General features: G+C 42.0%; 1 protein-coding gene and 1 long non-coding RNA gene across 2 annotated transcripts; one reads left to right on the plus strand and one right to left on the minus strand.

Annotated features, from left to right (window-relative positions):
• Window positions 1-4,452: 4,452 nt before the first annotated feature.
• On the minus strand, window positions 4,453-15,452 carry Smim31 (small integral membrane protein 31). The gene is made up of 4 exons (XM_042700774.1): window positions 15,395-15,452; window positions 8,210-8,348; window positions 4,868-4,965; window positions 4,453-4,471 (listed from the first exon to the last, which is right to left on the minus strand). Exons 2-4 carry the CDS (start codon window positions 8,324-8,326, stop codon window positions 4,453-4,455), a joined length of 234 nt encoding a protein of 77 aa, XP_042556708.1. The 5' UTR covers window positions 8,327-8,348; window positions 15,395-15,452.
• Window positions 15,453-28,773: 13,321 nt separating this feature from the next.
• On the plus strand, window positions 28,774-41,272 carry LOC122127541. The gene is made up of 3 exons (XR_006151196.1): window positions 28,774-28,786; window positions 31,295-31,296; window positions 41,185-41,272. It is a non-coding gene; the product is annotated as an uncharacterized LOC122127541 (long non-coding RNA).
• The last annotated feature ends 30,817 nt before the right edge of the window (window positions 41,273-72,089 follow it).

Here is a 72,089-nt window from a genome sequence, read left to right on the forward strand (position 1 = left end):
TGTTTGTTCAATGCTGTGTTTGTTGTCTTCCTTCTGTTGCTTTAAGAATATGGCCACCCACGTTCTAAAATTTGTGAGTGTGCTTGAACAGTTTTTGCTGTTATTGTTGTGTTTTGGTGCTAGTTAGCATATCTTTCCAGAACAGGAGAAGCCTCCTTTGTCCTTTCGAAGACCTGTAGTATGTACTACAGCTTTAGCAAAAGGCACTCAACAAACACCTTTTCCTCTACAGTGGCTTTCAGTTCACAAAATGTCACAGAAACAAAAATACCAAAACCATGTCAAATCAACTCCCTCCTCGCCTCCAGCAAAGACCCCCAACCACAGCAAAAGAAAACCAGGGATTCTTTTTTTGTCAGTCCTGGGACTTGACTCAGGGCCTGCTCACTGTCCCTGAGCTTTTGCTCAAGGCAAGCACTCTACCACTTGAGCCACAACACCACTTCCAGCTTCTTTTTCTGTGTATATGGTACTAAGGAATTGAACCCAGGGCTTCATGCATGCAAGGCAAGTACTCTACCACTGAACCTCATTCCCAGTCCCAAACCAGAGATTCTTACAAATCACTATAGAAGTGAGAGTTCCTTTCACAAACTCCATTCATTTGTAGTTCAAGTAACGGAACATCTAGGATAAATGCGAACAGTGAACACACCTGCTCACTCAGTAGCTCACACCCTCATTCACCGAGTTGTTCGAGTGACAGACTCACAAATCACACATTACAGATGCACCCTAACAATCTGATCAGGAAATGATCATCGTAATAAGGAAACATTTATAATAGTAATATATGAAAATATAACCTCTTCCATGATCATATTTTAATTCCCACAAAAGGCCATTGTGGGTAATTTCTTACCTTCACTAACTTTCAAATGAGGAAGGTGAGTCTTGGAGCATTTGTATGACTTAAGTCATTTTGTAAGTTAGTAGTGGGATGGGATTCCGATCCTCCTTTCTCATTCTTTCATATATATTATAAATAGTATTTTCTACTAAACTCTCTGTGTAGGCTCTTTTAGATAGAAAGCACTGTAGGGCTTTTGAAAAATATTTTATTGTATTTATCAGTCATGGGGCTTGAACTCAGGGCCTGAGCACTGGCCCTGTTCTATTTTGCCAAGGCAAGTGCTCTACCACTTTGAGCCATAGAGCCACTTCTGGTTTTCTAGTGGTTAACTGGAGATAAGAGTCTCATGGGCTTCCCTGCCTGGGCTGGTTTATAACTGCAATCCTCAGATCTCAGCCTCCTGAGTATTTGAAAAAAAATTTTTTTTTGGTCTGTCATGGGGCTTGAACTGGGCCTAGGCACTGTCCCTGACCTCTTCAGCTCAAGGCTAGTGCTCTACCACTTGAGCCACAGCGCCACTTCCAGTTTTCTCGTGGTTTATTGGAGATAAGAGTTTCACGGACTTTCCTGCCCAGGCTGGCTTTGAACCATGATCCTCAGATCTTAACCTGCTGAGCAGCTAGGATTAGGGGCATGAGCCACTGGCTCCCGGCTTTGAAAAGTATTTTAATTAGCACAAATCCTGTAGGGAGTTTTGATATGTTGACAGAGTTGGCAAGCAGCAACCCAAACAGCTAAATGAATTCTTAACAATTAGCACATTCTTAGATCTAACTGGAAAATGCCACTATGTTAGGAGTTATTCTAATCTGGGTTGGTGGTTTACCAGTCTTGGGCATGGTTTTCTCCCACTGGATTCTGTGTACTGTGGGTGAGGCCCATAGGCTGTTCACCTGGCAGTTCCCATAGCCTTCCTGGGAGGGTCTGGCACAAAGATGTGGGATGTCTACTGTTTGTCAGGAAGCGAAGGACACACCTTTGATGAAGGATCATTACCCACCTAGAATATCCTTCTGATTCCCTGATGGGTCACTTGCATTTTATCACTTCCTCCTGGTTGTTAGACCAGACAGTGTTCAAAGACCAGGCCTGGTGCACAGGTGAATGGCAATATAATCAAGAGGAAATAGCTGCCCCCTGCATCTGCTTTCTTCTGAAGACACAAAAACACAGTTGTTCCCCTGTTAGCTCTTCACAGTGGTCAGTGAAAAACTCAGAGGCAGTGGATGAAAGGAAACAATTCTTTATAACTGAAAGATATATAATGGCTTGGATAACATTAAGGATGGAAATGTGCAATCTATCTACCTATCCATTCATCCATTCTGTCTATCCATCCATCCATGTATGTATGTGTCTATCTATCTCTCAGTCATCTATTTACCCATTTATCATCTATCTGTTTGTCTATCATCTATGTATCCATGTGTCATCCTTCTATCATCTGCCTATTTTTCTGTGGTACTGAGGATTAAGCCTAGGGCTTCAAACATGTTATGCAAGCAGTTTATCATAAGCTATACCCACTCTCCATCCATGACTATGGCATGCATTATATCATTTCCTTTATCTAGCAAACGTTTTCTGGTTTTGTTTTAGTTGACTGAGCTGAAAATATAGTTTGACTTCATGAGTGTATCTAGCCTGCACCTGATAAATGGGTGGGCCCCATGTTCCCTGAGTACCACCCTGAAAAGCCTCTTCAGGTGGATGGGTACCATTGGGAATTAATTTGTGTTGTGGGTCACTGAGTTTTTAAGAAGGAGGCTTATAAATACCTCAGATAATACTTATAATGCTGTTTACAATGCTGTTTAGCTCATTCACAATTGCATGACCTTTTTTGTTGTTGTTGGTCACAGGGTTCAAACTCAGGGCTTGGGAGCTGTCCTGAGATTTTCTGCTCAAGGCTAGCACTCTACCACTTGAACCACAGTGCCATTTCTGACTTTTTCTGTTTATGTGGTGCTGAGGAATTGAACCCAGGACTTCATGCATGCTAGGCAAGTACTCTACCACTAAGCCACATTTCCAGCCCTTGCATAAAATTTTACAGAAAAAAATTCCAGTGGGTATAGTTTTGAAATTTTATAGAATAATAAAAGTATCTGCCTCATAGATTTAGACTTGGGGTTAAATGCTTAATAGAGCAGAAGTCATGTGAGCTGTTATTAGGGAGGAGTTGGAGACAGACCAAGTGTTATATTAATGAGTTTGGAATGCACACATGGACTTGGCCTGAAAGAAATGAGCCATAGATGTTTGTTACCTCATTCAATAGTAGTTACTGAGACCAGCCATCTCAGGCAGCATTCTAAGAACTCAGTGGAACAATGACTAAAACCAGCCAAATCTCTCCATTATGGAATGTACACGCTAAGCGATATGAAACGTGTCCTATCCTAATTCTCTTCCCAACATTGCTCTTGCTGGCCTGTGGTTTTGCTTTTGACTTTTCAAGGAAAGGCCCTCTATGGAGGTAGCATTTTTCTGTGGACAGAAGATCTTATGACTTTTTTTTTTTTTTTTTTTTTGGTCGGTCGTGGGGCTTGAACTCTGGGCCTGGGCGCTGTCCCTCAGCTCTTCAGCTCAAGGCGAGCGCTCTACCACTTGAGCTACAGCGCCACTTCCGGTTTTCTGGTGGTTTATTGGAGATAGGAGTCTCACGGTCTCTCCTGCCCGGGCTGGCTTTGAACCGCGATCCTCAGATCTCAGCCTCCTGAGTAGCTAGGATTACAGGCGTGAGCCACCAGCGCCCGGCTGATCTTATGACTTTTTAAAAAATGTTTTCGCGCGCGCGCGCGCAGCGCGCGTGTGGTGTGTGTGTGTGTGTGTGTGTGATGGTCCTGGTACTTGAATTTGAGGCCTTGTTCTCTCACTTAGCTTTTTTTGCTCCAGACTGGTATTCTACCGTATGAGTCACACCTCCACTTCCAGCTTTTTGCTGGTTAATCAGAGATAAGAGTCTTGTAGACTTTTCTGCTTGGGCTGGTCTCAAACCATGACCATGGGAGGCTTACAGGCGTGACCCATCAGCGCCTAGTTTTCTATTTGTTTTATAAGACTCTCAACACAGGGCAAGACTGGTGGCCTGTTACGTTCCTTTCCCACTCCATGCCTGGCACAGTGTGTTCTAGTGAGCTCAAAGTATAGTTGCTGAATGGCCAGCCAGTCCCAGAAGCAAACTGTGGACTAATGGCCTCCATGTTTTGTTATCAAATAATCTGAAGGGGTAAAGATGAGCATTAGTGATAGATGAAGATGTGCTGTACAACTTCCATAGGATGAGTGCTTGAAGAGGAGAGGAAACGAATTTGCCCTTGAAGAAGGAGCAAGATTGAGGTAGACAACAGGAGGTGGGCATTGCTGGCGGGTGAGTAGAAGCCCTGTATGTGGCTGAACGGCCCCCAGGGAATCTGCTCCATTCAGCAGGCAATAGTAGAGCGGCGATGGTTTCTACCCCAGATGGGGGAATGACATGTAGATGGCGGATATTGTGCAGTGTTCTTCCCAGCTACATTTGGTGCTGTTGTTTGAACTTAGAGTTTGTAGGTATTTAATGAGTTAGGCTGATGGGGTTTAGTAGTTTGTCACCAGCCTTATAAAACATGAAGAGAACTGAGAGTAGGAGAGTGGATCAGCCCAAACGGAGAAGGCGCTGTTTGATGAGGCTTCCATTTCAGCTGCACATGTGCAGTTGTGCAGCGCAGGTGTGCAGTGCAGGTGTGCAGTACAGGTGTGCTGTGGCAGCTGGGGTGTGAATCATGAAGTGGGCTGTATTCAGAAAAGCTCCAGAGTTCCTGAGCCAGACTTCTCCATGGGAGTTCTGATGTTAGTGAGATCTGCCTCCTTGCTCTACGTGATAGAAACACGTATATCCTCAGCAGCTATATTATCTTAATTCTACCCATTTGAGAGGATCCTATATACACTGGAACTAGACTATGTCAAATACAAAGGAAAAAAAGAAAGGAAAACAAATTAAAAAGATATTCATTCTCTGCTAACTATTACCATATGGACAGAGCCTCAAATCCAAGAGCCTCTGCAATAATTTCTCTTTCTCTTTCTCTCTTTCTCCTTCCTTCCTTCCTTCCTTCCTTCCTTCCTTCCTTCCTTCCTTCCTTCCTTCCTTCCTTCCTTCCTTCCTTCCTTCCTTCCTTCCTTCCTTCCTTCCAGTCCTGGGGGCTTGAATTTAAGTCCTGAGTGCTATCCCTTAGCTTTTTCTCTCAAAGCTAACGTTCTACTACTTGAGCCACAGTTGCACTTCCAGCTTTTTGGTGGATAATTGGATTTAACAGTCTCATATGACTTTCCTGCCCAGGGTTGGCTTCCAACAGTGTTCCTCCAATTTCAGCCTCCTGAGTTTCTAGGATTATAGGCAGGAACCTGGGTTTTACTGTAGATTCTATGGAGTGGGGGGAGGGGAGAAGAAGAGGTATAGGTGGGCGGTTGCTTGGCAACCAAGGGTCTTGTCATTCAGCTCACTGTGCAGGGAATGCTTGTTTCCAGCAAGTTTCAGGGAGACAAACAGTTCTCACTAATGTCAGCTAAATCATTTGTGAGACAAGGAGTTGGAAATTCTATGTCTGTCTGTGTCAGCAGCTTTAGACATGAAAGGAAAGGGCTTTCCTTTTATTCCTGTATCAGATAAACAAGGGAGTCTTCTGGTTTTACAGAGGTCATGAGAAAAGCAGCCGAGCCTTATCTACATCATGTCAGGAAATGTAGTTCTTTTTGATGAAGCCATTTCTTGGAACCTGAGAGTGAAAGACTTCAGAAAACGAAGGGCTGAAGCACATAGCTGCTTTTCCTTTTCTCTTCTTTTTTTTTTTAAAGTTATAATTTTATTATCCTTAAGTCGTTGTACAAAGAGGTTTCAATTCAGCTTGTCAGTTTATGAGTACAATGAATCTTTTTTTTTTTTTTTTTTGCTAGTCCTGGAGCTTGAACTCAGGGCCTGAGCAGTGTCTCTGAGCTTCTTTTGCTCAAGGCTAGCACTCTACCACTTGAGCCACAGCACCACTTCTGGCTTTTTCTGGGAATCAAACGCAGGGCTTTATGCATGCTAGGCAAGCCATGTTCCCAGCTCTCTTTTCTTTTCCTTTTCCTTTTTCTTTCCTTTCTTTATTGTACTAGTCCCGGGGCTTGAACTCTGTCTGGGCCCTGTCCCTGAGCTTTGTGCTCAAGGCTAGCGCATGATCACTTTGAGCCACAGGGCCTTTTTTTTTTTTTTTTTTTTTTTGTAAATTGGAGGTAAGTGTCTTGTGAACTTTCTTGCCTGGGCTGGCTTTGAACTGTGGTCCTCAGATCTCAGCTTGCCGAATAGCGAGGATTACAGGTTGTGAGCCATCAGGCCACAGGTGTTCTTTGAAGGGACTCTTGTAGCTTTGTTAGTGACCACCCTGTTGTCCAAATGGACGAGCATCAGCTATAGGAGAAATGGAGACGGAGGAAAAAGAAAACAACCAAAGGAAAACGGAGCATGAAAATGTAAAGGAAAGTTGCATGGCTGGTCCAATCCCTCCCTTCCTCCTGTTGATGGATTAAAGGAGACAGGCAGGGTGGTGAAAGGGATCCACCCGGAACTGTGGAGTTGCGGGCCTCAGGTCTTATTTCTGGATTGTCTCCTAATGTGCGGAGAATCTAAGACATGCAACATGTTTCTGAATCTCTGTTGCTGTATCTGAAATTGTTGGATTCACAGTCACTGAATCCAAGGATTAAAATTTAGAATTATGGAGGGAAGCTTGTTAAAGAGATGCCTAAGTGCTACACACAGAATTGTGTTTCGGCGGGTAGGAATATACAGTGTCTTTTTAGTGTTTGTCTCTGTCAAGAATCAGCAGGCCAGCTGGCCTTTTACTATTTGAATTCTCTCTGACTTAACATCTCATCCCCAATTACCATGGCGTGGTTAGGGGTGTCTAGTTCTGGTAGATATTGCGGCTGTTACTTTTCTTCCTTTAGGAACACAAATTCAAAAATTCGATTGAGGCTATGACCTGCAAAGATAAAAAAAATTACAGTTCTAACTTCCCTTCCTTCCCTAGTCCTGGGGCTTGAACTCAGGGCATGGGCTCTGTCCCTGAGCTTCCTTTGCTCAAGGCTAATGCTCTACTACTTGAGCCACAGCACCACTTCTGGCCTTTTCTGTGTATGTGGTACTGAGAATCGAACCCAGGGCTTTATGCCTGCTAGGCAAGCACTCTACCACTAAGCCACACTCCCAGTCCCCGTTTTGGTTTTATTGGTTCTTTCTACACACTTTGTGGAGTAGAAGGCAGGCTTTATGGGCTGCCGGTGGCCCCAGCCTGTGTCAGCATAAACCGGAAGGTGGCTATGGTCTTTTAGTTATGGGAATGTTGTATGTCTGTAAAATAAGAATAATCCACAGAGAAACTACCTTTTGGTAGCCCAGAGCTGATGGGGAGCAGGTTGGTTAGGAAGCTCTGTCACAATATGTATTTTGGGATTAAAAAAAAATCTTACTCTGTACAAATATGTATAATTTTGGGGATATGTTTTATACATACACAGACAAAAACATAATTTTTTGGTCTCAAAGCTGTGGTATTCCCCCCAGTTATTTTCAATTTTCTGTGAAATTTGGTGTCCTGAAGTTCCACGTGCAACCACTGGAATGATATACTTTTATTATTATTAATAATATTATTATTGGCAATGACCAAGGCATGTGGAATTGGGTTTTAAAAACTACTTCTGTAGAAATATTAAAAGAATATGTCTGGGTTTTTGGATAAGAACTTAAAACATTGGGGCTGGGAAGGTGGCTCAGTGGTAGAGCAGTTGCCTTGCATGCTCGAGGCCCTGAGTTCAATTCCTCAGCACCACATAAGAAAAAAGCTGGAAGTGGCGCTGTGGCTCAAGTGGTAGAGTGCTAGCTTTGAGCTGAAGAGCTGAGGGACAGCGCCCAGGCCCAGAGTTCAGGCCCCACGACCGGACCCAAAAAAAAAAGAACTTAAAACATTCTAGTCTTTTGCCTTTTTTGGTTTAGTGGAATGAACCTCTTCCCCACAGACATACACATACACCTGTGATAACACACACAGACACACACACAGCCACAACACAAATGCACACTTGCAGACGCACTAGAAACGGAACCAAACCACCCATACAGAGATGGCTGTGAAAGGAAAAGCAACAGAATGACAGTCTCTCTGTATCTCCCTCCCTCCCTCCATTCCTCCCTTCTTCTGCCCTTCCCTCCTCTGTTTTTCTCTCTCTCCTTCCCTTCCTCCCTCTCTCTTCCTCTGTCCCTCCCTCTCTCCTTTCCCCTCCTTGCCCCCTTCTTTCCTTCCCCTTTCTTCTCCTTCCCTCCTTCCCCCCCACCTCACCTTCATTCTTCTCGTCAGGGTTAGTATAGATGGAAGCTAGCGTAAATAAGGAAAAAATAACAAAAGCCAGCAAAATGAAGGCAATTTCCAGGTTGGTGAATGGAAGCTCCATGAACTACCAGAAAATTCTTCCCCTATGAGAGAAAGCAAACATTGAGTTGGCACTCTGTAACTCAGGAGCAAATCCATGTTCTATTGTAGCATCAAATGCTTATGAGCTTTGTGAAACCTAGGAAGATACATCTATAGCTAGAATTATGTCTTTGATGATTGACAGAAACGTAGTGTGGCCTCATGATTCGTAACATTTGGCATACTTAAGCTTGTATCTTCTCCATGTAAATTGGAGTAGAATATGGAAGACTGAAAGGCATATCCAATTTTTTGTTAACATTCCTTGTCAATTCTTTTTTAAACACAGAATAAAGACACAGAATATTTCATTTATTGAAGAAGGAAGTCATATAATGTTAACCCTCCATCTGGCCTTGAATATATACAAGTTTAGGCTAAAATCTTGGGTGTGAAATACCTTGACATTCACTAGCCAGGTGGGAAATATAAAAACAAAGCACATTTTACTGTAAAAATCTGACTTTGGAGCCAGGAGCTGGTGGCTCACGCCTGAAATTGTAGCTACTCATGAGGCTGAGATCTGAGGATCATGGTTCAAAGCCATCCTGGGCAGGAAAGTCTGTGAACCTCTTATCTCCAATTAACCACCAGAAAACCAGAAGTGGAGCTGTGGCTTCAAGTGGTAAGAGCTCAGGAACAGTGCCTAGGACCCCCCCCCCAAAAAAAAAAAAAAAAAAAAAACCAATCTGACCTTGGCTCTTACTTTTTTCTCTTCCTTCCTTCCTTCCTTCCTTCCCTCCTTCCTTCCTTCCTTCCTTCCTTCCTTCCTTCCTTCCTTCCTTCCTTCCTTCCTTCCTTCCTTCCTTCCTTCCTTCCTTCCTTCCTTCCTCCCTTCCTCTTTCTCTTTCTTTCTTTCTTTCTTTCTTTCTCTCTCTCTCTCTTTCTTTCTTTCTCTCTCTCTTTCTTTCTTTCTTTCGTTCTTTCATCTTTTGTCAGTCCTGGGGCTTGAACTCAGGGCCTGAGCTATCCCTGAGCTTCTTTTGCTCAATGCTAGCCCTCTACCACTTGAGCCACTACTTCTGGCCTTTTCTGTTTATGTGGCATTGAGGAGTTGAACTCAGGGTTCATGCATACTAGGCAAGCACTCTACCACGAAGCCACCTTCCCAGCCCTTACATTTCTTTTAGCAATCTTTTGGCTGAATCCTCAAATCTAAACCAAATAAAGACAATGTGTTGACAATTCAAGCATGAAGATGTCTACTTTCAGACCTAAAAACGCAAGGCTCACGTACTGACAGAGGCAACAGTAGCTCCTTTGGGGCTTATCTAGTTAGCAGTAACTTCTCCCTATCTTCCAGTGTTTACTAGACAAAGGCCAAATATTTAAATCTCTTCCAACAAAGGAGGGGAATTCTGAAGACCCAGAAAAGAGGTTTCAACCCCCGCCACTATAAATAACTCATCTCAAAGTCTCCATGTGTTATCTTGGTTAAGAAGGTAATTCATTGGACTCTCTCCTAAGGTTTCAGGTTCCTTTAAGTGTGGTTTTCAAATGACTTCACCACATTCTCTAGATGGGATACCAGGCTTGAGATAGCTTAGGTTTGCTTTCTTTCTTGAGTTTTCATTGTGGGGCGGAGGTGGGAGCTCTTCAAACATCAGATGATTTATACAGATTTCTGTGATTTTTGAATTTGTGGCTTTTATTTTTAACATTGGACAATATTTTGGGGGATATTTGCTCAGAGAGTTTCGGCTTTTATAGTTTCTATAGAACTGAATTTTGGACATGCCATGTATATGGCATAAGATGCACATTTTAAAATGGAAAAATGTAAAACAGAAACCCCACAGAGTGGGTAAGGGTTTTGTCTTGGAACTGTTTGCTATTAGTGTCTGCTGGCCCAGCTTTCTGGTTAGTGATGGCTGGCATTATAGTGTGTGTCTCTGCTACAGTGTGAGTGGATACACATTTGTGTTCTATCTCATTCCCCATCATTTGCAATAAAGCAGAAACGTTTTTTGTTTTTTGTTTTTGTTTTTGTTGGTCATGGGGCTTGAACTCTGGGCTTGGGCACTGTCCCTGAACTCTTCAGCTCAAGGCAAGCACTCTATCACTTGAATCACAGCACCACTTCCAGTTTTCTGATGGTTAATTGGAGCTAAGAGTCTTATGGACTTTCTTGCCCAGGCTGGCTTTGAAGCATGATCCTCAGATCTCAGCCTCCTAAATAGTTAGGATTATAGGTGTGAGCCACTGGCTCCTGGCTCAAGAAAATAATTTTTTTTGAACAGTTCAGGGATTTAAACTTAGGGCCTTTTACTTGCTAGACAAGTGCTCTACCACTTGAAATTTATTCCCAGCCCTCAGAAGAATTTTTTTTTTTTTGGTGGTACTAGGATTTGAATTCAGAGTCTTGAGCTTGCTTGGCTTGCTTACTCAGGTGGAGCTCTACTTCTGACTCAGTCTTCCACTCTAGCTTTTTCCTGATTCTTATGGAGATGGAGCTTAGTGGACTGTTTGCCAAGAGTTGGCTTTTGGCCTCAAACGTGGGATTTCAGCTTCCCCCGTAGCTAGAATTGTGGATGTTATGGATGTGAGCCATGGATATTTGGCATCAACTTTTCTTTCTTTCTTTCCTTCTTTCTTTCTTTCTTCCCTTTCTCTCTCTTTCTTTCTTTCTTTCTTTCTTTCTTTCTTTCTTTCTTTCTTTCTTTCTTTCTTTCTTTCTTTCTTTCTTTCTTTCTTTCTTTCTTTCTTTCTTTCTTTCCCTCCCTCCCTCCCTCCCTCCCTCCCTCCCTCCTCCTCCTCCTTTCTTCTTTCTGCCAGTCCTGGGGCTTGGGCTTCGGTGTTCTCCCTGACCTTCTTTTGCTAAAGGCTAGTTCTCTACCCCTTGAACTACAGCTCCATTTCCAGCTTTTTCTGTGATTAATTGGAGATAAGAGTTCTGAACTTTTAGCCCTGACTGGTTTAGAACTGTGATCCTCAGATCTCAGTCTCCTGAGTAGCTAGGATTATGGGTGTGAACCTTTAGCACATTGTTTTTGTTGGTCATGGGGCTTGAACTCTGGGCCTGGGTGTTGTACCTCAGCTCTTCAGCTCAAGGCTAGCACTCTACCACTTGAGTCTCAGTGTAACTTCTGGTTTCCTGGTGGTTTATTGGAGCTAAGCGTTTCCACGGACTTTTCTTGACTGGCTGGTTTTGAACTGTGATCCTCAGATCTCAGCCTCCTGAGTAACTAGGATTATAGGCGTGAGCCACCAACACCCGGCTTTCAGCACATTTTTATAAGTATAACTTTACAGACAGTTATAGATATTTCTAAAGTAGGTTGCCAGATCTCTAAAATTTCAAAATATGAGTCTTTGAGAAAACATTCCTGGGAATTGCCTCTGCACAGTGAGTGCTGGTGAAGCTCTCTCCTCCATTGTCTCCATAACATTCCTTTTGCCGTTGCTGTACCACTGTACCCTGTCATTGTGTTCACCCATAGCTGGGATCATAGGCAAGTGCTACCACACTCAGCCACTGACTGAGGTAAAATCTTTGAACTTTTTTTTTTGCCCAGGATGGCCTTGAACTTCCATCCCCTGGTCTTTGCTTTCCAGGTAGCTGGGATTATAAGCTTGAGCCAGCTCCAAGAGAATCCTCATTTTTTGGGGGGGAGGGACGGGAGGGGGGGAGGGGAGTCAGTTGTGGGGCCTGAACTCTTGGCCTGGGCGCTGTCCCTCAGCTTCTCAGCTCATGGCTAGCGCTCTAACACTTGAGCCACAGTGCCACTTCCAGCTTTTCTGCTTATGTGGTGCTGAAGAATCGAACCCAGGGCCTCATGCATGTGAGGCAAGTAGTCTACCACTGAGCCACCTTCCCAGACAGAATCCTCACTTTTAACCAGAACGTTTTCCTGGCACTCAACCAGCCAACCAACCAACCCACAATATAACCCTAATAGCATCATGTTTTACAAACTATTATGTGCATGAATTGGAGGGAGATTTTTATGGTAGGTGATAAGAAGGGTAGGTTTGGTTGCATGAGAAAAGAAGGATCTAATTACAATGTGAGAACTTGGTTTTGAGTTATAGTATGAGGAAAAATAAAATGACAGAGGAGTTAGATTTGTAGCTCTCTTCTGTGATTTTAGGAACACGGACAGAGAAGAAAGAATGAAGCTAGGACTGCTTTGAGGGAGGATTTTGGAAGCTTTTTGCTATGTGAAATGCAGATGTTACCCCCACACTCATTAAAATGAAGTACAACGAAAAAGACTAGAGGAGTATCACCAGAGCACAAGATCCAGTCATATTGAGTCGAGTGGAGAGAAAATTAATCTTCCCAAACTTCCTGGGGCACTGGACATACAGATGCCCTTTGAATACATTCTGCTGTCCATCACGGTTTGAAACGACTTTAAAAGATTGTTACTGACAATGTTCTGTGAGGTGGGGGGGCGAGGGAGAGGAGAGGCAGTAAAACGGAATAGAAAGAGTGCCACCTAGTGGTGGATCTGAGTGTTATTCATAGGAGGAAGTTAAAAGTTCACTCCTGAGTCTTCAGGTACCAGGGTCAAGCAAAATGGTCTGCAAGCCCTCCTCATCTGTCCCACTGGTGTTCATTTAGTGGTTTCAGCAAGGAGACAGATCATACACAACGAGTTACTTCTTGTTCATTGTCCCCCATGCTTTCATTGTGGTAAACAGAAGTACATATCAAAGTCCGTAATGACCTTTGGACTTTTTGTAGAAATTGATAGCTGTGTGAAAAGCTATAGTGAAATAACATATATTATTGTCCAGGACACATGGCTACTGAATGGCAGAAAGCTCAGCAGTAGAGAGCGGGCTTAGCATGTGAGTCCCTGGGTTACACACACACACACACACACAGAGTGCAAAGATGATGCTTTTTGTATATTTCTTGCATTCCCCCCCCCCCCCCCAGGTTGTATACTTGTAGTTTGTTTTCGGACATTTATGTAAAACTGTTTGATACATAAATGCATTTGATCTGTGTATCTTCTCAAGGGGTTAGCATTATCTGTCATTCTGTCATCATTATTTTTTTCTTTCTTTATGGTTCTGGGGTCAATCCCAGAACCCTGGGTCAAGCCCAGGGTTAATATGTACCATATGAGCTGACCCACACCCCTAGCTCTGCAGTTATTATTTAGTAGCAAAGTGGAGATAACCCATGACCATTTTGCATGATAAAAATTCTTTCCTCGTTTATTTATTTGTTCATCTATTTATGCAAGTCTTGGGCTTGAACTAGGGTTCTGAGCACTGTCGCTGAGCTTTTCTTACTCAAGGCTAACATTCTACTACTTGAACCACAACTTCACTTATGGCTTTTTTGGTAGTTAATTGGAGATAAGAGTCTCATGGACTTTCTGGACCCGTCTGGCTTTGAACTGAGATCCTCAGATCACAGCCTCCTGAGTAGGTAGGATTACAGGCATGAGCCACTGGTGTTCACTAATTACCACTCTTATTATATAGATTACATTTAAGCTTATCAAAGCTTATTCATGTCATTGTGACTAAAATATGGCTACCTTGAGCTGTCTTTTTGTTAGAAAATTCCAGGGAATCAGTAAATTTCAGATACTATCTCTGGATAGTGGACTAGTCTTTAGAGCCAACTTTTCCTTCCTTCCTTCCTTCTTTCCTTCCTATCTCCCTCCCTCTATATATTTTTTTCTTTTTTGTCGGTCATGGGGCTTGAATTCTGGGCCTGGGTGCTGTCCCTTAGCAATCCAGCTCAAGGCTAGCACCTGAGCCACAGCACCACTTCCCTCCCGCCCTCCCTCCCTCCCGCAGTGCCACTTCTGGCTTTTTCTGCATATGTGATGCTGAAGAATAGAACCCAGGGCCTTATGCATGCAAGGCAAGCACTCTACCACTCAAAGCGGTAGAGCATTAGCCTTGAACAAAAGAGCTCAGGTACAGTGCCCAGGTCTTGAGTGAAAAAGAATCCAAGTTTTACATAATCAACTAAATATTAGAATAGACACCCAGAAAAGAAGAGATACAGTTTTTACAAAATCGATATGCAATTTTTCAAAATTGACTATATATTGGAATAGACAGACAGAAAAGAAGATATGCAAGAAGATCTGTCACCAGACAAATGAAAATAAAACCACAGTGAGCTACAGGAGTATTACCAGCCACCAGAATGACTAAAGTTAAACTGAAATCCCCTGAGTCAGGGAATGGAAATTCTCACAGGAAGTGACTTCAGCATAGCGATGATGCTGTCGCCCAGGGAAAAGCTCTGCCACTGTCTTCCAGAAGGAAAACTACAACTCCATTTGGACCCCGTCATTCCACTCCTAGATATTTACACAAGAGCCTGAAAACATATCCGGAGAAAGGCTTGTACATATTTCTAACAGGCTTATTTGTAATAGCCCAAATTGGACAAAACTCCAGTGTTCATCCACAAGAGAGCGTCTAAAGAATCTGTCACATGCTCACATGATGAACTACAATCCTATAATAAAAAGAATGTCTCCAAACTGAAAATCTAGAAAAAAAAATTGGCCACAGATTCTGATGATCAAATACTTGTTATCTAAAGGAAAGAGAAATATTCAGGAGGAAATGTTAATCATTGTTCTGCGTTTAATCCTAAACCGAAAACAGGGAAATCATTATTTCACTGTGCCCCTCAGAAATGTTTTTCTTGAAAAATGACTTTCCACGTTCACTACAACATGGTGTCGTATTTTCAACAGTAAGAAAAAGTATGAGAACCAGGTGAGGTCTTATGATTTAATCAGAGTTGCTTAATTCTCTCTCTAATCAAATGAAAATATCTATCTTCTAACTTGAGAAAGGGCGGTAGACTGGAACAAAGCAGCTATACATAGCTAAGGGGAGAAAAATATGGTCTGAGGAGGATTTTTCCTCTCCTCACCTTTTCTGTCTTTCTGTATCTTTCTTTCTTCTACTGTAAAAAAAAAAAATAGGTCCAAGAAAGAACAGTAAGTAGAATTTACACTTGGATCCACACAATAGTATATTATTAGTTAATTGGAACTCATAGGAGAGTTTCATTTGAAGGCACAGAAAGTTGAGAAGTTTTATACAGACTTACCAGAGCATTTCTGTCCCCAAGAACAGCCAGAAGGAAGGAATTCGAAAGCCTGAGTCAAACAGAGTCATCTGTGTGTGAGGTTGGGAGCGGACAATCTGCTTCTGTTAATAAACATTTTCGTCTGCTCTCTAGCCGGCCCTGAGCAAGTAAGCACTTCCTTTTGTCAATTCGTTCACCTCCACCCCTCACCACCGAGCTGGAGTTTTCTTCAGGATTTGTCCAAGGGGAATCTGTACTCTTAAGGAAAAAAAAAATCAGTCCCTTGTGAAGAATTGAGAAGGAAGCAGGAAACTATGAGATACAGTAGTTTACTTTTTCTATCACACACCTTTCTGCAAATACCACTAATATATACAGCCCAGAGCAAGCAAATAGAACCATTTGGCTCACCACACCTTCACTCCGACAGGTGCTTCCTAGAAGTGACGTGGTTGAACACAGGTCAATTTCTATAGCATTCTTTAACTTTTATGATAACAGCTGGGCTGAATAGATGAGAGTTTGATGAACCATTAACTTTCCCACCCCTATTTACCTTGGGACTATAGCGCTAGTGACCAACTTTGCCTTTTTCTTTTTCTTTCTTTTTTTGTCAGTCATGGAGCTTGAACGCTGGGCCTCTACCACTTGAGCCACTGCACCACTTCCAGTTTTCTGTGTGGTTTATTGGAGATAAGAGTCTCATGGACTTTCCTGCCCGGGCTGGCTTTGAACCTTGATCCTCAGATCTCCTGAGTAGCTAGGTGTGAGCCACCAGCGCCCGGCTCTTTTTAATTGTTATTCTAAAGGTGATATACAGAGGGCCACAGTTACATAAATCAGGTAAAGAGTACATTTCTTTTTGGACAATGTCACCATTTCCCTCAGTCTCTCCCAGCGTCTCCTCTCTCCCACACAGAGTTCATTTTCCACATAAAGTCCAGTGAGTACCACCGCTGCATTTATTCACCCTTTGTCCCTCCATGTCTGTGCCTCTCCTTACTCTCCCAAAGATATATAAATGAACAAACAGAACACAAAGGAAAGAAAAAAAAGCAAAGAAGCAAACCCCGCCCCCCCCCCCAAGCCCCTCTTGTTTCCATTTCCTGGAGTTCATCTTTGCCTTAGTTTTTACTGTTATATTTTTTAATTTAAATTTTCTTGTAAAGGTGATGTATAGAGGGGTTACAGTTACATAAGTCAGGTAATGAGTACATTTCTTTTTGGACAGTGTTGCTCCTCCCTCATTTTCTCCCCGTTTTTCCCCTCTTTCCCTTCCCCTCCAAGTTGTATAGTTTATTTCCAACGTAGTGTCTGGTGAGTAGCACTGCTGAATTGGTTCACCCTTTGTCCCATGCTTTCTTACGTACAAGACAAAGCGTTCAGAAATCAAAATCAGTTACAAAAGGGAAGAAACCGAAGGGGGGAGGGAGAAGAACTGTAAACAATACAATAAAAAGATCTCTTGTTTCCATTTCTTGGAATTCATTTCAATAAGCATCATTTTATATGATCATACACACATAGCTATTGAGCCCTTGTGATCCTCTCCTAAGGATATCTTCCTTGGTTCTTTGTGTGAATGCTTACAGTGTTTGATTAATCATGTCCAAGTGTAATTATTTTTTTTCCCTATCCATTGGATTTATGTGTAGATTTATAGGTACATTTTTATTATTACAAATGGGGGAAACCACACAGCCTATGCTTCTTTTGGTCTACCTTACTTCACCTAATATAATTTTTCTCAGTCTTTCCATTATGAATAGGGCGGTGTCATTCTTTCTGATGGAGGCATAGAATTCCACTGTATATACCACATTTTCTTGATCCATTCATCTACTGAGGGGCATCTGGGTTGATTCCATATCTTGGCAATGGTAAATAATGCTGCGATAAACATAGTGGTGCTGGTAGGTTTAGTGTGGCCTTGTTTGTGATCATTTGGGTAAATGCCCAGGAGTGGGATTGCTGGTCATAGCAGAGCTCTATGTATAGTGTCTTGAGGAACCTCCAAACAAATTTCCAGAGTGATTGAACCACTTTACACTTCCACTAACAGTGTAGTAGGGTTCCCTTTTGGCCACACCCCCCTCCAGCATTATTATTAGTTTTCTTGATAAAGGCCATTCTAATTGGGGTGAGGTGGAATTTCAGTGTGATTTTGATTTTCATTTCTTTTATGGCCAGAGATGTTGAACATTTCTTCATGTGTCTATTGGCCATTCTTATTTCCTCTTCAGAGAAGTCTCTCTTTAGCTCATTTGTTAATGGGGTGGTTGTTTCTTTGAGGATTTGTTGTTGGGGAATTTAATTTTTTTGAGCTCTAAGTATATTTTAGATATAAGAACCTTGTCCGTTGTATGGCTAATGAGGATCTTCTCCCAAACTGTAGGCTTTCTATTTATCTTGATAGCGATGTCCTTTGCCATGCAGAAGCTCTGCAGTTCAATGCAATCCCATTTATCCAGCCTTTCTTTGATTTGTTGTGATTCTGAATTTTTATTTAGTAAGTTTCAACCTATGCTGAGGAGCCCTAGTGTTTGTAGTAATGTTGTAGGGTAGGAATATTTTTTAAAAAACTTTTCATAGTAGAGAACTTTGAGTTTTCCCAAAATATTTAAGACAGTTTTTTTGGGGGGGCTTAGATTCTAAAGATTTAATTGAACTGTGTCTCTCTGAGGGATTTTATTTTTTTCTGGTCCTGGGGCTTGAACTGAAGACCTGGGTTTTGTTCCTGACTGTGCTCAAGGCTAGCTCTCTACCACTTGGGCCATGGCTCCACTTCTAGTTTCAAACTGCAGTCCTCAGATCTGAGCCTCCTGAGTAGCTAGGATTACAAGTGTGAGCCACCAGTGCCTAGCTTTACTTTCCGTTTAGTATTAAAATATGTATCACATTATTCTGAAGTAAAATATATCATAAAAGATAAGTTAGCATAAGCCACTAGGTGGTGCTGTCATCACAAAGAAAATATGGCATTACAAAAATTAAATATATATTTTAAATAATCTATGTACTGCTGTGGGAAGAACGCTGGCATATTTTATGTTAAAAAACTTTTCACTATGGTAAATTGGATATATTTTTTTAAAGCTGAGGAGTACATACACAAATCATGAAACATTATACATAAAATAATTGAGAAGAGAAAAATTCCTGTTATTAGAGGAGTCTCTATGTTTAGGAGAATGTTCCTAGAAGCTTAAATTTTACTTTTTATTTTATATGATACATTTCTATAATAGTGGGCTTATTTTCTTTAAAATGTACAAGTCACTGGGAACTGGTGGCTCATACCTGTAATTCTAGCTACTCAGGAGGCTGAGATTCGAGGCTCATGGTTTGAAGCCAGCCTGGGCAGGAAAGCCTGTGAAACTCTTATCTCTAATTAACCACCCCAAAAGTTGGAAGTGGAGCTGAGGCTTAAGTGGTAGAGCATTAGCCTTGAGCAAGAAAGCTCAGGGACAATGTCCAGGCCCTGGGTTCAAGCTCTACAACATATACACCAAAAGATGCTTCGTAGAACATTTACTTGGCATGCACAATGCCCCAGGTTCTATCCCAAACACTGGAAAGAGGGAGGGAAGCAGGGAAAAGGAAGAGAAGGAAGGCAGGGAGGGAGAGAAAAGAGAGAGAGATATGAGCATGTCATGATAAAATGTTTAAAAAGCTCTATTCTTTGGGAATGTTGAAGGAGGTGACGAGATATTATATTCATAAACTGCTTTTTGGTTGTTTTTGTTTCCTAGTCCTGGGGCTTGAACTCAGGGCCTGGACACTGCCCCTGAGCTTCTTTTGCTCAAGGTTAGTGCTCTACCACTTGAGCCACAACACACTTTTGGATTTTTCTGCTTATGTGGTACTGAGGAATAGAACCCAAGGCTTCATGCATGCTAGGCAAGCACTCTACCACTAAACCACATTCCCAGCCAATAAACTGCTTTGTTAAGTGGCACCTCTTCTGCACAACTACTTAAAGACAATAAAAATTCAAAAAGATTGCTCTACTCTTTTAAAAATATACTTTTATGATGCTGCTGAAGGTGCTGTTCCCATTTTATTGGTCAGGTAATGAGTACATTTCCTTTGGGACAATGTCACACTTCCTTTGCTTTTCCTGTCCCCCCTCCTGTCCCTGCCTGCAAGTTGCATAGCTCGTTTTCAAACAAAGCTCTCCTCTTTTAGTGAATTTCAAGCGTCCCATAAGAGCATCGTTAAGTGTAGCGTCACGGTGCTGTCCGTTGCAGCTCTAGAACTTTCTCATTTTCCAACAGAACTTTTATGTCCTTTGATGTCCCCACCCAGCTGCAAGCAAGCCACTTTGAAGTGGCCCCATGTTGGAGTTCCAGCCCATTTGATGACTCTAGCCCCAACACTACCTAGTGCTGACCCAAGATGTCCTCAGGAGAGGTACAGCTGAGTCCTAGCAAGGTGGAGCTGATCATAAGTCATCGCCTGAAGCCTCTGAGTTGGGATTGATTTGCCACAGAGCACTGGGTGCATGCAACACAAGCTGTTATCTGGGAGGCAGATTTGAATTTGGGTGCATTGGCTGTGGGACTGAGAAGCAGGTGAACACAACAGGACCAGGGCCAGGTGAGCGGTGATGTGAAAGACGGCAAGGAATGAAGAGGAGAAGCTTGGGAGGAGGAAACGCTGGCAGTGCGGGTCCGGGTGTCTGCAGCCATCTTACCTGCAGAAACACAGAATGCATGAATGGAAGAGGGCCAAGATTTTCCAGCAAGGATGATTAAGGTATAGCTTGGTTCTTTCCAGCAAGGACAGCGAAGGTATAGCTTGGTTCTCTTAGCTGCACATGCAAAACGAATGGATAGAGATGAACCACAGAGTTCTATTACATTTTTGAATAGCTTTGAATAGATTATACAATGCTCACAAGGTAAGAAATAGGCAAAGATCAAATCTAGGGCATTGCCTGGAACACTGGTATGAGGGTGAAAAAAATACATTCGAGCTGACTGTGGTGGCATCATTATTCAGTCCCCAGAAAGCCTTGAAGAATGTTCTGTGGAGCTCCACACAGGCGGCTCACGCCTGTGGTCCTAGCTGCTCAGGAGGCTGAGATCTGAGGATCAAGGTTCGAAGCCAGCCCAGAGAAGAAAAGTCCCCCTGAGAGTCTTACCTCGAATTAACCACTCAAAAATGGAAACTGGTGCTGTGGCTCAAGTGGTAGAGTGCTAGCCTGGAGCACAAAGAGGTTCAGGGACAGCACCCAGGCCCCGCGTTCAAGCCCTACAAGCCCTGCAAACAAGAAAGTTCTGTGGGAACTCTCAGGAGAGGAAGGATCTTCTAAGAACCTTAAGGCCATTTCTCCTGCTGTATGTGGGGAATGGGGTCATTTCTCTCTATTTGGGCTGCTATATAGAAAAAGGTTCCTTGTAAAGAGCTGTGCATAAAGGAGCCGCCCATGATTAGTAGGGAAGCTGCTATTGTTTTCCTAGGCTGTGCCATTGGAGCTTCAGGATGCGGAGGTCTGTCTGTGGCCTGAGCAACCAGAAGCCTAGCAGATCCCTGTGATCTCAGAAGCAAGGGAGGGCTGCGTGTATTCTCCAAGTACTCAACCAAGTACTCTCCCAAAGGGAGTACTTGGAAGGGAGAGGTAGTGTGACTGGATTGAGAAGGCAGAAGTAGTTCACAATGGAAAGGGTCTCCAGAGACTTCCACTGTCTCCAGGCACGAAGCAGTTTGAGAGAGATATGAGACATGGAGTATTAATTGATGGCTTAATGAATTCATTCATCTGCCAGTACCAGCACTTAAACTTATGGCCTTGCGTTCTTACTTAGCCTTTTCCCATCAAGCCTGGTGCTCTGCCAGTTGAGCACACCTTTACTTTAGCCTTTTGCTGGTTCATGAGAGATAAATGTCTCTCAGATTTGTTTGTCTGGGCTGGCTTTGAATTGGGACCCTCACATCTCAGCCTCCTAAGTAGTTAGGATTACAGGCGTGAGCCACTGGTGCCTGGCTTGGATTCTTTCTTTAAAAAAGAAGAAAGAGCTAGAAGTCCAGGAGGTCGAAACAAATGCCTTGAAGAACCGAACCACTCCACAGGAGAGGATGAACTGAATTCACAATTGCTGTAAACTTAAAAAAAAAAAGAGTTAATGAATTATTATTATTATTATTGTTATTATTATTATTATTGTCATTCATGGCCTTGAACTCTGGGCCTGGAAGCTGTCCCTCAGCTCTTCAGCTCAAGGTGAGCGCTCTATCACTGGAGCCACAGCACCACTTTTGGTTTTCCAGTGGTTTATTTGAGATAAGAGTCTCACGGACTTTCCTGCCTGGGCTAGCTTTGAACCGTGATCCTCAGATCTCAGCCTCCTGAGTAGCTAGGATTACAGGCGTGAGCCACCAGTGCCTGGCTATGAATTCTTTATGTAAGAACACTATAGAGTGTCCAGCAATTTATCAGGACTCAACAATATTAGCTATGAGCATTACTCCTTCGGACTTTTCTTAAATATCTTAATAAAGACATTTAACCTCATTGGAGCGTTACTTTATTAAAACACTCCCTCTAGGAAGTTAATTGATATGTTTTTATATTGTTATTAGATTATTAAAATGTCTTCAGAGCATCTGAAATGTCTGAAGTTATTTAGACTGATTCAATTAAATGAAATATTAATTTAGATGTGAAAATTTATGAATCTAGATGTGTTTTATGTTTAGAATCTTTTGGTTTACATGGATCAAATGATCCCTGGGACAGTCCCTGAGGAGAGCTGGTAGAATACTGGGCTAGAAAACATATTAACATTTCTATAGCAAAATAAGTGAGCATTCACAATCACAGGAATAAATAATTGCTAAAAGTAGTATTATATTAATATAGACATCGTCTTATTTATTTATTTATGCTGGTATTGGGTTTGAACTCAGGGCCTGGGTGCTGTCCTTTAGTTTTTTTTTTTTTTTTCCAATTTTTATTTTTTAACAGCGGATGATCTATCGGTGCTGGATTCAAACTGTGACTTTCAACGGTCAGTCTCCTAAGTAGCTAGGATCACAAGAATGAAGGATCAAAACCTGGCAAAATTTCTTAATTACTTTTTTTTTTTTTTTTTTTACCAACTGGAGAAAACTACTAAAAGGCTTAGATGATTAGGTCTGGAAACCTCCCACCAGCTCTTAACGGGGAGACAGGAATAGATAATCTAATGTAATCGTTTTTTGTTTTTTTGGGTCCGGTCATGGTGCCTGAACTCTGGGCTTGGGTGCTGTCCCTCAGTTCTTCAGCTCAAGGCTAGCACTCTACCACTTGAGCCACAGCGCCTCTTCTGGCTTTTTTCTTTTTGCTTATGTGGTGCTGAGGAATCGAACCCAGGGCCTCATGCATGCAAGGCAAGCACTCTACCACTGAGCCACCTTCCCAGCCCCAATCTAATGTAATTGTTGAGTAAAATCGGTCACATTCACAGTTCTGGGGACTGACACTGATGTGGAAAGGCTTAACATTTTGCCTTCATCGCAAAGATTCTGACCTAGACTCGGGACAGAGGGGCACACACTGAACCTAACTCTTGAGATTATCATTCTTAACGCCAATAGCAAATTGTTTAAGGTTTATTTCCTTAGATAAGCCATGGCTGAAATATCTAATTCAAATGATGAGCAAGTAGCCATTCACTCTTCTTTCTGATGTCTCTTGAACTAAATGAAGTCAACAAGATCCTAGAAAAGAATAAAAGACCTTGGCTTGAGATACATTGCTGCCTGCGGTTTTGGTCTAATAAAGCAGGAGATTGAGTTGTGTGTTACAGATTCCCAAGCAGTACCTCCAAGAGCAGTTAAATTGGATAAATGTCAACCCTCCATATCTTCAGATGCCACTGTTAGATAAAACTGCAAAGTGAGTGAAAGAGATGGTTTCCTTTGTCACCTTTCAGGCAGCCACCAGACCTACGAGAAGAGGCTTTCTGCATAGAGAAGCTGCTTCCCGCATGTGCCTGAGTTTCTGGTCCTTTGTTTTTATTCATTACTGATGTTTGCAGGCACACACATCATTGAGTTCTAAGCCTGACTGATGCATCATGGGACCTTTGTGAAAAGCTCTCTGTCACTCTGAATATATAGCTCAGTTTGGTGCATAACTTTGGACTTTTTAATGGGAACTCCTAAACTTAGTGTCGCTTTAGCAGCTATGTTGCTGGGAATTTTCATCCAGCAATAAAAACAAGCAAACAAATAAGTTAACAAAAATAAGAAAATACCCCAGTGATTGAACTCACAAACCACTTCCTATTTCATTTTGGGGGACAGGCCTGAGCAAAGAGAGACACCATCTTCAGTGTAGACTGACCAGGCTGTGATGACAGACACTCACACCCCAAACAAGATAGCACTCAGAGCTGGAACACAGGAAAAAAAGCCAACCCACTTTCCCCCTAAAAATTAACATGTATTAGTTTTACCAGGTTTTTTTTTGTTTGGTGACATTTATATTCATGCAAATAGTATTTCCTGATCACCAGTGTACTTTACCCTCTCTAAAATTCTCTTTTATCCCCCCCCCCAAAAAAAAACAATTTCAACAGGTTGCATTGTTCTATTTGCATATATGCAAATAAACGACTTTGAACATCTTCATCTTCATTTTCCCTCCCTCTCCTGCAACAGAACCTCTTATTTTCCTGTCATTCAGTATTTCAGTATTAAAAAAAAGATGAATTTTCATTGGACCAGGGTGGTTTTGTTTTGTTTTGTTTTTTGTAAATCATGGTATTATTTCACAAGTATTTCACAAGTGCATAGCTTATATTTTGTTCAGATTAAGCCCCTCAATTCTGATTCCCCTCTCTTTTCTGGTATCCCCTTTTCGGCCACTTTGGAAAGCAACTTTTAGACAACTTGCCTCCAATCCTCCCTGCAACTCGCCCCCTCCCCCCCACTACACACTGAGCATGTGCATGGCTTCATATCCAACAACAACAAAAATAACTTAACAACTGGGTGTCTATACTGGAAGCCTAAATGCATACATACAAATATATATATTGCGAGACAAATTTCCTGCAAAAAATATGTATATTAGTTTTTAATTAGATTATTATCAAGGATGTACTTAAAATGTAGAGAATGCTTAGAATTTGTGATTAAGTATCATAGCCTCAAAAGCTCTTTGACAAAATAAAATATGTGAAATTTGTTTTTTTGACTGAAGCAATTTACATGCCTAAGATGTTGATATTTTTGAGACCATCACTAGTATTTTGACGTTACTTGAACATATTTCTAATAATCTATTTGAATAATGTGAGAGTTCTAATTTCTTAGAGGATGCCTGTGTTTAAGATATGTAGGCAAATATGCTCCAGACACTAAATGTTGCTCTTATTATTTAGAAGAACATATAGACATATGCTAGGTTTTCTTTTTTCTTTTTTCTCCCAGTCCTGGGCTTGAACTCTGGGCCTGGGCACTGTCTTTTGTGCAAGGCAGACACTCTACCAACTGAGCCACAGTGCTGCTTCTAGCTTTTTTGAGGTTTTTTGTTTGTTTGTTTTTGAGATAATGGTCTCACAGATTTTTTTTTTTTTTTTTTTTTTGGCCAGGGCTGGCCTTGAATTGCGATCCTCAGGTCTCAGCTTCCTGAGTAGCTAGGATTACAGGTGTGAGCCACTGGCACCCAGTCCTAAATTTTCTTTGTTGCAGTATTTTCTAATTTTCTTTTCTCCAGTACTAAGGAATGAACTCAGGGTCCTGGGCACACAAGGCAAGTGCTCTGCCACTTGAGCTACATGATCAGCATTTATTTTTGTATCTTGTTTTTAAGATGGGGTGGCTAACATTGCCTGGGCTGACCTCAGACTCAATCCTTCTGTCTTACTCCTCAATTAGCTGAGATTACAGGTATGTACTACCACACTTAGCTATTGTAGTATTTCATTGGCCATTGAGAAATATTTTTGGTCTTTCAATTTTTGTTTTGTTTTGGAGATGGAGTTTCACTAGGTAGCTCAAGCTGGCTTTGAGCTGAGGTTACAAGTGTCTGGTCATATGCCTAGTTTTGTACCCAAAACTCATTGATTATCTCTTATTAATTATACAAAATCTGCCCTGCTTTTTTTTTTGGCAGTTTTTGGGTTTGAGCTCAGGGCTACAGTCTCCCTTGTACTGGGACTATATAGGTGTATGTCACTGCTCCCAGTTTATGTGTTGAGATGAGATCTTGTTAATTTGTTTTTCTATGCTGGCAATTTATTCTGCTTCAGATTTCTGCTTACATGTAGCAAGGATTACAGGTGTGAGCCACTCACTGTACTTGCCAATTATCTATTTTTTATTTTTATTTTTTGTGAACATACTGTACAGAGGGGTTACAATTACATGGGCATATCTTTTTTTTTAAAAGTAGGACAATGCTAGCTTGCAGAATCTTGGGCTTTAGAGGTGTCAAAGGTCACATCTCAGCTAGGTCTGCATCCTTTACCCATCTTCTCATCATCACACTTTTTTTTTTGGTCCGGTCGTGGGGCCTGAACTCTGGGCCTGGGCGCTGTCCCTCAGCTCTTCAGCTCAAGGCTAGCGCTCTACCACTTGAGCCACAGCGCCACTTCTGGCTTTTTTCTTTTTGCTTATGTGGTGCTGAGGAATGAAACTCAGGGCCTCAGGCATGCAAGGCAAGCGCTCTACCACTGAGCCACCTTCCCAGCCCCTCATCATCACTCTTATTAGATAAGCATTGATGCTTGGCTTGCCTAACTGCAGAAGCAGCTAGAAAGGCCTTTTTTTTTTTTTCCTTCTGTACTGTGATTCTTACAACTTAAAAGCAGAATTCTTTTTCTTTTGTTCAAGGAGAAAAGTGGAGAATAAATGAATGGGCTAGCAAAAAGCCAAGCTGGAGGTGTGGCTCAAGAGGTAGAGTGCCAACCATGAGCAAGCAAGTCAAACTAGTGCAAGGTCCCAAGTTTAGGTTCCAGTAACAGCAAAACAACAAAACAACAAGCGATGAAGTTCATTACTTGTATTCATTAGGCATGGAATAACTGTTAGTTTCTATCATTTTCTGAAAAAGTAGAAAAATTATTCACCCATATGTTTTATTACACAAACAAGTGTCAAATGGCAATATAATTCTAAAACCTGTTTCTTAGCAGTTTTTTTCCCCTTTCTTTATTTGTGTCTTGAAATCTAGGCCTGGGCACTGTCCCTGAGCTCCCTGAGCTCTTTTTGCTGAAGGCTAGCACTCTACCACTTGGGCTATAGCAGCACTTCTGGCTTTTTCTGCGATTAATTGGAGCTAAGTCTCACACACTTTCCTGCCTGGGCTGGCTTTGAACCACGATTCTCAGATCTCAGGTTCCTGAGTAGCTAGGATTATAGGTGGGAGCCACCAGAGCCCGGTTTTACCTGGTTTTGAACATCAAGAAATGAAAAAAAAAAGAATACAAAGAAAGCTCTAGTTAGTGCATTGTTGGCTAAGTGAATAGATTTGCTATCTGTGACTTCTGTACTTAAGAGTTCTTACACATGCCCGGGGATGGTGGAGCTGTGGATCGAGCTGACTGTAATAACAGCTAGACATCTGCAGAGGGCGCCATTGCAACTCCTACTTTCTTTGCAGTGCTAGTTGTTTTTAATTTTTTAGAAGTTAGTGGCACAAACTCTCAGCCTTTGAGGAGTAGGCTTCTCTGGAAACTGTCTCATGGCGTCATCCCTAAAGGAGTAACACAGGCAAACGCGTGATCCTGACAATTCAGTGTACAAACACCTTTGATCAAGTGAACTCATTTTTCCAAGTGAGTTTCATAGTTAAGGCAGTGTTAATGCCCGAGAAGGAGGCAAATTCAGCCTATACTATTTGTTTTCTCCAGAATAGGTGACTCTAGCTCAAACTTTTAACATGTTTGCCTAAAGGCCTTTGCATATGAAGTGCTACAGTTCTAGGAGATAGATTATTTTATTATTCCTTTGCCCCTATTATTTATATAGAAAGGTTAAGTAATGCAAAGACTTACTGTAAATTTGTAGCAGAATTAGGACCTGTGCCAAAGCAGAGAAGATGGTATGTGTGTATGTTTTTTATTTAGTTATTTATTTTGTACCAGGCTGAACTCAGGGCCTGGGTGCTGTCCCTGAGCTAGTTTGCTCAAGACTAGTACTTCACTAGTTGAGTCACAGCTCTATTTCTGGCTTTTTGGTGCTTAATTGGAGATAAGAGTCTTTCCTGACTGAGCTGGCTTTGAGCCTTGATCCTCAGATCTCAGCCTCCCAAGTAGCTAGAATCACAGGTGTGAGGCACCGGTACCTGGCTATTTCTTAATTATTTTTGTAGTATTGGGGTGTGAACTGTGGGTATGTGAGGCAAACACTCGACAACTAAGTTATATTCCCACTCCTTGATTTTTCCAGAGAGGGTTAGGATTGTGACTCTGGCCTCGAACGCACTAGGTAGCCCAAGCTGGCTTAGAACTCATGATCATCCCACCTCCACCTTCCCAGTGTTGGATGACAAATCTACACTACTCTGCTTGGTCAGGGCAGGATCGTATGTGTTCTTAAAAAAATTAAGTAGCCGGGTGCTGTGGCTCTCGCCTGTAATCCTAGCTACTCAGGAGGCTGAGCTCTGAGGATCATGGTTCAAAGCCAGCCCAGGCAGGAAAGTCCATGAGACTCTTGTCTCCAATAAACCACCAGAAAACCACAAGTGGTGATGTGGCTCAAGTGGTAGAACACTCACCTTGAGCTGAAGAGCACAGGGGCAGCGCCTAAGCCCAGAGTTCAAGCCCCATGTCTGACAAAAAAAAAAAAAATAAAGCTATTCTGCACAAGATGTGTTGGATTAGCTTAAGGAGGTTTCAGAATTCTGTAAATAGGTCTCTGTCCTATATGGAGATAAGATGTCTTCTAGGTCTTAAGTCCTACAGTTGCTAAAATAAACAAGGCCTAATATATACCAACTGTTAGTGCTTTCCTGCTAATCCTTTCAAGAGATTAGTTTAATCTGTACTCATCAATGAGATTATCAGTCCTTACTTCAGTCCCTACGTCCCTACCGCAAACGAATGACCACTCATTTAACAGAGCTGTTAAAGAAAATGACGAGCCAAGTGCTGGTGGCTCACTCCTCTAATCCTAGTTAAAATAGAGGCTGAGATCCAAGGATCACAGTTCAAGAAAGCCTTTTTTTTTTTCTTTTTTTGTCCATCATGGGGCTTGAACTCTGGGCCTGGGCACTGTCCTTCAGCTCTTCAGCTCAAGGTGAGCACTCTACCACTTGAGCCACAGCACCACTTCCAGTTTTCTGGTGGTTAATTGGAGATTCGAATCTCCTGAATTTTTTGCCCAGGTTGGCTTTGAACCACGATCCTCAGATCTCAGCCTCCTGAGTCGATAGGATTATAGGTGTGAGCCACCAGGCCTGGCTTTTTTTTTTCCCCTGTGAGATTCTTATCTCTAATTAATCACCCCCCAAACCCCTCAAGCAAAAAAACAGCCAGAAGTAGAGCTGTGGCTCAAGTGGTAGAACACTAGCCTTGAGCAAAAGAAGCCCAGGGACAGTGGCCTGGCCCTGAGTTCAAGCCCCAGAAAAACAACAACAACAACAAAAGAAAATGGTGTGTGAAGAGCAGAGCTGGGTCTTCTGACAGAGAGCAATGTGCTGTGAGCTTCTGGACAATGAATCTCAACACTGACTGTCAGCAGAGAACTGGGATTCTCTTTGGAAACTTTGCCCAGGGTCACCAAGTGCAAAGTCTTTAGGAGAGAAGCAGATAGCAGGGCGGGGACATGAGATATCCTTAACTGCCCATTCATCAGAGGGCTTCCATTTCTCACTTCTGACAGACAATAGCAGTGTGGCGAAGATGGCACATCCCTGATTCAGGTCTAAGACGAACGATCACACAGCCAGGAGGAGAGGCGCCCGGGTCCTGGGTTTGGAGGAGACAGCTGGGAACCAGGTCTGCTTGGTGATTTGCAGGGAATGCTGCGCTCCAAGGGGAACTCAGCTCTCAAGGTAGCACCTTTTCTTGGTGCCCATTATGAGGCCTGAACTCAGGGCCGGGTGCTGTCCCTGAGCTTCTTTATGCTCAAGGCTAGGACTCAATCACTTGAGCCACAACTCTACTTCCGGCTTTTGCTTTGCAGTTTATTGGAGATAAGAGTCACAGATTTTCCTGCTGGGGTTGGCTCACTCAAAAGAAGTTTTTCATAGAGTCTATTATACTTCAGTTAATTCATCTGTAATCACTTGCATACCACCCAGAGTGTTTATTTATAAGCTTATAGGCACATTCTAGCTATCACAAATGAGATAAACTATATAACCTTAGTTTCTCTGGGTCTGGCTTACTTCAGTTAATTTTTTCCAAGTCTTACCATTTGTAAGGAAATGGATGGGTAGAATTCCATGGTGTGTGTATGTGTGTGTGTGTGTGTGTGTGTGTGTGTGCGTGTGTGTCACATTTTCTTGATCCATTCACCCATTGAAGATCATCTGGGCTGATTCTATATCTTGGCTATGGCAAGTAGTGCAGCAATGAACATGGTTGTATTGACTGTAGCCATGTCTGTGTTCTGTTAGACTCTATGGAGAGATCAAATTGTTTAATTTCGTAGAAAGATGAGGTCCAAGTCCAGGAAACGGATACATCTAAGAGGGGTGGGGTCAAGGGGAGAGTAATAGATGAATCAAAGGAGAGGGAGGGGAAATGCAATCAATAATTCATTGTATAGACCACAAAATGTGTGAAATCCCATTGTATATAGCTACCACATTTTTTTGGATCCACTCATCTGTTTGGGGTTGTTTCCATATCTTGGCTATTGTGAGTAGTGCCACAGCTATTTCATTTCTTTTCTAATTATTTCAAATCTGCATATGTTGGTTTTTTATCTCATAGCAAACCGAATGAGTGACTAATATTTCGACGCGATCAATTAAACCTGGCTCAGCACTCTTTACATGAGGTATTGCTTCATAATTAAATTTAAGTTCATAAGCAGACAAATGGAACATGTGATGTGAAGAACAGCAGGCTCTGAGGACAGCGCCAGTACTTTGCCAGTACTCACGAAATTTACCATTCACGAGACATTCGTGAACAATGAACAAACACGCAAGGCACCATGCCAAAGCTGCCCTAGCATGAGCCAACCTATGCAACTTGAGTTTTCAGACCTCTGCTCTCGTGATTACCAATGGAGAAGAATCACTTTGCACTTAAAAGCCCACGTAAAGCCTTGAAATAAAGAGGACAAAGTGTTTCAGAAAGACAAAAACTAGACAGTACCTATCAGGCTGTACGTGAGCAAGTACATAGAAAGCCAGGAGAGGAAACTGTCCTCAGAAAATAGTGAGAATAATGTGGTTACATGCGACTGGAGTGGAGGGCACGTGATAAAAGGCAGAGAGTTTAGTTGGAGTCACCGTAGTGAGGGACAGGCAGAAAGAGAAAGACAGGGAGAAAAGGCAGCCTGATGGAAACGACGCCCTTCTTCCCAAGGACCCTGGAGCAGCCCACTGACAGGACAGTTACCCCTTCCCATGGAGGAGATGGGCCCAGGGAACCACCAGGAAGCCAAAGAGCCGAGACACCCAAAGAGACCACACAAGCACTGCAAGCAAACTGATCATTTCTGGGTTCCCTCTCCTTCTCCCTCTCCCTCTTTCTCTCTTTCCCTCTCTCCCCCTCATTCCTCTCTTCCTCCTCCCCCTCCTCTTTCTTTTCGTTTTTATTGTTTCGCCAGTCTTAGGGCCTGAACTCATGGCCTGAGCACTGTCCTTGAGCAAAAGAAGCAAGTGCTCTACCTAGGCAAGCACTCTACCACTAAGTCACCTTCCCAGCCCATCCTCTTACTTTCAAATAATCTTTGCCTCTGCTCCCATTCCCCTGCCTCATAATTCTTCATTTGAAAAGGAAAGACCCAAGATGGTATCCATTAAAGATGTTGGAAACGATATCAAATTGTTCGACTATTTTTCTGTAGGCCACTACAACACAAACTGATCCCCAAGTTGTTATGAGACTTCTGATGGCAAACAACATGGTTTGTTTATTTGTTTATTCATTTTGGTTGGGCCTGGGATTGCAATCAGGCCCCTGAAATTGTGAAACAGGTAACGCTCTACCAGTTGAGCCACGCTTCTGGCCCCTGTCTGCACTGGTTATTTTTGAGGGAAGGTCTCACTTTATGCACAGGCCATGTTGAGTTGTGCTCCATCTTCTACTGCTTCTCCTGGTTGAAAGGGATGATAGAACCTGGAGCTGGTGGCTCAGACCTGTAATCCTAGCTAGTCAGGAAACTGAGATCTGAGGATGTCATGGATTAAAGCCAGTCTGGGCAGGAAAGTTCTTAAAACTGTTATTTCCAATTAACCACTAAAAAGCCAGAAATGGAACTGATTAGCCTCGAGCTAAACAGCTCAGGGACAGCATCCAGGCCCAGAGTTCAAGCCCCTGGACAGGCACACACACAAAAAAATCTGAAAGCATTCCAAGCAATGTGAAAACTCACTAGTGAAACCAATGAGCTCATACCACCCATGAATCACTGAGCAATTTTGCTCAAGGACAGTACTCTACCACTTTAAGCCACAGCTCCACCTCCAGTTTTGGTTAATTGGGGATAAGCGTCTCACAGATACCAGGTACTGGTGGCTCATGCCTATAATCCTAACTATGATCTGAGGATCACAGTTCAAAGCCAGCCCAGGCAGGAAAGTCCATGAGACTCTTATCTCCAATGAACCCCCAGAAAACCAGAAGTGGCACTGTGCCTCAAGTGATAGAGCATTTACTTTGAGCTGAAGAGCTGAGGGACAGCATCCAGGCCCAGAGTTTAAGCCCCACAACTGACAAAAAAAAAAAAAAGAGCACCCAAAGCGAAAGAGTTCAGAGCTAGCACCCAGGCCCTGAGTTCACTCCTATGATAGACAAAAAAATATAAATTATATTTTTAAGTACACATTTCAGTAGCATAAGATAGATTTCCATTGTGACATAACCAGTACTATGTCCATCTCCAGAATTCTCCATCATCCCCCGTTGAGTCTCTATACCATTAAACAATAACTCCTCACAGTCTCCATGTATTAGTGCTCTGGGCCTTCTTCTAAGTGCATAATACTTTATGTCTGGCTCCTTTGGCATAACATATTGCTTTCAGGATGGCACATGTTTTTAAATAGATGGCCAGAGTTCTATTTAAAAAAAAAAAAAGAAAGAAAGAACTACATATTACAGTTGACTCTAGTTAGAATTTCTTTTTGGGGGGGTCTGGTCGTGGGGCCTGAACTCTGGGCCTGGGCGCTGTCCCTCAGCTCTTCAGCCCAAGGCTAGTACTCTACCACTTGAGCCACAGCACCACTGCCTGCTTTTTTTTTCCTGCTTATGTGGTGCTGAGGAATCGAACCCAGGGCCTCATGTATGCAAGGCAAGCGCTCGACCACTGAGCCACCTTCCCAGCCCTCTAGTTAGAATTTCTAACAAAAACTCATACAAATTCAAATGTAAAGGTACAGCTCTGATGGATATAAAGACATTAAAAGTGTCCTCACGAAGTTGATCTGTAATAAAAGGGGCGGAGGCACTAAGAGCTTAAGAACTAGTTTCCTCCATTATGGTGACTTGCTGGGAGCCCGTGCCACAGTTATCTTCTAGAGACCAACCAACCTCATGCAAAGCCTGCAAAAGGCTCTGCTGATGCCGAACTACCCAGAGTCTAGCAAACATCACAGAAGCCTTTATCCACCAGAAATGAGAGCACAGACTGAGGAGAACCATGCTTTCGTTTGTCCCAAATGGCTCCCTTTCAAGTCTTAAATGGCAGACTATAACTTGATTAGCACTCAAATCAAAAGCAAAATGTGACTTTTGCTACTCTGGGAAGCTCTCACAGGAGAAGCAAACAGGGAGAATAAATGTGTATCTTACAAGGAAGAATTGCTGAAGGAAGAGGAAGGTATAGTCTTGCATTCTTCCCATCTCCTGAAATCATTTCGCTCCTAGACTGCTTACAACATTGGTCCTAATGGCTCTTCCATCTTAGCCCTAACATACGAATTCTCATGGCCTTACTCTCTACTAAAGCATCTTTTACAGTCAGAATCGCCTGTGAAGAGTTTCAATTTGGTAATTATGTTTTATTAAAATCTCTAATCCACTTATGTAACTATAACCTCCCCTGTACATCACCTATATAATATCAATTTAAAAAACAATCTCTAATCTCCAATGGCAAAGTTCAACACTTAAAGTCTTCCCTCATTCAGTCTCTTGAGGAACAGCTCAACAGCTGGAAATTAGCCATGCCATCTTGTCTACCTACAGAAAAGCACTTCTTCCCTGTGCATCACAAATTATATATCACAAACTACACATACACACACACACACACACACACACACACACACACACACACACACACACACACACACACACGACCATCTAAGAGGAACCTGCTTGCCTACAATACTCTGACTTCTCCTGTCGTCTGGCATCTGCTCGGACCCTCCTTTAACTTGAGTTGGTGAAAATTAAGTTCCTAACCTAATAGAATGAGTTGTGTTTTTTAGGTGGGTAAGCTTGGGGGGCACGGGGAGCAGGACAAAACAAGGCAGCCCCCATGTGGAGTAGACTCCCTTACAGCATGCACTTACATCGCCTCTGCCTAGTTTTCCATTTTAGCAAAATGACAGACTACCTTTAATTACTTCCTAGTGTTATTAGGAAGAACATGTCATTAATCAGCACAACGCATCTTGAAGAAGAAATGCAAAACAAAATTCTCTTGTACTACGTGGCAAGCTCTTCTCACACACAATAACGAGTCCTCTTACAGGATCATATTGAATTCTTCTGTTATTTAGGGCAGGGGAACTCCCACTGCTATTGATTCCAATTTGATACTGTCTTTCCCCAGACTCTATGGCAAGTATCTTAAAGGATCCCACAATTACCTGAGCATCTAAAGTTAAAACTTGAATAAATGAACCTCCATTTGTGCCGTGGAGCATCGCAGAACCAAGAATTACAAACCCACAGTCTGAACTAATGACATTTGTGGCACCTACTAGCTTCTCACTTGGTTTTCACCCATCATTTTCTACTTCCTGTTATTTCTGATGCATGTTTTTTTTTTTTCCTATTGTTAGCCACCAACCTTAATTGTTTTTTCTTTTTTTTTGTTGGTCGTGGGGCTTGAACTTTGGGCTTGGGCACTGTCCCTCAGCTCTTCAGCTCACAGCGAGCCCTCTACCACAGTGCCACTTCCGGTTTTCTGGTGGTTTGTTGGAGATAAGAGTCTCACAGACTTTCCTGCCTGGGCTGGCTTTGAACCGTGATCCTCAGATCTCTGCCTCCTGAGTAGCTAGGATTACAGGCATGAGCCACCACCTCACCAACCTTAATTCTCTAATATGTCCGTATTTATTTTCCCCTTCTTTAAACAAAGTACAGATGACCCTAATCTGAAATCCCTCCTAAGTGGCTTATAGTGGAGTAAAAATAAAATAGGGGTATATGACATTTGGTTAAATAATAAGTCGCCCCTTATTTGATTTTTACTATTAGTTGTACTTTGTAATGAAAAAAATACAAAGTACCATATTCACCAAAAATAAAAGGAAAGAAATTCTGCATGATTTTACAGCCAACCAAATCAAAATCAAACCTATGTTCTCTTTCTCTGATTTGTCTTTCAAGGAGAGTTTTCGCAGTTCTAAGAAAGTAGCCACTAACTTCTGTGTCTGATTTCAGAGTCTCCATACTGCATCCAAGTATCAGAGAGCTATGATCTTTGGATATTCATTCTAGAACTTTTTTTCCAATACAATGTAAGAGGAATTTTACTGAACTGAGATTCTTGGTGCTGCTAACTGACAGAGGCTGTATCCCATAGCCTTCTCCTCCTCCTCTTCCTCCTCTTCCTCCTTCTACTTCCCTCCTCCTTCCTCCCTCCCCTTATTGATGTATGACTCCTAAGAACTTGCTCCCTCCAACCTCCCTTACGCCCTGTGTTCCTCTGGGAGCCGCCATGTTTGCTAAAGCTGAAATGTCGTGATGATGGATGACAACCAGCTACTCCATTTGGGGCTAGAGGCCTGCGATCTGTCATTACAGGCCAATTTGTTCTCAGTGGGTCTAAGAAGAGACAAAGAAGGAAGATAAAATGGCACCTTGTTTTCTATCCTTTTAACTAAACCACTGTAGTCCTATTGGAACTGGGGGTGAGCCATCACGAGACTCAATACAGCTTGTGAGTTATTGAAGTGAGGCAGCCGAGGCCCTCTAAGCCCTCAGGCTCGCTTCTTGCTTCCCTTTGGATTTTCAGATGCACAGAAACATCTAAAAACACCTCAGAGCATTTAACTTAAACCCCACTCCACAGCGGTTCTGTTCTCACTTGAACCCTTGGCACGTTCCTCATCTCCCCAGACTCGCTCAGATCCTAATGCGTAGATGATCCTCGGGTTCATTTCTGCCAGTGCTAGTTAGCTTTCCAGCAGGAGGCCTGCCGAAGCCTCCTTCTATCTCCTTTATCTCCAGTGAATATCAAATCACATTTCACCACAGAAAAGTTAGAAAGACTACATCAGCTTTATTAAAGCTGTAAATTTTGTGGGTTTAAAAAAACAAAAACAAAAACTTGCCAAAGCCTGTGCCCCTTAGAATCCTCTAAGAGCAAAAGAAATGTTGTTTCTTGATTCTCAACTTAGTCTTCCAACCACTCAGACTAATAGGGTAGTTCCCATGGAGCAAGCAAGGGAATCAACTGTCCCAGGATGCAAGCTACATTTCTTCTTAGACGATCTGGATGTATCCTTAGTATTATGCAAACCAAACAGAAAAACAGCACCAAGAACTGCAGAAAAGGCTGTTAGAAGGTAGAGTCTCACAGATGCATAACACTGTTTTGAATTAAATCTCACATGAAAGGGGTAGGGACATGGCCCAAGTGGTAGAACACTCACATGGCATGTGTAAGAACCCAGATATTATCCTCAATACCATTTTTTTAAAAAAGAAGGAAAGAAAGATGGGCTGGGAAGGGGGCTCGGTGGCAGAGTGCTTGCTTCTCATGCATGAGGGCCTGGGTTCAATTTCTTAGCACCACATAAACAGAAAAAGCCAGAAGTGGCTCTGTGGCTCAAGTGGTAGAACGCTAGCCTTGAGCTGAAGAGCTGAGGGGCAGCACCCAGGCCCAGAGTTCAGGCCCCATGATGGAAAGAAGGAAGGAAAGAAGGAAGGAAGGAAGGAAGGAAGGAAGGAAGGAAGGAAGAAAGAAAGAAAGAAAGAGAAAAGAAAAAAGAAAAGAAAAGAAAAAGATGATGCCAGCACTGGTAGCTCATACCTACGATCCTAGCTTCTCAGAAGACTAATATCTTAGGGTAGCAGTTCAAAGCCAGCATGGACAAAAAAGTGCATGAGACTCATACCTCCAACTTACCAGCAAAACCCTAGTAGTAGAAGAATGGCTCAAATAGTAAGTGCCAGCCTTGAGCAGAGAGAGCCAAGAAAATGTACAAAGCCCTGAGTTCAAGCCCAGTACCAGCACCAAGGGGGAGGAGAAGCAGCTCACACAGTAAAATCAAGAGATGAGTTACAAAGGAGGCATAGAGCTTGTGAATGGAGTATAGAGCATGAACCGCAGGAAGTGTGGCACACATTCTAAGATAAACCCAACAATGGCTGTGTTGAAATAATGTCTCTCCACTGCCCCACCCAGGCGACTCCCATGAGCTCAGCATTTCCTTTATTCAGTGAGACAATATCAGTATGGGAAGGTGCACTTTATAAGCAGTAGAGTAATTCTTAACATTAGTGGATGATATTTTATGCATTATGACCTATTTCCAACTCCATTGTGTATGTAAAGGCTCCCATTTTCTTTCTTTCTTTCTTTCTTTTCTTTCTTTCTTTCTTTCTTTCTTTCTTTCTTTCTTTCTTTCTTTCTTTCTTTCTTTCTTTCTTTCTTTCTTTCTTTCTTTCTTTCTTTCTTTCCTTCCTTCCTTCCTTCTTTCTTTTCTTCTTTCCTTCTCTTTCCTCCCTCCTTCTTTCCTCTCCCTCTCCCTCTCTCTCTCTCTTTCTCTCCTTCTCTCTCTCCCTTTCTATTTCCCTCCCTCCCTCCCTTCCTTCTTCCTTCTTGGTTGTTGGGCTTGAATTTAGGGCCTGCATGCTGTCCCTGAGGCTCTTTCTTAAGGCTAGCACTTTACCACTTGAGCCACAGTGCCACTTTCAGATTTTTTTTGAGTGGTTAATTGGAAATAAGAGTCTCAGGGGGACTTCTCTGCCTGGACTAACTTTGAACCTTGATCCTAATATCTCCATCTCCTGAGTAGCTAGGACTACAGTTGGGAGCCACCGGTGCCCAGCTTATTTTCATTACTTAAAGAAACTTATTGCATTGGAGTTTATATCTTGTCTGCAAGCAGATGTTGATTACCATTTGATATAGGAATGAGAGATGGAATACACATGGAGCAGTGGCGGTGGTATAGTTAACATCAAGTATGATATACATATCTTGTCTTTCAACATTATACTGAATAGTTAAAATGATTCTTGTTTTGACATATTTAACAGTTTGGGTGGGGCCTGTTAGTGTACATTTCCTAGTAACTCATAAACAAAGGTGTATTGCTTCCTGTACAAAAGTGGTTGTCAATGATCATCTCCTGCCTGCTGTAGCACACGTTTTCCTAGAGCAGGTGTGCGTGTGGGGGGGTCTCAGTACATTGGTGAGGATTGTGATCCACACTCTGCAGTTTTCTTTTCTCCTTAACCCCATGAAATCACTAATGTAGAATTCAGAAATAAGTTTAAGGAACAAATAATGCTATTTGCTTAGCAAACCAGTTTGTCCACTAAGGACTTTTCCTCACTAATGTGAGAACATCCATTACTAGCAATGGAGAGCTTGCCATGAAAATGCAGCTTATTTAAGACATTTGGGACAAGGAGTGAGCTATAATCTCAGAAGAAGAGAGTAACTTCATGTGAAATAAAGGAGATGTTGAGATGAGTGCTGGACTTTGTACAACAGCCTTTGAGTGCTTATAGATATCCCTTTGTTCAAGGGAGAAATACTGAATAAGTCTAATTTTTTTGTACAACACTTCTCTGAATATTTGAAAGTATTTATTGTATCTTCAGTTGAAGACACCCCTTAGAGCTCAGATACTCATATACTCTTCATGTGTTCAATAAATACCTCTTAAATTCTTTAGGTGTTTCATCTAAAAAAAGAGAAAAAAGTATTTATTTTTTTCATATTTGGAGTGGCTGCCTTTATAGGCATTGGTGAATAGAAGCATATGCCTTATTCATATTCTGACCAGAGAAAAGATCATCAACCTTGTATCTTTCCTCTTTTCGGAAGCTTGGATTTTCCACCTGTAAAATTAGAATGAAACACTTACCCTACAGGGTTACAAGTGGAATCCATGTCAAACATCAAAGCATTTAGCATAGTGCCTGACAAGTACAAGACCTAGGAAATTTTAGTTATCTTCTTAGATAAAAATGGAAATGTTTCTAGGGATATTTAGCATAGATTAACCACAAAAGTCACATCCTAGGATAAAATAGATATCATTTCTATTTAATGCTGTTCATGGAGCTCTCCTCAAAGGCACTTGGGTAATACTCTGATTTTGTAAGTCCTGCAAAGGGGTTTCAGGTAGTTCCCAGAGGAGAATGGAGTAGGAGGCAGAAGGCTGTCCCTGAAGTCCTTCATGCACTGCTGTAGATGAGATTAGCTGAGTTACATGCTGGCCATCTAGCATAGTGGAAGCTTTGAGTCTCTAGTGACTCAAAAGGAGATTGTATTTTGGGTTACAGACCTCCCCCCTCCCCAAGCCTACATATTCGAGTCCTTTCAAATTGTTGTGCCTTGGTGTGACAAAGTGACACATGTCTGTATTCCAGAGCAACAAAAATCATCCAACTTGGACTATATAATGAGATCCTGGTTTAAACAAACAAATGATATGTCTGTATGTGATCTTTCTTCTTAGGAGTCCATTTCTCATCTTTAAGAATTTTCACTTCCATTTATATTTTCTTTGGTTGTAGAACTAAGAGGAGAACTTTAAAAAGTTTTTATTTTATTTTTTATAGTTGCAGGTCCTGGGCTTGTACTACTCAGGGCTTGGGAGCTGTCTTTGAGCCTCTTTGTGTTCAAGGCTAGTGGATCTACCACTTGAGCCACAGCACCACTTCCAGCCTTTTTTGAGTAGTTTATTAGAGATAAGAGTATCACGGACTTTCCTGCTCAGGCTGGCTTCAAACTGTGATCCTCAGATCTCAGCCTCCTGAGTAGCTAGAATTACAGTTGTGAGTCATCTGTGCTCAGGTGGAGAATTTTTTTTCAATTAAAGTATATGATATTTAGGGGCTGGGAAGGTGGCTCAGTGGTAGAGCGCTTGCCTTGCATGCATGAGGCCCTGGGTTCGATTCCTCAGCACCAAATAAACAAAAAGAAAAAAAGCCGGAAGTGGCGCTGTGGCTCAAGTGGTAGAGTGCTAGCCTTGAGCTGAAGAGCTGAGGGACAGCACCCAGGCCCAGAGATCAGATCAAAAAATAAATAAATTATATGATATGTAAGCCTTAAGTGAAATAAAAAAATGACTTATTGCAGATATCTGATGAATGTAGTTTTCTTTTTAAAATGAATCAGAAATCCCACTTCTATTGTATTGTCCTACACATACATGCTCATACATGTTGGTTTTCCAGGATGGATTGTATATACAGCCTGTTTGTTCCAGTTATATCATCTAAGTCAATTCTTTAAGTTCATTCACTGTCCTGATTTTCATTTTTTAAAAAAAGAAAGAAAAGCCAGTTGCCAGTGCTCATGCCTGCAATCCTAGGCTAAGATTTGAGGATCATGGTTTGAAGCCAGCCTGGGCAGAAAAGTCCCTGTGAGATTCTTATCTCCAGTTGACCACTCAAACACCTGAAGTGATGCTGTGGCTCAAGTGGTAGAATGCTAGTCTTGAGCACAAAGAGGCTCAGTGACAGTTCCTAAGTTCAAGCCCCATAGCTGACCAAAAAGAAAAAAAAAAGAAAGAAAGAATTATTTTTAAAAAAGTATAAAAGAAGGCAGTATTTCCTTTGGAAACTTGTAGTAAGTTGCTGAAAAACTTGAGTGGACAGGGAATCATGCTGGCCTGCTGTAGCACACCATGATACACTTGCTAAATGATTTTGGAGGGCCGGCTTCTTGGGAGTCTGGGGTTTCCAGGGCTGGGGATCTTGGTGTCTCTGGACCAGCCCCTGTCCTCAAAGTGGCTGACACCTTTTCCTTCTCTCATTTTCCAGAGATCCTAATGCATACAGGTGAGGGTGTTCATTGCTGTGTTCTTTCTAAATTAAGTTCTTCCACGTGAGTAGCCTGTAGTTATGATGTTTCTCAGCCATTTGTCGATATTACGGTAGCTTTTTATCCTCCACATTCCCTTCTGCAGCGTGTGCCCCATGTGCGTCCACAGGTGCAGCCTCTCCCTCTTTGGATGTCTCCTGCCCCCCTTCATACCTTTACTTGGTTCACTCTCCTTGCTCAGCCTCTTGTTCCTTCAGACCGCAGGAAGGAGCTGAGAGTCTAGGGGATAGCAGCAGGAGGCTGTTCATGTGAAAGGCAAATATTCCAGGTTGCACGTGAAACTGGATCATAGACCCTGTAGAATGAAGACTTTTACTTCCCTCACATGCACCTTTGTAATGCTTCTACAGTTGATGTTGATGCTCATAGCTTTTTGTTTATTTCTTTCCCTATAATCTGGAGGTCCTGGTAACCTGTAGAGTATTTCCTCCCCCCCCCCCCCCCACCAGAACTGTTCTGTTTTCTTTTCCCCTTCTTCCTTTCCTTTGGCCCTATGTCTTTCCCACTATGCACAGATACGACTTCACTTACAACTCCTTAACATGATAGGTGGAGAGTGTATGGAGTTTAAACACATCAATAGATACTTTAACTTCCAAAAAATTTAAATTACTATCTTTAAGTTGTAGGAAGGAGTTGTCATTTAACAAGGAAGTTTATGAATACAATATATATTGATCAATATCATACCTTTCAAAGTGGCGCTGTAGCTCAAGTGGTAGAGCACTAGCCTTGAGCTGAAGAGCTGAGGGACAGCGTTCAGACCCAGAGTTCAAGCCCCACGACCAACAAAAACAAACAAAAACAAAACAAAAAAACCCCCAATATCATACCTTTCAACATTCTCACCCATCCTTCTTCTATCCACCTCTCCCCTACTCTTCTTAACTTTGTAGGATATAAGTTCTTCATCCATCTATCCCTTGCTCCTTGACTCCATTCAACCCCTTTTGAATACCTGCTTCCTGGTATTTTATTTTGCTGAACTTTCATTTTTGGCTTTGAATCTACTGTATTTCAGTAAATGATTTTTTTTTTTTTTGTTCTAATCCAGGGGCTTGAACTTAGAGCCCCTCTCCGACCTCTGACCTCAAGACTAGCTCTCTACTACTTCACTCAGCTCCACTTCTGGCTTTTTGGCTAGTTAATTGCAGATAAAGTGTCTCACAGATTTTCCTGCCCAGGTTGGCTTTGAATTGTGATCTTCAAATCTCAGCTTCCTGAGTAGCTAGAATTACAGGTGTGAGCCACTTACATCCAGTTGAGAATGATTATTTAACATTTCAGGGGGAATCAAGCAATTCTTGCTCTTTTTGAAGGCATAACAATCACAATAGAAGAATTTGGTGATACATGCTAGTGCTTCTGGAGCTGAAGAGGGAGGACCATTGTGTATAATTCTCCTTTTCCTTTCTACTTAATTAGGATTATCTCTCTCTATCATCTGCTCATTAAATCAGTATTTCAAAAGTCAAGGTATATGTTAATTACATTTAATACAAAATCTGCATTCATTAGACAACATTGCTTTCTTAGCCTTTGATGAGTTCTTTGCAATTGTCATGTTAGGGATAATACAGTAAGGATGATTTTGTTATAAGTCCTACATCTGTAGTCCTATAATCTTTATTATTATTGGTGATGAAAATAAATTTCAAAATTCTAAAAGATCATCAAAACATCAGAGCATCTGTTCGATTGAGCTATTCTCCCTAGGGTATCCTTTTGAATGCAACATTTTTGTAAGCTAAATTTACCTTGGTGTCTTAGTCTATTTGTGCTGCTGTAACAGAATTCCCAACACTGAATAATTTACAAAGAAAATAAGTTTATTTTTCACAGTTCTAGAGGCTGGATTGAGGGACCTGGATGCGCTGAGAACATTCTTTATCTCTATAACATGGTGGATGGCGAGAAAGGGGGAGGGGGACTCATTTTTTTTCTGGTTGGTCTTGGGGCTTGAACTCAGGACCTGGGCAATGTCTCTGGGTGTTTTTACCAAAGGCTAGCATTCTACTGTGTAAACCACTTAAACTCAAGCTCTTGCTTGAGCTTGCTTCAAATCATGATCTTCTGCCTTGTGAGTAGCTAGGATTACAGAGGTGAGCACACTGAGGTATGGCAAGTATTGAATTTTGAGGAAGCTGTAAATTATATTTTCTTTGTTCTAGAGTGCCTCAAAAATGAAACCATTCATTTCCCTAAAACCTGGCTTCTTCTTTTCTTGTGGATGCCAGTTTACAACACGGAAAATTATTATTATTATTGTTATTATTATTGGGAAACATATGAGATTTCATTATTTAATTGGGTTCTTTTAAAAATAATTGTTATTATAAAGGTGATGTCCAGAGGGGTTATAGTTATATAGTCCATTCCTTTTTGGACAATGTCACCCCTTCCCTCACTTTCTTCTAGGTTTTCCCTCCCATCGCCACCCACAAGTTGCATAGTTCATTTTCAACATAGTGTCCAGTGAGTTCTTTTGCTGCATTTGTCACCCTTTGTCCTTCCATTTCTGTGCCACCCCTTACATTCCCAAAGACATAAACGAACAAACAGAACTTCAAGAAAAGAAAACATCAAAAAAGGAAAAAAAAACCCTCTTGGTTTCATTTCCTGGAGTTCCTGGATAATGCTTACTTCGTATGATCAGATGCACTTAGGCGTTGTACCTCTCTGTTCCTCTCCCATGGAGAAGCTCTTGATGCCACGGACAGGATGCAAAATTCTTGTTTTATAGAGGAGTGCACACGTGTTTGCCTTATGTTGTAGTTCCTTTAGTGACCTGTTGTATTTTGTATGGGGTATGAGGAAATAAAAGAAGGCACTGAAATAGGAATAAAAAAGAAATTGTGATTATTCACCTTTTCACCGGGAACTATTATCTGCAGATTTTCATGAGTCTAAACATTTCACGTGTTCCTCTGTCATTTACATACCTTTCCTGCTCATAAAGTTGCCAAGACTCTTATGCGAATGAAGAACCCAGGAGTAGAAATGTTAAGCAGTGCAGAGACAGAGTCAGAGGTGGGAATTAGCTTAATCTTCATATTTGCTCATATTGAACTTTCCTAGGCGGGCAGTGCTGACTCCTGCTCCGATTAATTCATTGACCTCGTATTATCCTATAAAAAATTACTTAAGGAAATTTTTATTTGATGCTGTGAGGTTATTATATGACTCTCAATAGCAAGCTCTGACCATTTTTCTTCTTCTAATATTTATGCTTTCTTGTAGTTTTTAACTTTCTCTTTCTTTTTTCTTTTTCTCCCTGTCATCAAACTTTACTAAATTCCTTCTGTGGGTAGAAAGCTTTTTAGATTTGAAGGGGAATAAAGATACATAAAACATGGTTTTTGCCTGGAAGAGCTTTGGAAGGGAGCAAGAGGTAAAGTAGTGACTGTAAACCATGAATCACTGTTTGATTAAATACTGTCATCATGATATTGGTGAACCTTCAGTGAGACAATTGTCTGTTAGTAGGTGCTCTTGGGATGTGGGACCTACCTGGACTGGGATTTAGAAGCAGCTGTTATGCAGAATAAAAAATATTATAGCAAAGCCCAGAAGATTTTGAGTCTCATGGTAGAATTTGTCTTGGGTGTGTAAAGAGTTTTCTTGAGTCTCAATGTCCTCATCTATAAATTAAGAAGCTCATATATAGTTTTTTTTTTTTTTTTGCTTATCAGTTGTGGGGTTTGAACTCAGGACCTGGGCACTGTCCCCGAGATATTTTGTTCTACTACTTTGAGGCACAGTTTATTGTTTTCTGGAGATAATAGTCTCACAGACTTTCCTGCTTAGCCTGGATTCTCAGCTCCCTGCCTCCTGAGTACGTAGGATTAAAGGCACGAGCCACCAGTGCCTGGCCATGTGTAGTTTTAGGGGATTACTTGAGCAAGTACCTAGGTTCTCCAATAGTGGTCAATGTTACTGTCTCTTGCTATTGACATTGATATGGTTTCATATCTATTATTGGATTATAAAATATTGGTATGTTAGCCTCAGTAGATTCATTATATTGTTTTACTGACTCATCCACTTTGATAAAGCAAAAAATTATGTTGAGTGGCCCTAGAAAATGAATTGAGGGCTTCCTCTAGACCAGATCCCGGAGGAACTGAGGACTTCCACCTAGCAGCCTATAAATAATGAACACTGTCAATGATTGGCTAAGTGACTGTGGAAACACATCACTGAGAAGAAGCCATGCTCTGGGGAAACATGGTGAATACAGCCTTGTGAGAGATCATGGAGGGGACCCAGAAAAACCCTTGTCCAAATTTCTGTACCACAGAAAATGTGAGGTAACCAAGAAGTCTTGTTTTAACATGTTATGTTCTAGCAAGCAAGGGTAGGAGCGTAAGATGGTACTCAGCTACAGATAATGACTGTTCTATTTTGATTAAAAAATACTGTCTAGGCAGAACACCAGTGACACATGACTGTAATCCTTGCTATTCAGGAGGCTGAGACCTGAGGATCATTGTTTGAAGCCAGTCCACACAGGAAGGAGAGTCATAGCTCTGCGTCTGACTTTTTGCTGGTTCATTGGAGACAAGAGTCTTCCAGACTTTCTTGTCCAAGTTGGCTCCCAACAATGATCCTCAGAACTCAGCCTCTTGAGTAGCTAGGAATATGGGCATTCTAGACCTTTTTGATGACTTTTTACAAACATCCATGTGAAGAAGGAAATCTATTTAGGAATGTGCTCTACCGCTTGCTCTTTTTCATATCTCAGGGGTATCTGTACATGTCAGGCCTTTAAAATCTACCACATTCTTTTTCTAAGTCTGGCGGACATCATGTCCCCAGTGTTCTTTAGAAATAAGTTGGAGAATTTTCATTTAATGGCAGCAACTGGGTCTTATTTTTATCCTTATGCCCTTTAATCCAATATTCTCACTGTTTTCAGCAAAACCTCAGTAATGGGCATTTCTTACATTGTCTTCGTAGTCGGTTATTTCTATTAAAACTGCCATCTCATGTTAAGGTGGTTGTTCTGTGACTCTCAGACCACACTTCTAGGACCTGGTCCTTAATTTATTATATTTGCCTGAAACATTACCATCTTTCAACTGTATTATTGCATGTAATTGTTAACAATGACTATGTAAGCTAAGCAGAACATAATCATTCTATTTTATAAAGGTAGATGTTGAGTCTTAGAGGAAGTTACCTAACTACTGAGCATTCTATGCTGTGACATTGGCTCTGCTGTGTCCTTCATTGTCCCTTGCCTGCTTACGACTGCCATTATGATGTCCCAGGAGACATTTTCTGCATCCCCGCATCTTTGCTCTTTGCCATGACAAAACCTAGTCGGTGTATTTTTCTTTGGCTAAATTAATATATTTACATGAATAGTGGCCTCTCCCTGAATGTTACCTCTCCTGGAGTTATTTGTATAAAAGTTGGTGAATTAATCTAAATAAATAAGGACTATGACAGGAGTTGTGGGAGAAGATTAGAATAGACTTTAATGTACCCTAAACGAGTTTATATGGAAGATCTCTGAATTCTGTCATGCTTATTGCCTATGTGTTAGGAAGATACAATGAGTGGGCCTCTCTCTGTGTTTTTCTTTAATTAATTTTATGGATTGCTCAAGAGTTTATTGAGGAAGTGACGCTGTAGCTCAAGTGGTAGAGCGCTCGCCTTGAGTTGAAGAGCTGAGGGACAACGCCCAGGCTCAGAGTTCAAGCCCCATGACTGACAAAAAAAAAAAAAGAGTTTATTGAGTTACTGGTACCATGTAACTTTTAACTCTTTGCTGTATTTTTTTCTTTAGTTTTACACCTTTTGGCTTTATTATTTTTCCACATTTTTCTCCAATCTACTCCAGACAAATTGTCAAATAACCCCGAAGAGAAATTCAGGTTCTTTGAAAGCTTTTCCCCCTCAGAATAGCTTAGAAAATGTTTGAATTGTTGGTATTTATCTTTGACAATAACCCTTCATGAAAATGACCAAGGTGTTTTCAGAAAGTTAGACCCGTGGGATCTTTTACTTAGCAATTGCCATCTGACTCCAGTGATCTTATTTTCATTCTGTGAATCTGAGATTTTTTATTGCTAACACAGAGATTGAAAAAAAACTCATAGCAATTTCCTCAGGGATCTTTGCATCCTTTAGGGGCCATTTGTTGTTTCAGTGAGTGATTCTCCCGATGTGTTCACATTATTATTTAAGAGACAGTGTGGACCAAAGAAGAAGAGATTTGCCCCTAGTAAAGAGTTTGTCTTCTTTTCCTTACATCTGCACAAAAACAGGATCCTCCTCTCCCCCCAAGAAACTCATTAGCATGGAAATCTCTAATCCTTACTCAAAAATATGATTTTTTTTCTTAAAAAAACAAAGAACTAGGCTGCATTTAAAAAATCAGCCTGATATTTTTCATCCCTCTGGTGTTTCTACATCCATGTGGAAAGATGATGCTTGGCTCGAAGAAGGCCGTGGTGTCTAGATGGGTGTGAAAACAGGTCAGTGCCATCTGCCCTGTGAGTGGAGGTGAGGAGCCTCATGGAACCAAAGAAAGGCTGGAGCAAACTAATTAATACGTCAGAGGATACCAGGAAATAGGTCTGCTGTTTTGCTGCAAATGAGCTTTAATGAACTTTAGAAAACAAACCAAAAAAAAAAAAAAAGAGAGAATTTTAGTATTCATCAGATAGACTTTACTATTTCCCATGTAATCTCAGGTTATGAGCCAATCCCTCTTAAATTATTTGTCTTAGAATCCTATTATTGATAATAGCAATGGGATTAGTTAAAGAGTATTGGCAATGAACCAGGCTCGGTGCAGCCTTCTTTCCAATGACTGGGTTCAATCCATCCCATAGTCTCTTAGGTAGGTCCAGCGATGCTCGCTTTACAGATGTGAGCAGTGATTCTCCAGGCATTTGTAGCCTGCGCAGGGATGCACGGAGGGGAAGCTAGGAATGCCAGAGTGGGAGCTAAAGCAGCTGGGTCAGGCTGCGGTGCCCCTCGGACCTGTTCAGGCTGGTTGTTTCAAACCAGTGGGTGGAGCTGCACCCCTGTGCATATGAAATGAGAGCAAAGCAAACACCATAGCAGCGAAGATCCTCCCTGATCTACTGGGCCTGAGCACTAATACTAATAAAATAAAGATCCATAGGGGAAATACTTGGCTACTCTCATGTGTTCTTTGTGCCAGTCATCACTTAGTCAACCAACATTTAATGGACATCGCTTTGTAAAACCAAGATGAATGTTGTGGGCACTTGAAAAGAAAACAAAGGATTCCAGCCTGAGCCGCAACATGTTGAATCCAGATGATGGTCCCGGGGGATGGGAAGAGGGCAAAAAGATGTAGAAAAATGCAATCACTGACCCCTCCCCCCATTTTTGTACTGTTGATGATTTGGGCACTATAATGACTAGCACTGTATAAAACAAAGCGAACATGTGAAACTTTTCCAGACTCTTCCTCCAGAAGCACAGTCACTGGAAGATTTTGATCACGAAGGCGATTTCGCAACCTGATTTATTCTAAGCCTCTTCCCTTGTACCCCACCTCAGCTCCATTAGCCTCTTTCTTCCGTGTGTGTATTGGCTCTGGTAGGAAGACACAAGGTGCAAGCGAGGAGCTGTGGTCTCAGGGTTACACACTAACAGATGAACCTTTGGACCCGCTCTCTAGGGCCATGATGGATTTCAGAGACAGCTGGGAGTCAACATCCATCAGTCATACCTTTGGGCAGTTCCCTGCTGCCCAGATTCTGGGCTGGCTTATGTGACTTGCTTTTTGGCCAGTGTCCTCAAGCAGACGAGACATAAGCAGAGATTGGCATGCAAATTTAGTTTGCCCTTTGTTTGCTCCTGTTGCTCTGTGATCGCTGTGTAGAGTCCTACGTGAGCCTAGAAGATGAGGAGATCTCTGTGTTGCAGCTGCTGCTCCTCCTGCCTCTTTTCTTTCCTTGTTTGGAGACTGGCTCTTGCTATAAGGTTACTATGCAGGCTTTCCTTGAACTTGCAATCCTCCTGTCATAGCCGCCTGAGTGTTAGCATCCAGGAAGTATGCTACTATGCTTAGCTAACTTGTGAGTTCAAGGCCAGCCTAGTAAAGGTGCCCTGTCTCAAAAAAACAAAACAAATACCAAGTGGGCTGGAGGTACAGTTCAGTTGTGAATCACTTGACATGCATTGCAAGAGGCTATGGGTTCAATCCCCAGCACCACAAACAACAACAGCAGCAACAACCGTAGCTTTTCTTTTCTTTTTTTTTTTGAGTTAAAATTAGCCAATTTGCATCAATTTGGAGAGTCAAGACCATTTACATTTAGGGTTATTATTCAGAGGTATTCCTGTAATTATTTTTCCTCTTGTTTGTTTCAAGTACTTATTGGTTTTTTTTTTTTGCCAGTCCTGTAGCTTGAACTCATAGCCTGGGCACTGTCCCTGAACTTCTTTTGCTCAAGGCTAGCACTCTACCACTTGAGCCACAGTGCCACTTCCGCCATTTTTTTTGTTTGTTTATGTGGTGCTGAGGAATCAAAGCCAGGGCTTCATGCATGCAAGACAAGTACTCTGTTACTAAGCCACATTGCCAGTCCTTTGGTTGTTCTTTTCTTTTGGCTGCATTTATCTTAGGAGTTTGCTGGTTTAATGGGTTAAACATTTGATTTCCCCCTAATTAATTAATTACTTTTTTGGTCAGTCATGGGGCTTGAACTCTGGGCCTGGGCGCTATCCTTGAGCTCTTCAGCTCAAGGCAACCGCTCTATCACTTGAGTCACAGAGCCATTTCTGGTTTTCTGGTGGTTAATTGGAGATAAGAGTCTCATAGACTTTCCTGCCTGGGCTGGCTTTGAACCAGGATCCTCAGATGTCAGCCTCTGGAGTAGCTAAGATTACAAGCCTGAGCCATCGGTGCCCACCGCCACCCCCCACCAATTCTTATTTATTCATTTTACAAAACCTTATTCTTTTCTGAGCTCTTGTATTTTTCAATGTCTTTCTTCCTTATGTTCCCATAGGATTCCTTAAAATGTCTTCTGATATGCTGGGTGAGTAGTTATGAATTGTTTTAGTTTTCTATTTATCTGGGAAGATTTTTTTCTCCTTCAATTTTTAAAGGCTAACGTTGCTGGATATAGTCATCTTGGTTGTCAGTTGTTTATTTCTCAAGGTTTGAAGTATATCATTCCATGCTTTTCTGGCCCTGAGAATTCTGATGCACTTGGGAAAAGTTTTCCTTTGCTAATAAGTTGATGTTTTTCTCTTGCAGCTTTCAATAGTGTTTCTTTTTCTGTAATCTTAACATGTTCAGTAGAATACATCTTAGTTGGTTTCATTGGCTAAACCTATTTGAAATTCTAGGTGCCTCTTTTACTTGAGTGTCCAATCTTTCCCTAGAATTGGGAAATTTTTTTTTGGGGGGGGTGGGGCCGGTCGTGGGGCCTGAATTCTGGGCCTGGGCGCTGCTCCTCAGCTCTTCAGCTCAAGGCTAGCGCTCTACCACTTGAGCCACAGCGCCACTTCTGGCTTTTTTTTTTTTTTTTGCTTATGTGGTGCTGGGGAATTGAATCGAACCCAGGGCCTCATGCATGCAAGCACTCTACCACTGAGCCACCTTCCCAGCCCCTAGAATTGGGAAATTTTATGCCACAATTTTATTGAATAAGTTTTCTATTCCTTCAGTTTTGTGTCTCGGCTCCTACTTCCAGCCCATGGATTTTAATTTTCTGGATTATTTCTAGTGGGTAGCCTTTTCCTACTGCCATTCAGGGCACAGACAGCAGACAGCAGTAACAAAAAGTAACAATTCAAAAACAAATCAGAGGAAGAGGCACTGTGACTCAAAAGTGGTAGAGCACTAGCCTTGAGCAAAAGAGCTCAGGGACTGCACCCAGGCCCTGAGTTCAAGCCCTGGGAGCCCCCTCCACCCACACCCCCCCCAAACCCCACAAAAAATCCAACAACAACAACAAAACAAAGCAAAACCAAATCATATCTATAAATGTTGGAAATATCAATGACACCCCAAAAAAGTTTCAAAAAGAAATTTAGGATACTTCCAGATAAATGAGGAGTTTAGAAAACATTAAAGCTAAAGGATATTAATAAAAAGTAATTGACCTAGGCCCTGAGTTCAAGCCCCAGGACTGGTTCCCACCCCCCAAAAGGAATAGAGAGAAGGAAGAAATAGCAAGAAAGAAAAATATATTGGGTAAAGGCATAAGAAATAATGAGGGAAACTGAGCACCAGTGGCTCATGCATGTAATCCTAGCAATTCAGGAGGCTAAGCTCCAAGCATCATGGTTTGAAGCCAGCACAGGAAGAAAAGTCTGATGAAAAGTCCACCAGAAATCTAGAAGTGAAGATGGGGCTAGCATTTAGGCCAGAGTTCAAGCCCTAGTACCTGTGCCCTTGTGTGCACGCACGCACGCACACACACACACACACACAGAGTAAATCATGTGCTAGGCTCTGGGATGGAGCCTGGGTCTGGGCGCCAACTGCAGGTGGATGAAGGGGATTTAGAGGTAAAAGATCACATAACTGTATTGAAGAGGAAGTAGTGACTGGAAAAGAAACTTCTTCAAGAGCAAATAACATACCAGTTTCTGTTGTTTAAAAAGTTTTCCAATAGTGAACTTTCAGGAAGTTTAAAAAAACCCAGAATTATGGAGAACTTGGAAAGGATAGAGGATTTACAGTGGTTATGAAACTGGTCACTGATGATAAATATATTAACATAGGAATTGTTCATGGCTCCACTTTGTTTGATATTATTTTCCAGTTCTTGACACTCTTGGCAATAGGTTTTTCCTTTGCTCCATCTGGCACCTTTCAGGGTAACCTGATTTCAGTTTGTAATGTCGTTAAGTCTTGTTGAAAATACATTCAAATAGTTTTCAGTTGATAGTATCTTCCCAGGTTTGACTCAGCTCGTGTTTTCTAACAGACTCATCATTTTTCCTCCCCTTATAAGCTGATTTATTTTCCTACTTGTCCTTGATAAGTTCAGGAAAAGCAGATCAGACAATAGCCCTGCTAATACGGTTCAGATTTATATTTGTCCCACTCTTGTTAAGAGATTAATAAGACACGTGTTCGTTGGTGACTGCCAGTGGATTGTTGGGGGAAATCTCATTTGCTCTGAGAATACGTGTGCGTGCTCGTGCGCCGTAAGGACACAGTCAGACATGTCACACTCCCGTCCTCCCTCCCACTGCCTCTTCCCGCCTCCTGAGCTTTGCACTTGTGAAGGAAATGGGACCCCTGGAGCATGACACATTTGCATTCAAGATATTTGCAGTCAGATCTGATTTCATTTGCCAGAACTGAATGTGACCTGTAGGTTTTTACTTCTTTGGGAACTTTGGAGGCTTGGGAACAATTAGTATAAATTCTAAACTTAGACATTGGCTCTCTCTTCCTTCACTCCCTCCCTCATTCTCCCCTCCTTCCCCCCCACCCAAAAAAAAGGACAAAAAGTTGTTTAAGAGATAGGGATGAAGGAAGCTGTAGGGCCCATATTAAAATAATCTTTGAATTTTCTTAAAGTAATTGTGGCAATTGCAAATATGAGAGAGAGAGAGAGAGAGAAATAGGCCCTAACTCAGAGATCAGTTGTCTTCCCAGCTCCTGTTTTTGTTTTTGTTTCTGGTGGTCATAATGGAGGTAGGAGAAGTCCTTTTTAATGTTTCAGAAAGAGACATCTCACCTCCAAAGCAGCAGAGCGGCAGACCCAGGAGTTGTCTGGGGAATCTGTGATGCGCAATGCTGGCGCGTGTGCATGGGGGATGCAGGGAATGTCTTCGCCTAGGCTCAGGTGGAGGGAGAATTAAGCCTGCATCTTTCCATCCGGGTTTTGTCTTCCTCAGACATGGTTCTCTCTGCTTCTGTAACAGGATTTTTAATTTTAATGTTATCTTTTGGGTGCCCATCCTGGGGCTTGAACTCAGGTCCTAGGCACTGTCCCCTGAGTTTTTTTTTTTTTTTTTTTTGCTGAAGGCTAGCACTCTATTGCTTGAGCCACAGTTCTACTTCTGGCTTTTTTTTTGGGTAGTTAATTGGAGATTAGAGTCTCACAGACTTTCCTGCCTGGGCTGGCTTCAAACTGGGACCTTCAGATCTCAGTAGCCAGGAGTACAGACGTGAGCCTCCACACCAGGCTGACTGTAGCTCATTCCCAGCCACTTGCTCAGTAGGGAGGAAAGAGACACCTATTACACAGAGCCGTTCTTGGGCCATAAGATGTAAGGAAATTATAGTTAAGAATAATAATACAATTAGGAATACAGTTAAAAATACAGTTAATAATACCCAAGGGTGGAGGCAGGACACATTTGGAAAGGGCTCAGACCTGTTGGAGAAGGATTGACCACCAGCAGCAGGGCAGATGGTTGCTGTGAAGTCGGGGGAAGTGCTGGACAGCACCCCGGGTACTGATGTGGGGGATGCCATGCAGTGGGGGGCTGGGGGCTAGCAGAGTGTGCAAGAGCCACAGGTGTTTGAGGGGGCAGGCTGGGAGATTCAGAGATTGAGGCTACCCGCTCCTCAACCTTGACTGTACTACATGAAAGGGGCTGCTTGCAGAGGGCTTGGGCCGTGTCCAGTACAGTTCATCCGCATCCCATTCACCTCCCTGTGCTGCAAATTGCCCAGAGCCTTTTTTCTTTCTGTTTACAAAGAGAGCTTCACAGTCTACTCCCTGTAATGGGGAATAGTGGAAGGCACTGGTGGTTTATCACAAAGCGTGCCCACACACGGGACCTGGGAAGCAGGCAAGAGACATCTCCAGCATGGCCACAGAGCCCAATGGCTATTTTCAGTCCCAGGAAGGAGAGCCATTGCGCGATGCTAGCGAGCCGCCCCTCCCCACCCCCTTCTCCTGTGGACAAAAGACAGCATTTTTTTTCAAGGTATTAGGGCATATTGTTTTGTGCATTTCCAAACAGAGCCGGGCAATTTCTTATCTGTGTATTTAAAAAGAAATGGAAAACCTTCCAGAGAGTCGTATTCAAATAAGCATCTCCAAATAACCCCCAGAAGTGAAAACATTTCGTCTCTGGAAAACAAGAAAGGAGGTGCGGTTCATAAAGCTGGGGGGTAATTCTCACACGTCTCTCCCCTTTCTTGCCGGTTCTCTTTCATATCTGGTGTGTGTTGCAGTCTTGCACGTGTGAGTGACACTGTCCTGTTCTCAGCTGGCACACGGAAGCTCAGAAAACACAGCCTGAATCACCCAGCGCTCCCTTCTCCCGAAATCCCTCGTCTGCCCTTACCTTTCTTTTCTTTTTCTTTCAAAACTTTCTTCTACTAAACCTTTTCTTTTTTCCTTAGGCCGTTCACTCTATTCTTCTTTACCCCCTCCTGGGGCTTGAACTCAGGGCCTGGGCACTGCCCCTGGGCTCTTTTTGTTTTTGTATTTTTTCTCTCCCAAGGCTAGAGCTCTACCACTTGAACCACAGCCACGTCTGGCTTTTTCTAGGTGGTTCATTGGAGATAAGAGTTCATGGACTTCCCTGCCCAGGCTGGCTTTGAACCATAATTCTTAGATCTCAGCCTCCTGAGTAGCTAGGATTATAGGTGTGTGCCACCAATGCCCAGCTTTCTCTCTAGTCTTTTGTATTCCTCGTTCAATTATTCCTCACCCATTTTCTTATTCAACCTCTGAGAGTCCTTGAAGTCCTTTGTCAGAGACAAAACCTCCTCAGAAGGTGGAGCTGGGCTGAGAGGAAGGACTCCCTCCTCTTTTCTGGGGTGGGTGAGGAGGCTGAGAACAGGAAGAGATCAGAAATTCTTCCCCTTCACCCTTTCTCCTCATCAATTTTTGCTGGCTCCTGTGAAGAGAGATGATATTCAATATTTAAATCTTCTTTCAGAAGTTCTTGAGATTTACAACCTAGGGCATAATTTCTCTTGTTCCCTGAGAAGTGCAGTCAGGTGAAGTCTGAGCACGCGCATACACACACACACACACACACACACACCCCATTCTCCACTCTACACACACACACACACACACACACACACACACACACACACACACACACACACACACACACACACACACACACACACACCATTCTCCATTATGGGAAATCTTGACCATCTGTATTATCATTTTAAATTCTCTGCCCCTCAGTATCTCTGTTCCTCAGAACCTGCAGACAACTGTGCTCTCCTGAGTAACTCTGGGGACGGCTTCCTGCCATTTGCAGAACCTCCCCGGCCAGGTCAGCACCTGCAGGAATGCTAGCAGCAGCGTGGGTGTGCGCAGGCTGCCCTGTCACGCAGAAGGAGTGTTCCAGAAGGCACGAGATGCCACAACAATGGCTTTTACTCCAACCAGAAAAATAAAGTTGTTTGAATTGCAAGGTATTTTATCTGTTCATCATTCCTTTATGAACTATGGATAGGATTTTTACAGTATTGATGGAAGTCAGCAAGCATTGATTTCTAAACATGGGCGTCCTTCTTTAGAACATCTCTGGGTTTTCTTTCCCTTGTGTGTGGATGAATGGAAGGGTGTGCCTATGTGGTTGGGGTCCCGGGCACTTCTAAGCTAAGAGCATGGCATCAATGTGCAAGAGTCTTCCAGCTCTTTTCTTCTTGGCCTGAGGACAAGTCTCATTTGAGAGGGCTGCTGCTCCTCAAAACAGTTCCTAGGAGAGGAGGATGCAAGGCAGAAAAAGCTGCCACTGAGCTGACCACTGACATACACGAGAAAAAGATTAAGATAGGATGTTGTTCCTTGGCATAGCTCAGATCATTTGGACTAATTTCCTGGACAGGAATATGTCCCCTATCGATCATCTATATCTATTCATCAATTATCCACTGATTGATCTGTTCATCCTATCTATCTATCTGTCTGTCTGTCTGTCTGTCCATCCATCTGTCCATCTACCTCGATCTGTCTATCATCTATTTTTGTGTGGTACTGAGGATTGAACTAGGGTTCTTTTGGAAAAGAGAGATAATTGCAGGGTGATTATGGTCAAGAAGCATTGTAGACATAAATAGACTTCTTAAGTTGAAACTCTTGGTACAACTAATTGACATAAATTAAAAAAAAATAGGATAAGCTGAGCACTGGAGGCTCGTGTCTGTAATCCTAGCTACTCAGGAGGCTGAGATCAGAGAATTGTGGTTCAAAGCCAGCCTGGGCAGGGAAATCCATGAGAACTCTTATCTCCAATTAATTACCAAAAAGCTGGAGATGGTGTTGTGATTCAAAATCGTAGAACACTAGCCTTGAGCACCAAGATTTAGGTACAGTGTTCAGGCCCTTAGTTTAAGCCCTAGGACTGTGTGTGTGTGTGTGTGTGTGTGTGTGTGTGTGTGGTATGTGCACACATGCACACACACATATACACACGTGCACACACACACATACACAAGATAAATGTTTAATAGAAAGCTCTCCCTGGGTAACATTGATCAGGATCTACTGTACTCATAAGCTGACATATTGAATTGCAATTCCTTTGTATGACTAAAGATAATAAAAATATAGAATAAAAAGAAGAAATAAAGGAGGGAAGAAAAAGAGAAAGAAAGCTCTCTCTTCATGATAATCTTACCAAAGTAGAATCACGGTTACAAGAGGAGGTCCTTGCTATAAAAACAATTCCATTTACACAGGTCCATACATTCATGCATTAAAAAAAACAACAAAACAGAGGTACCACAAAGTGGAGAAGCGTGACCTAATTCTGTATAATTAGTTGAGAGAAATGCACACACATACATACACACACAAATACACACACACACCACACACACACACATACACACACACACCAGTCATTAGGGACTGGAGAATTGTTGCCTTTATTTGTTTTCATAACTCCCTTGTTTATATATTCATTCATTTATGTTTTTGTTTGCTAACTGCATTTCATGCCAGCCAATACATAACGCTGGAGATGAATAATGCAGAATATCCATTGTTATCCTTGTAATTAAATTAATAACCAATTCTTGTTCTGAAAGACAAGTGAATCATGAGGTCATTTCTAAATAATTTGCATTTAAATATCTGCAAACCCTTATGCACGGTGAGCTCATGTCATTAAGGAATGTGTATCAGAGCGGGCATGAAGCTTCTTGTTGGCTCTGCTGACCTTTAGTCTTTACAATTTTAAGATAGGTTTTCAGAAGTACTCTCAATATGCAATACAGATTTTAATGGATATTGAGTATAATTAAAACAACTGGTCTGGAAAGAGATACATAAGGAAACAGTGAACAGAAGAAGTAAAGGACTTCATTTTGCCAATTTGTTTAATTTGAATATATCAGTGGAGTCAATGTTGCGTATTTTTTCTCAACGTAATGGTACTTTTTAAAAAAGGTGTTCCCAAGTTGGGCGTGGTAGCTCATGACTATAGTCTCAGCACTCAGGAGACTGAGGTAGGAGGATTGCTTGAATTTACTACTTTCCGATTAGCCTAGCCTGAACAACCTGGGAAGACCCTCTAGCAAAGAAAAAGCAATTATGGTTCCACATATATGAGGAGCAGCAGCGCCCTCCAGTGGTAAAACCCGCTCATTTCAGGAGGCTTGCATGGAGTGTCTCTTTTTAGTTGTATTCAGTGTCTTGCTTTCTAGGAAAGGCTCCATCAAGCCCCCACCCAGTCCTTTGGCTTTTACTTGGTTCTGCAGAAAGCACTCTAAATTTTCTCGCCTTTGTGCTAACTACAGAATATCTGGGGACCCAACTGTACGCCACCCCACTCTAATTTTCTTTTTTGACAGCCTCTTGCTAAACAGCCCAGGCTGGCCTGGAAGTCCCCCTCTCTCTACCTTAGCCTCCAGTGTGCTGGGATTACAGATGTGCACCACCATGCTCACATTCATGGAATGTCTTGGTGGTTTGTGGTCTCTTGTTTTTGAATGATTTCCTTTCACTGTGTATAATGTTTGGCTTAAAGATATTATTTATCAAGATAAGTGTACGAATGATGGAAAAGCAACACAAAAGAACAGATCTCCCACAGACTAGAGTCTATTGGGAAAGAATGCAGAGAAGAAAATGTGTGAGAATATATTTGCTGTGCAGAGGGTGTTTTCAAGGCTAGGAACGATTGGGTCAAGTACTGGATAAGAAGTCTTCGCTGTAAATACCCCTTCCAGGCAAGTGCTCCTCTTTTCAATTTTTCTTATTTTTGTGTTCTATCACTTGAACTCTATCTTAAGAACTCTTCTGCAGGTTGACTTATTCTATTTTTGGTGACCCCCTCAACTCATCAATAATCCTAAAAATGTCTAAAACGTGACACAATATACTCTACAATCTGCGCCGTACTTGAATGTCAGGTTAACATTTTGGAAGCAAATACCACTCGATTGCACTACATCGAACTATTTAAATATGAAATAACACATTAGCTGTTTTCTGTATTTGTCACTAGGGATACTCCTGATTTTCCCAGTGAGGTTTTGAAGGCTTTTTTTTTTTTTTTAATCCCATACTCCTGCCCAAACTACCCCTAACAGTTTGTTAGTTCATGCTATCTAGCAGGCCACATTGCTTCTGGGACATAGCACACAGAGATTGTCTATTCTGTTGATGTTAAACCTGTTCCTTGATACAACAGTGCACAAACCGTGCTGTTTTCTCTTTATTTAAAAGGCAGGTTTGGCTGGGCACTGGTGGCTCACACTTGTAATCCTAGCTACTTAGGAAGCTGAGATCTGAGGATTGCAGTTCAAAGCCATCCCAGCAAGAAAGACCATGAGACTTCTATCTCCAATTAAGCACCAAAAAAGCCAGACGTGAAGCTGTGGTTTAAGTGATAGAGCTGCTAGCCTTGAGCAAAATAGTTCCGGGGTGGTGCCCAGGACTGGGGGCGGGCTGGAGGAGGGGGAGGGGAAAAGACAGATGTAATTATGGAGGATGAGAGGTGGGAAGAGCAGGTAGAGCAAAGAGCATGGTCTGCATCATTGCTCTCGTGGATTGTGTTTTGTGGAAATTAAGTGGAATTGCTAAGATGCCGATACAGTTACATCTGCCAAATACAGAAAGGGAGAGTTAGAAAATGGCTGGAGTGTATACTTGGATACAGGTGAGGTGAAGGCAACTTTCATGAAGAGAATTCACGGATTCAGTCTACATGCTCCTGAACACATGCACTTGTGCACGCATGTGCATGCACACGCGCGCGCACACACACACACACACAGTTCAAAACAAATAAATCACTTATCTGAAACAAAGATGAGATTTACAAATCTTGGAGAAGGTTGAAATTACCAGCGATTACAGCTTCTCTCAAGAGCTAAGGATGCACCCGAGTAGTGACTTTCCTAAGAACCTGTAGACGAGCAGAAGAATTCCACTTAACTTCTGACTTACTTTTTAGAGAAAGTCATTGAACACACACACACACACACTCACACTCCATTAACCTTCTGCTCTAAAATCAAGGTGCATATGCATAAGCCTTTACTCGATATCTAATAAATGTTCAAAAGCACATTTCGGGGCTGGGTAAGTACCACTGCAGTGATAAGAGACTATTAGAACTGATGACAGGACGCAAGGCTCTGTGGTCTGATGCTCTCTGGACAGCTGTCTGCGCTGGGGATCCAAGCATGACCTAGTACCAATGCAGATGGCAATTTTGGCTTTCTCATTGAACTTGGCCCAGGGTTCTTCAGGAATCTGTAGTCTGAAAGGTGAGTTGGGACAGACAGAATAGCACTTGGGTGTTGCTCATGGGGAGAAGGCTCTTTTGGCCCCAGAGACTCTAAAGTAGCTAAGGAGGTTGATGTCAAGATGAGTTCCCTCCAAACCACTTTCCCACCTACTGCTTTCCCAGCCTACCTGCGCCTCACAGTAGAAAAGGCCTGCAAGAATTGTAACCGCTGTGTCCACGTTTCTGGAATGTTCTTGCCACTCCTGGGGACCAGCTGGCTTCTGTGCTGGGTAGAACTCATGCCAGCTAATAATGGTGCACTTTCTGCCTTCCTACACCTGTGAGTAGTTGTAGCAATCCAGAGACGCCAGGCTGTCCTGACAATATCAGTATTACCTGCTTACCCTATTCACCGATAGCCATTTACAGTACTCCTGTCATCCAGGTACTGAGCACTATGTTAGTAAATCAGTGAGCAATCAGTGAGGAAGATAAATCAGTGAGCAAACATAGGTGCGTGCATTCCCAGCCGTGCTCTCCGTGTGCCAAGGAACTTCTTTCTCACTGTATGCATTTTAGTGGACATCAAGGTTAAGGTCAAGTCTGCGCATCCCCTTTTAACTTCTTGTGCAGCACAACTTCCTTCCCACACCACCTTCACCACTATGCATTTTGTAAGTAAGATCTGGTGCATACTTTCTCTATTTTGCTTTCTATTTTAACCTAGCACAGTGCTGGCTGCAGATGATGTTTAAAGCTCTCTGAGTGGGGACAGATGGGGGAGAGCGCCATGGAAAGGGTAACGTTGATCGCGATGTGCTCATAAACGGACATCAATGGATCCTGTTGAACAACTACTTAAAGATAGTAGTAATAAAAAGCTAAAGATACCATCGGTGCTTGATTGCTTTCTTTCCTCTTCCTCCTCTTCCTCCTGTTCTTCTTCCTCCTCTTCCCTTCCTCTTCCTCCTCCTCCTCCTCCTCCTATTCTTCTTCTTCTTCTTCTTCTTCTTCTTCTTCTTCTTCTTCTTCTTCTTCTTCTTCTTCTTCTTCTTCTTCTTCTTCTTCTTCTTCTTCTTCTTCTTCTTCTTCTTCTTCTTCTTCTTCTTCTTCTTCTTCTTCTTCTTCTTCTTCTTCTTCTTCTCCTCCTGCTCCTCTTCCTCCTCCTCCTCCTCCTCCTCCTTCTTCTTGGAACAATAAAAAAGATATTTGACCTCACACAACTAAAAATGGGCTTGAAAATTCATCATCTGATAAGAATACAATTTATTTTAAATATAAATATAATTTTTGTTGTTAGTATTAAGGTGTTATACAAAGGTGTTATATTAAGGGTTATTAATATTTTTTAAGAATATGATGATCTGTATCAGGAAAGAACACAAATGGGTTATTTATGAAAGCAAATGAACAAAGATTCTGTAAACTCCAATTTTATAAGAAAGATTATAATCCTCCCTAATTTGACTTGAAAAAAACTATATTTGTATTTGAGTTGTGTTTAGCTTGGCTGCAGCTTGGAATTTCAATGTAGACGTGATCTCTCTGTCTTTTGGGTCTTTCTTTTTCCTTCCTTCCTTCCTTTTTTCCTTCCTTTCTTTTAAAAAAAGTTTTATTTTACTTTATTATAAATTTTTTTTATTGTGAAGGTGATGTACAGAAGGGTTACAGTTACATAAATAAGGTAATAAGTACATTTCTTGTCAAACGTTAGCTCTTCCCTCATTTTTTCCTACTTTCCCTCTCCCCCACCCCTACCCCCCAAGTTGTACAGAACATCTACAACATAATACCTTGTGTATATTGCTGTTGCATTCCTTCCTTCCTTCCTTCCTTCCTTCCTTCCTTCCTTCCTTCCTTCCTTCCTTCCTTTCTTCCTTCCTTTCTCCCTCCTCTCCTCTCCTTACCTCTCCTCCCCTCCTCTTCTCTTTTCTCTTCTCTTCCCTCTTCTCTTCTCTTCTTGTAAATATCTGCTTCATGCAAATACGTTTTATTTTATTATTATTGTGAAAATACCATACAGAGGGGTTACAATTACATGGGCAAGATAATGAGTACATTTCTTATCAAGCATTGTTGCTTCCTCCTTTGTTTCCCCTTCCCATCCCTTCCCATCTCCCCCCCCCCCCGCTCTTTCCACCCAATCCCCCCCCCCCCCCCCCAAAGTTGTAAAGTTCGATTTTCAACATAAGGTCTTGTACATCTCATTGTTGCAATGGGTCCACTTTCCCCTCCACAAATTATACCTATATCAAATGCAGTGCCCAAACTAGTAATGAGATTGTTTTTTTTTTTTGGGGGGGGGGTCCAGTCATGGGGCCTGAACTCTGGGCCTGGGCACTGTCCCTCAGCTCTTCAGTTCAAGGCTAGCGCTCTACCACTTGAGCCACAGCGCCACTTCCGTTTTTTTTTCTTTTTGCTTATGTGGTGCTGAGGAATCGAACCCAGGGCCTCAGGCATGCAAGGCAAGCGCTCTACCACTGAGCCACCATCCCAGCCCTGAGATTGTTTTTTAAAGAATTCTGTTAAAATTCTCCTGTCTGTCTGTCCGTCTGCCTATCTGTCTGTGTGTCTATGTATTACACAAGTGACTTCCTCCAAAAAGTAGTTGTCTTCTTGCTGGCTCTAATGGTGCTCAGAGAGGGTAGCTGTGATCATTGTGTTTTGGGCTGGGGTGGGGGCTGAGTCTTATGCTTGCCAGCTCCTGACTGCTTTGTTTTCTTATGGACCCGACCATTAAAGAGAGGAGCTGATGACACTTCACCATGACGCGGCTTGAGCAGAGGATGATTTTCTCTTTTAGAAAATGGAGATTATTTTTCTCCTATTTTCTTTCCTAAGGTATCCTCTGATATCCATAGAGGTAGAGCAGCTTCAAAAGCTCCACGGCATTGTTTCAGTCCGTGTGAATACATTCCCTTACCTAATTTGCCACCAAGAAGATAAGACAAGAGATAAGAAATTTGGGGGGGAAATTTATACATGTTAGAGTTCCCTTCCCCTCAACCTTTTTTTGTTCTTCAGCAGGGTGTGAAGACACATGTGAATGGGGTGAGTACATTGCTCCAGTTGTCCGAGTTGCCCGGTAGTGTTTAAATGAATACCAGGTGATCAGTCACCCTAATGAAAAAATCCTGCTTGTGCACGTGCTTGTGGCTTGTGTCTGAGATCCTAGCTACTCTGGAGGCTGCGGTCTTAGGATCCTGGTTCAAAGGCAGCCCAGACAGATCAGTTTATAAGATTCTTATCTCCAATTAACCAACAAAAGCTGGAACTGGAGACTTAGCTCAAGTGGTAGAGTGCTAGGCATGAGTGAAAAAATTAAGGGACAGCACCTAGGCCCTGAGTTCAAGTCCCAGAAGTAGCTTTGTGTGTGTGTGTGTGTGTGTGTGTATGTACACACACACACACACACACACACACACTGACTGAAACCAAGGAAGATGATGTAGTCATTTCTTTTTCTTTTCTTTTTCTTTTCTTTCTTTCTCTTTCTTTTTCTTTTTGGTCAGTCTAGGCCTGGGCGCTGTCCCTAAGCTCTTCAGCTCTCAGCCAATGTTCTACTACTTGAGCCACCATGCCACTTCCGGGTTTCTGGTGGTTAAATGGAGTCTCATGCACTTTCCTGCTCAGGTGGGCTTTGAACTGCAATCTTCGGATCTCAGCCTCCTGAGTAGCTAGGTTTACAGGTGTGAGCCACCAGCGCCCGTCATTTCAGTATTTTCTAAATGAAATAAGTCACTTCTATAGCATTTATATTGGATGGTTTTAAGCATTTGTGTGTGTGTGTGTGTGTGTACTGAGACTTAAACTCAGAGCCTGAGCTCTGCCCTTTACCATTTCTGCTTAAGACGATCACTTTACCACTTGAGCCACTTGAAGATGAACCTCTCATGGATTTTCCTGCCTGGGCTGCCTATGAATTGCAGTCCTCAGATGTCAGCCTTCTGAATAGTGAGGATTACAGGCATGAGCCACCAGCACCCCGCTGATTGTTTTTTCTCTCAAAAATATAATTTTATTGTGTTATTAAGGTTGTACAGAAGGGTTACCATTACATAAGTGAAGTAATGAGCACGTGCTGGTTTTTGGACAGTGACACCCTCCTTTCTCTTTTCCCCAGTGGAACTTTGTTTTTACAAGTATCATATTTGCAATGGTGCTTGACTTATTTCCTAACTAGTGAGTATTTTCACTGTATATTTCTTTTTTTTAATTTTAATTTTTTGTGACCATACTGTTACATACGGTTACAATTACATGGGCAAGATAATGAGTACATTTCTTACCAAGCATTGCAGTCTCCTCCTTTGTTTACCCTTCACATCCCTTCCCAGCCTCCCCCCCCTCCTGCCCCCCACCCAATCCTCACCCCCCCCCCACCAAAGTTGTAAAGTTCGTTTTCGACATGACAACTTGTACTTCTCATTGTTGCAACAGGTCCACCTGTATCCTTAAACGACTTGTTTTTCCCCATCTCCTCCACAAATTATACCGACATCAAATATAGTGAAAGCAGGGGTTATACTGTGGGGGAGGGACATACAAAGCAACAAAGAAATAATCTTATAAATGTGTTAGAAACAAATGCATGAAAGAAAAAAACATTAAAATACATACCTAAGGGTTCATTTTCCTAACATCACATTTTCACTGCATATTTCTTACCCTGAGCAACTACAAAGAGTGCATTGGTTAAAAGCGTTTACCTTGAGGGTGGAGAGCTGGAATTGACCCTTACTCCCCGCGAGGATTTGTGGAAATTGTTCAGCACTGTTGAGAGGGCAACTCCCTCCCCCCCAAAAAAATGTATGCACGTTACCCCCCAGAATCTGTGAATGCCAACGGATCTGGAAATCTTTGAAAAATATATGAATTCTAGCTGGGTGCAGGTGGTTCACACCTGTAATCCCAGCTACTCAGCAGGCTGAGATCTGAGGATCACAGTTCAACACCAGCCCAGGCAGGAAAGTGTGTGAGACTCTTATCTCCAATTAAACACCAGAAAACCAGAAGTGGCGCCGTGGCTCAAGTGGAAAAGTGCTAGCCTTGAGCTGAACTGCGGAGGGACAGCTTCCAGGCCCAGAGTTCAAGCCCCATGACCGACCAAAAACAAAAACAAAACAAGAAGAATTCGCCCAAGAGGGAATTATCCCAGATGTTCAAGTGGGTTCTAAATCCATGACAAATGTTTTTATAGGAGAAAGACTGAGAGATTTGGAAGACACAGCGGGCTGTGAATGCCATGTGATGATGGAGGCCGGGGCTACACACCAGCCCAGCAACACCTGCAGCCACGCGGAGCTGGAGGAAATGAGTAAGACTCCCCAAGAGCCTTTGCAAGGGGCCCAGTCTGGCCATCACCTTGATTTTGGACCTCTGACTGCCAGGTATGTGAGAGAATGCCTTTCTGTGGTTTTTAAGCCACCAAGACTGTGGTCATTTGTTACCATAACATTGGGCAACCCACATAAGCACTCTAAAGTTTATAAGGTAGGTTTAATAATACTAACCTCCAAGGGCTATGGGGAACGAGGCTCCCCGTGTGAGCCCCATAATGCAAGCAAAGGACCAAGCAAGGAGGAAGAGTGTATTGTAGAGTTAAGTACTCACTGAGTCTCAGAAAGTTTGAGCATTGTTCAACGAGCTAATTCCGTATGAAATAAACGGAATGGTGACTAAAGACAATGTATGCTGCTAGAATTTTATCCTCCTTTTACAAAATAGGAAGAACTCCATTGGCTGGCCATTTCTACGGAAGCCGCCCCATTGCTTCCATCTGCAGTGCAAGTAAGTGCTAGTCTTTGTCATCTGTGTTCCTTGAACTCAAGGCCTTGTGCTTGTTGAGTAGGCCCTCCAGTGTGGAGCGGGCCTCCCACGCCATCTTCGTACATAGTTGCAGGATATTCTCAGTCTTACCTATACGTACACCCATTGTTCTTTTTCCCTCTCCTTCGCCACCCTCACCACCTGAATCAACCCATTGTGAGAATCATGTCCATGAATAGGTATGCCCTTTAAATCTAGTTGCCATTAATGAGGGAAAACATGACATTTGACTTTTTGTAAAGCTTGGCCCATCAACATGATGATCTCAATTTTTTCCCCCTCTAAATAACATAGTCTTTTTTTTCCCTATGTGTAATATTTTACCGTCTATGTCTGTTGTTAGGAATCATGGTTGATTCCACAGTTTGGTTGTTGCAGACAGCACTGCCATAGACATGACTGGGCAGATATCCTTTCTTTCTTTCTTTTTTTATATTTTTTATTTTTTTTTGGGTCCTGTCACGAGGCCTGAACTCTGGGCCTGGGCGCTGTCCCTCAGCTCTTCAGCTCAAGGCTAGCGCTCTACCACTTGAGCTACAGCACCACTTCCAGCTTTTTTCTTTTTGCTTATGTGGTACTGAGGAGTCAAACCCAGGGCCTCAGGCATGCAAGGCAAGCGCTCTACCACTGAGCCACCTTCCCAGCCACAGATATCCTTTCTTATATATTGTTTTACCTTCTTCACCAAATGCCCAGTAGTGGTATGACAAGTAACATGTTATGTGTAGTTTTAGGTTTTTGAGGCATCTCCATACGGATTTCCATAATAGTTGCATGAATCTATGACTAAATTTCTTTTTCTCTCTCATATTTGCCAATATTTGTTGTTTATTTTCTTGATGACCATTCTTAACTGGCACGAGACGGAATCTTAGTATAGTTTTGATCTGCATTTTCTTTATTGCTAATGTAGTTGAACATTTCTCAATGTGTCTGTTAGCCATTTGTACGTCTTCTGAGAACTCTGTGTTGAATTCACTTACCCATTTAGTTTTTTTGAGCATACTTAAAATGTTAGTGTAATTTTTGTTGAGTTCCTTATATATTCTGAATATTAATCTGTCATCTGTGAAATGGCTGGTGAAGATGTGCTCCTTTCCTATGAGTTGTCTCATGGTTTGGGTGATTGTTTCTTTTGCTGTGCAGAAATTTTTTAACTCATGTAATCCCATTTGTGAATTCTTGTTTTTGGGCGATTGAAGTCATAGTTAAAAAACAATTACCAATGCCTACAACTTCCTGTAGTACACTTATAAAGTTTCAAATTTTGCTTTGAGTTCTTTGAACCATGTGAATTTGAGTTTAGTACAGGGTGAGAGATAGGGCCCAAACTTCAGTCTCCTGCAGGTAGACAATCAGTTTTCTCAAAACCATTTGTTGAAGAGACTTTCTATTCTCCTGCATATATATTTTGTATCTTTGTAAATAATTAGGTGATTATAGTGATGTGGTTTTATTCCTGGGTCTTCTCTTGTCCACTGATTTTTTGAGTCTGTTTTTGTGTCAATATCATGCTGTTTTTGTTAATATGGCTCTGTAGTATATCTGTGGTGTAAGTCAGATATTATGATACCTCCCACATTGTTCTTTTTGTTCAGAATTACTTTTTTTTTTTTTTTTGGGTCCAGTCGTGGGGCCTGAACTCTGGGCCTGGGCGCTGTCCCTCAGCTCTTCAGCTCAAGGTTAGCGCTCTGCCACTTGAGCCACAGTGCCACTTCCGGGTTTTTTCTTTTTGCTTATGTTGTGCTGAGGAATCGAACCCAGGGCCTCAGGCATACAAGGCAAGCACTCTACCTCTGAGCCACCTTCCCAGCCCCTCAGAATTACTTTTGCTATGAGGATTTTTTCAAATGTTTCTATATGCATTTTTGGATTGATATTTCTGTTTCTGTGAAGAATGATAATAGGACTTTGATAAGTATTGTCTTGCATATATGGATTGTCTTTGCTGGTTATTTTTCCCACATGGTTTTTATGAGATCATTAAGTTTAAAGGGATATATATGTTTACACATACATGTGTATGTGCACACACATGTAAATATATGTATATGTACACACATGCATACATATTTGTATATACATGTATACACACATGTTTATATACACATGTATATATGTGTATATATGTATATGATATATGCATACTATATATACATATGTAGTATGTACTTTGATAAGACTTTCATCTCTATCACTCTACTTAATCCACCTTCCCATCTTCCCAAACTAGTCTCAACAAGATTCATTAACATAAGATCTCTTTTCCTGTTTAGGCTGACTGAGAGCCACTATCCTTCCATGTAGCTTAGGATGATAGTTACACCCCACTCCTAGATACAGCTATAGGGCTGGTGAAGGAGCCTCGCCAATTTTTCTACCTAGGCTGGCCTTGAACCATAACCTTTCAATTCTCAGGCTCCTAAGTAGCTAGGATTAGAAGCACAAATCACAAGTGCCTAGAAAGTATTATTATTATTTTTAATTTTTTCATTTCTGATCCTCTTGTAATTATTAGAGGCTAAGAATCAGAGCAAAATGTATCTTTAAAATCTCCTAACTCACATCCATATTTATATTCTGTAGATTTTGTGATCATCAGGCTCAACAGATTCCCCTCCCCCTCATTTCCATTTCCCACTTACATCCTTTCTTGGAACAAGTTTTATGTCAGTTGGAATGTATATATTATATCACATGTAATTTTTCAGGTGATTAAAGAACTCTTTTAAAAGGAGGAGACTCCTAGGCTATCAGATAATGCACCCACTCACCGAGCAGTAGCATAACTAATACTTTATCCCAATATTGAGAACTGTGATATTGTGGTATTAATATAGCCCACAGTTACAATATTCAGCAGGGCATTTGGCATTTTGATGGCTACTTGATATATATGTTTATTAGATGGAAGCATTTGGAATATCCCAGTTGTTTCTGTGGCTGTTTTTGACTTTCGGGCTAAGTGTGCAGGATTTTCCTTCTACTCCTAATGCTTATGGATCACGACCAGTTCCACAACTTCCTTGGCAAAATAAAAACACAGGAAGAGTATGTAGTTAGGAGGCTTCGTTGTTAGGCATAATTCTTGGAAATCGTTGGCAGCCTTTTAATACGTGCATGGAAGAGACGATTCCTTCTATGGGCCTGCTAACTTGGGAGCTCAGAATTGATTTCTGCTGGCTTTGCATGTGAGGACTAGAGCATGAAAGATGGTTTCTGAGGGTGCTTTGAAGGAGACGGGAGACAGAAGGCAGATGCTGGTGTGGGGAGCAGATGAGCCTCTCTTAGTGGTGCCTGGCGCCAGTACTGCTCTCTAATGCTCTCTGAGTCCAGACCAGAATGCAACACAGAGCACAGACAAGTTGCTTCTTCTATATTAGATATATAAAGATGACATCTGTATAGGTCCAAAAGGTTCAATAGAAGGAATTCGAGAAAGAGAGAGAGAGAGAGAGAGAGAGAGAGGGAGAGTAAGGAAGGAAAATTAAACTACATATTTATAAAGCATGAAAGAGATTGCCCATGTGAAGCTTGATCTCCATTTATAGGAGAGAAAATTTCTAAATATGAACTTACCATTTAAATTTAAGAGACACAGGATGTCATATAATAGGTGGAAAATCTAAGTAAATCTTATGTTAGGGAATACTACTCAACAATAAAAGGGAGGAGACCATTAACGCCCACAGCCACTTGGATAAATCTCTAGGAAAGTCTATGGAGTTTAAAAAAAAAAAGAGAGCTAAGCTGGGTGCTGGTGGCTCACACCTGTAATCCTAGCTACTCAGGAGGCTGAGATCTGAGGATCGTGGTTCAAAGCCAGCCTGAACAGGAAAGTCCTTGAGACTCTTATCTCCAACTAACCACCGGGAAAGCGGAAGTGGTGCTGTGGCTCAAGTGGTAGAGTGCTTGCCTTGAGCTGAAGAGCTCAGGGACAGCACCCAGGCCCAGAGTTCAAGCCCCATAACCGACCAAAAAAAACCCCCAAAACCAAAACCAAAAAAAAAGAGCTAGTTTTCCAAGGTCATATCCTATCTGACCCCATTGTGTAATATTAAGTACCCGGCTTAATATAATAGTCTGAAATGCTAAACTTATAGAAATAGAGAACAAACTAGTAGCTTCAGAATTAAGGCAAGAGTAGGAGTAGAAGGGAAGAAGGCGTAAACACCATGAGGATTGTGTAGAGATGGACAGGTTCTGTGCCTTGATGAAGTAAGTCCTTGTTAATTTCCTAGTTATAGTTTTATGAAATGATTATTCCAGCTATTACCATTGGGGAAAAGATACATGGCATTGCTCTGCTTTATTTCTCACAATTGGTGATTTCTAAGTGAAGTGTTGACTTACAAAAACTAATTAATAATATTGGGCGAGTATGAGAATAAGAGAAAAATGTCACCAGTGGAATAAGTTGCTTAGATATACTTTCCTGCTTCGAAGCTATAAATAGGAAGAGTTATGTTAAACATTTCCCTTGCTAAATCCACCTATGTGAGAAAACAGAAATACAAGCATTTGATAACATTTATTCTAGTGGAGGAGGGAGGTTTTATATACATAATTTTGTCTCCAGTTAAAGTAAGGTAAAACTGTATCATGATTAAATAGTATCATCATTGTGCCTAATTTATAAAGTGCAGATATTTTCATCTGCCTAGTATTCTCATTTTTCTTTTTTCATGTTATCTAAGTTTAAAACACTGGCAGTGCTGTTGTTAGCAGGAAAATCTTAGTTCAAGGAATATTTAAAAAATACCAATGGTTCAAATTTCAATGCTACTGAACGGGGCTATTTCTAAGAGGCCATTTTAAAGTTGAGAGAAAAATAACAGTTCTGGTATTAAATTTATTAAAAACTAAAAGCAATGTAGAGTGATTTCAATGAAGAGGGAGGAAGAAAATGAGCTAAGTTTTAGAAGCAAAACAGTATCCAACTATTCTTTGAACATAGGGAGGAGCATGTAGTCTTATAAAACTCTTGAGTCAGGGAGATATTTGCGTTTATAAAAACATTTTTATTTTTCTGAAAAGCCCCTTTTGCTTGGACTGCTTATGATGTAGTACATGCAATCACAAGAGCATATTAATGCGTGAAGAAGATATACATTTCCCTAGGTTTCTGCAGCCATTGTAACTCACTTCTGTTTCTTTGGAGTGGGTAATCAGATAACTTGTGCTTCTTTCTCGTGACAGTTTTATGTGGGACATATGTTCTATTCAGCTGCATAGAAGCATCAAACCAAAATAACAGGTCAAAATAGCAGGGCACGTGTACGGTCAGGCACCATGCTCAGCATTTGAGTTAACGACGCTTAGAAGAATGTGCTGTTATTCTCCTCCTCATCAGGTGAATGTTAGCTATTATGCGTTTTCTCTGATGCGCTAATCATTGTATGGGGAACGTGTGCGCATGTGCATACATCACACGTGGGAGCCTCATTGCTGTCGGTCCCATTTCCCAGATGATGGAAAGGACGCTCTCTCATCCTGTGAGCTGCCCAGGCTCATAGCTGATAGATAGATTGCAGGTCGGGGATTCGATCTCTAGCTGTTGGTGACACGGCTCCATCTATCTGGGTTCTTTCTTGGTCACAAACTCTGTCAAACCTTTCTCATCTGTTTCCCCTATGGTGCTTTATAGAGTAAGGGACCAACACTATATTTGTTAAATTATAATAGACCCTCCTTCAACGACAATTACAATAGCCCTGGTGCAAGTAGAATAAATAAAATATATCAGGTACTGGTCACAAGAAAAAAAAAATGGATCTAGAAGCACAGGTACTGATACTCTAACCAACAGAATTGCTCCTGATATGGATACAAATGAACGCCACTTGGTGTATGGCTCTGTGTGGCCCTACTTTTTGTTGCTTGTGGCTGTTGTTGGTTGTGGAGCTGGAACTCAGGACCTGGGCTCTGTCCTTGAGCCCTTTTGCTCTATATTACTTGGAGCCACAGTGCCACTTCCAGTTTTCTGGTGGTTATTGGAACTAAGGGTCTCATGGACTTTCCTGCCTGGGTTGGCTTTGAACAATGATCCACAGACCTCAGTCTCCTGGTTAGCTAGAATTATAGGCGTGAGCCACCAGCGTCTGGCTTGGCCTTGCATTTTGAGGTGAAATACAAACTATAAGCACAGAAGATAATGTTTTCTCTCATTTCATGTTTCACATTGTCTTTAAGCTGAGATGATAAGCCAGCTTTGGCTCTACCTAGTTATTCAAGATGAGTCTTCTTACCAAACACAATTGTGGTTGTCAAATCATGTTTTCTGACTCTTCGTTATACATATCTGATCTCTGGTAGGGGTTTCTCATCCTCTTACCTAATCAGGGAAGAAATGTACTTAGCAGCTTTAAATTTCTGACTGTTTTTCACCACTGGGCACATTTTCTTGGAGTTCGTGACATAACTGTTTCTATGTCAGAGCAGGGAAACTTTTTGTTATGGAAATGATGTCAGTCATCATTAAAATAAGGCTCTCAGCCGGGTGCCAGTGGCTCACGCCTGTAATCCTAGCTACTCAGGAGGCTGAGATCTGAGGATCGCGGTTCAAAGCCAGCCAGGGCAGGAAAGTTTGTGAGACTTTTATCTCCAATAAACCACTAGAAAACTGCAGTGGTGCTGTGGCTCAAGGGGGAGAGCACTCACCATGAGCTGAAGAGCGCAGGGACAGCGCCTAAGCCCAGAGTTCAAGCCCCACAACTGACAAGAAAAAAAAAAAGGCTCTCAAGTGACTGAAATCAATTCCCAGCACAGAAGAGCCTGGAGTAGCCAGTGTTAATGTGGACACAGGCAGCAACAATTTTTAATATTAGTTGACCTGTTTGGGCTATCTGTCAAATTCTCATCTTTTTCTGTGACCTTTAGCTTTGGGCCTGAACCATTTACA

Source organism: Dipodomys spectabilis, unplaced genomic scaffold (genome assembly GCF_019054845.1).
Source record: "Dipodomys spectabilis isolate Male_0828 unplaced genomic scaffold, ASM1905484v1 ptg000009l, whole genome shotgun sequence".
Lineage (NCBI taxonomy): Eukaryota > Metazoa > Chordata > Mammalia > Rodentia > Heteromyidae > Dipodomys > Dipodomys spectabilis.

What these genes read in the sequence shown, in the direction of transcription:
- Smim31 (XM_042700774.1), bottom strand. Translation starts at nt 8,326, where the DNA reads ATGGAGCTTCCATTCACCAACCTGGAAATTGCCTTCATTTTGCTGGCT. An exon ending in ACGAGAAGAATGAAGGTGAG is followed by an intron (nt 4,966 to 8,209) that starts GTGGGGGGGAAG and finishes GAAGGAAGGAAG; the next exon opens with GAAGGAAGGAAGGAAGGAAG.